At 32.6% G+C, this 72089-nt stretch overlaps 1 protein-coding gene across 1 annotated transcript; it reads left to right on the top strand.

Moving 5' to 3' along the window:
- Window positions 1–17178: 17178 nt before the first annotated feature.
- Window positions 17179–63910, top strand: LOC127738171 (receptor-type tyrosine-protein phosphatase epsilon-like). Its single transcript, XM_052249321.1, has 24 exons — window positions 17179–17419; window positions 18603–18782; window positions 20000–20206; window positions 21530–21664; window positions 25157–25291; window positions 31298–31435; window positions 32373–32487; window positions 34315–34367; window positions 35331–35605; window positions 36241–36328; window positions 37887–37954; window positions 38671–38707; window positions 41206–41303; window positions 42989–43120; window positions 43430–43575; window positions 44302–44437; window positions 45010–45159; window positions 48301–48394; window positions 50796–50869; window positions 54268–54393; window positions 55693–55803; window positions 58625–58779; window positions 60301–60436; window positions 63317–63910. The coding sequence occupies exons 1-24, from the start codon at window positions 17233–17235 to the stop codon at window positions 63386–63388; spliced, it is 3048 nt and encodes a 1015-aa protein (XP_052105281.1). The 5' UTR covers window positions 17179–17232; the 3' UTR covers window positions 63389–63910.
- The last annotated feature ends 8179 nt before the right edge of the window (window positions 63911–72089 follow it).

Here is a 72089-nt window from a genome sequence, read left to right as displayed (position 1 = left end):
AATTCCTTGGTGTAATCGATAGAAATTCATGTTCGTTCAACCTTGACCCGTTTTGAATCCGCTTGTATTTTAAATTAACATGTTTATGATATTTCAATTTTCTCTGATTTTTTTCGTCTGTTTGTTACTGTCGTATTTCTTTTGTTTTTCTGACTGTTATATTTTTTAGTTCAATGAAATAATGTATGTTCTACCATTATTTTTTTTTTCCTTTTAATTTCTCTTGGTTGTTTGTAAACTTCACTTTTTTTATAGTTCTCTAGTATTTTTTTATTAAAAAATATTTTAGAATGTATATACTTGTTTACCAGCACATTAGATACGCATGTTCAAAGTATAACAATTTATTACATTTTTGATGAGCCTGCGACTTTTGTCGCAAAAGCGAGACCAGGCGCGTAGCTACGTTTACGTCAAAACGCCCGGGCGTACACATGAATTTAGGAGAAAAAATAATTTAATCAATAACTTTGTCAGACCTTCATTGAATTTTACGGGAGTTGGACAGAAGCTTTTTAAAACCAAATTTAAGATCAAAATTTTATAAATATTTATTTTTATTTTTGTCTCGCCTTGACAGAGTCAAAAAGTGAGACATAGGTATGCTGTTTCCTGTGTCGTCGTCGTCGGCGGCGTCAACAATGTATAAATTTGTGATTAGGTCAGTTTATGAGGAACCAATAGTGGTAGGCAAATGATATTTGATATGCAGTTGTATGAGCATTGGCACATCTCATTTCCCCCCTCAGTCATGGTCTATTGACTTTGAAACTTTTGCTTAGTTTACATGCATTACTTTGTGATTAGGTTTGTTTATGGGAAACCACTAGTGTCATGTCAACGATATTTGGTATACAGTTGCACTAACATTGGCACAACTCATTTCCATGGAAATTATGTTGCCCCTTCCCCTCAGAGTCAGTCATAGTCTATTGACTTTTAATTTGAAACTTTTGTTTAGTTTACATTATCAGTTTGTGATTAGATCAGTGTATGGGGAACCACTAGTTGTAGGTTAAATATATTTGGTATGCAGTTGTATAAGCAGTGGTACTTCATTTCCGTGGATATTGTTTTGCCCTGTATTTTCAGTCATGGTTCATTGACTTTGAATATTTTGCATAACTTACATGTTAAAGTATTGCTATTTTAATTTTAACATTTGCCTTTTACTATCAAAATAGCAAAAAGGCGAGACATATCTCTGTGTAAACAGTTTATGGTGACAAATGGACTTACTACTAGGGGGTGTCCAGAGCATAATGAAAATATTTTTTTTTTTATTTTTCGTATTTTACTGATAAAAGGACTATGTTATTTTATAGTTAATAAGTAGATACATTTTGAGGTTAAAGTTTGTTACACATCAATTACTTTGTCAAACCTTCATGGAATTATATGAACATTTGGCAGAAGCTTTTTAATGATTTTAAAAGAGATAATTTTGAAATTATTTTTTTTTTATTTTTAAGTATTTTACTGACTTATTTTTTTTTTATAATTAACAGACAGTCTGGGATTATTTATTTATTTTTTTTACATGATAAATTTGTAAACCTTCTTAGATTGTTATGAATCTTGGGAATAAGCTTAATATCTTCAAGATTAAGAAAAATCATCTAAAGAAAAAGTTTTTGTTTTTAAATCCTTTATTTGTCTGATGAATAGATAACTTTTTATAGTAAACATTACACTTTTACACAGACAGAAGCAATCCCAGGAGAGACCCAGGGTTCCACGGAACTCTTTAAGAATTTTATATTTCACCTGAAAATCTATGAAAATTATTTATTTCATGTGTCTATTAACGGAATTTGCGCATAAAAATGGGTGAAAATTTAGATGAAGTCAAAATAATTAATACATGTAGAACGACAACATTGAAATGGAGACTTTTTTATTTTCTCTAAACTTTTGGATTTTTGTAGATTGATTGTTATACCCCACATCTCTTTTTATTGAAATTGAGAATGGAAATGGGGAATGTGTCAAAGAGACAACAACCCGACCAAAGAGCAGAAAACAGCCGAAGGCCACCAATGGGTCTTCAACACAGCGAGAAAATTCCGCACCCGGAGGAGGGCTTCAGCTGTCCCCTTAACAAAAATGTGTACTAGTTCAATGAAAATGGACGTCACACTAAACTCCAAAACATATAAATGAACTAAAATTAAAAAATAAACAAGACTAACAAAGGCCAGAGGATCCTGACTTGGGACAGGCGCAAAAATGCGGCGGGGTTAAACATGTTTTGTGAGATCTCAACCCTCCCCCTATACCTCTAGCCATATGTAGAATAAACAAACACACAGCAATACGCACAGTTAAACTCACTTTAAAAGAAGTCCGAGTCCGATGTCAGAATAGGTAACAAAAGAAACTAAGTAAAATGACAATGATATATAAATTAACAAAGGACTACTAGCAGTTACTGACATGCCAGCTCCAGACCTAAATTAAACTGATAGAAAGATTATGTCTTCATCATATAAAAATCAAGCACAATCCCTCCCGTTAGGGGTTTAGTATCATAAACACATTTTACAGTAACTGGTTTGGACATTTTTCTCTAAGACAAAAATGATCATTGGATTCAAAATCAACACAATGAAAATTAAACTTAAAAAAATAAATAAACTAGACTCTAGATATTCTAAATACGTAGCTATTGACGAGTTTTTAATGACAGAAATGGTATCTCTTTCTCGATTACGCAAGTTTCTGGGGCTTCGCCCCATCAACCCCATACCAGGAGGTCCTCTGCCCTGGACCCGCTTTGGTCCCTCAGACGCCTCGCCGAGTATCGGGCGTACACTTACAAATGGACTAGCTACGCCACTGGAGACGTATAGCGATCCTACATTCCGTCGTCGGCGTCGGCTAGCGACATCCACATACTCACTTTGTGGTTAAAGTTTTTGAAATTTTAATTACTTTCTTAAACTATCCAGGATTTCTACCAACAGAAGAATGTTTAAAATCATAAGATAGTATCCAGAAGTAAAGTTTGGAAAAAAAATCCTGGTTATCTGTGTTTTACTTACATGTATAAACGGACTTTTTCTCTCAGTTAACATTACATTCATTCTGCGGTTAAAGTTTTTGAAGTTTAAATAACTTTCTTAAAATATCCCGGATTTCTACCAAACTTGGATAGAAGCTTGTTTATGATCACAAGATAGTATCCAGAAGTAAATTTTGTAGAATAAATCGTATTTTATTTATAAATGGAGTTTTTCTGCCAGCTAACATTATTTTCACTCTGTGGTTAAAAGTTTTAAATTTTTTTAAAAACTTTCTTAAACTATCCTGGATTTGTACCAGTGGCACGCGCTGATTACAAAGTCATTTAACTTCAAAATAATAAAATCTATTCACACCAAACTTTATATTTATGAGTTATATACTCTTCTTTTATCCATGTTCTTTGTGGTCTTAAAACATCGTTTAGTGTCCTTAGTGCAAACACGTTGGTCTTAGTGCACTAAGAAGTCCTTTGCGGTATTTCTGCACACCGTTTTGATATTTAATTAATAACTGGATTCCCTCCTCCTAGCTATTTACGGGCTAGTTTCTGAGTGCTTAATGCATGTATGTGATCTTATTCACCATTCAAAATGATTGTGCACGAGTCATCTGTAAACAGCCTTGCAAAGCATGATTTAACAGCGCGCATTATGTTTCCATTTAATTTCTCCTTTTTCTATAACAAGTTCAAATGTTGCTTTATTAAATGCACCTAGGTACGTATTTGTAAACTTATGTTATTACTTTATTTCATGTATCTTTTTTGTCTTCTTTTTTGGCTTCAATTACTTATTTTTTTTCTAATTCACTAATTCGTAAATCGAAAAACGCAGAAACCTAAATAGAATCATATGGCATTGAATGATTTCTCCAACTCAAAACCAGTTATAGATGCCTCTTAAATTTTATTTTTCTCGTTGGGTTGCTTGTCCATTAATTGACGTTTACGCCGTATTCTTTTTTTCGGTATTTGTAAAAAGCCGCTCATCGATCAATTTCACAAGAAATCTAATACTCGTAAGTCATGTACATTGAAGTTTAACTTGCTATCAATTTTTCGTATACGCACAAATATAAAATAAATGAAACACTTTTAAGCTGTTTAAATCATGCAGTGAATTTTGAAAATATGGTTTTGAAAAACCGGTAATTTCTGTTTAATACTTTTCTGTCCCTTTTCTTAATAATTAGGACACGTGCCACTGGTTAATATAGAACTAGTCAACCATGAATAATCCCAAACAACAAATTTTTTGATTGGTTTGTCATACTTGCTTATCAATTTCGTATTGTTTTCGGCTGAGACTACTATAACAGTTATAGTAGTCTCAGTTTTCGGCAATATTGTAACAATATCCTTTAGAATTTTAAATAGCTTCAGTCATTTAATATATAATTTATTTGTGTTGTTGTTCACGATTAATATTTTTAGATTGATAATATAATTGCATCATTTTTTAAGCATTATAGAAGTCACAGTAAACATTAAACTGATGCATGGCGGAAAAGAAATATACGAAAACGATAGGTGCAATGTTCATGCATCCTTGCAATTAATATTTAAAAAAAAACCCATTTAATTTATAAAACTTAAGACTTTAATTTAAGTATTTTTGATGGGATGTTGAAGTTTCCAGAACATAGAAAATACACAAGAAAATCTATTAGTACACTTTTCTATCAAAATGTGCTTGCTGTCCATTATACAATATATTATTTAAGAATTTAGTGTTTTCTTATTCATTCTGACATCTGCATGTGTCCCTGGATCTGAACAAGAAATTGCGAGGACGTTATGCTTATCAGTTTACCTTTAAAATGATTTTTCAACAGAATGTTATCTATATAAAATTTTAGATTTTTTGTTTTTCGTTGCGAAAACAAAATGGCCCTAAGGCTAAATGTCATCGTCAGATGTATAATGGAAGGTGATAAACACTTAAGAATATATACCACACGCTGGTTCTTTTTACCTGGACACAGATCTTATTACGTAACAAGTACGAATGTAAAATTATCGATTTGGTATATTCAGTCGAATATGTACGGTATCTCTGGACTGGGGTTTTTAAGATATTTTGATCTGACAATGTATGTAAATTTATTTGTGCTTCAAATCACTGATTTCAAATTATAGACCTATCTCATTATTATCAACAGTGGGAAAAGTATTTGAAAAAATTGTATTTAAAATGAATTTAATCACTTAATTAGTTATATTTCAAATATACAAGAAAGCGTTTTTGTTTCAAGTTCATATTCGCCTTTTTAGAATATTAATGCAGGAGTTCCACAAGGCTCTGTATTAGGTTCCCTACTATTCCTTATTTATGTATATGAGATAGCTGGTAATTTGATAAGTCTAATTCGATTGTGTGCTGATGAAACATCCCTTTCTAATTTTTAAAGTATTATAGTCCTTACACAATAGAGGATGTCTTTAATAGCGATTTAGAACAAATTTCAGCATGTCTAAAGATTGGCTTATTGATTTTAATCCTAACAAGACAATTACTATGCTATTCTCCTGTAATTCTTCCCCAGATGATATTAAAATAGAACTTCAAAATCAAGTAGTAGAATTGTCTCCTGTCATAAACACTTAGGGATTACTTTTGATTCCAATGGTAAATTCTGCAAGCACAAGATTAAATTTTTAAAAAGAATTGAAATATGTATTGACTAGAAATTATCTTACTCGTATAAACTTAACACTTATAAGACCAATTATGGAATATGCACATGAGTTAAGGGATGGTTGTACTCAACAAGATTCCGACAATCTAGAACATGACGTTTAGTTGGAAGCAGGAAGATTAGTAACTGGGTTGCCCGTGTTTGCTAGTCCGGAAGTTATATATTTTCAGTGATACAGGCCCACATTTGCTAGTGGACAGAAGAGAATCCAGAAAGCTCAATATGTTCTATTCTTCACATAAAGTGGGACTGCCTCTACGATTTAATGCCACTTTTTTTCAGTTATAAATTATAGATATAACCAGAAAATTCTTTTTTTTTTCATCTACTACTATCGAATGAAATAGCCTTAACCCCGACATATGTTCGTCAGATCATCGTTTCTATAGTTCTATATCTTTTATTTTTTTACCATTTCACTGTTTTCTTTATTCTTCTGCCAATTAATCTGTATAATAATTGTCCTAAGCATGCATGTAATATTTGCCACTGAACGTTAAGCAACAAACAATCACCTCTTTATTCTGTTATCTATATTTATTTATATATATTGGTCCCATGGTTCTCTGTTCTTTAAACCCCATCAGAGACATATATTATATGTCTCTGACCCCATTCATATCCTCATAAATGATAACCTTTTCCTAGCCTCAAACATATACGTACATTGTAATTGAAACAGGAAAAATATACAGTCATATTACTGTATGATGGAACTAATAGATAAACGTATTAGTTCCAGATTATCTTCTATAAAATGCAATTGCGTTTTAATAAGAAACAATGACAACCAAATTCTTTTTTTGTGGAAAGAGGGGGGACAGTTTTTTTTAAAACAAATTATTGGTTTCCTTTGAAAATAGGAGTGGACAGAAAATACGACATTTAGTTTATAAAAAATTCTTGTTTGAAAAAAAAGTTTGTTGTTGAAAAAAGTCACAAAAAAGACAGTTTTGAAGGAAAAAAATCACAAAAATGATAATGTGAGAATTTTGTTATGAAGACATATCCCATACATCGATACTAATATTCTTGGCACTAAACATTTATTTGTACATATTATTTTGGTTAGTAATTTCTTTCCTGGTCGGAAGATGATATTGTATTAAAAACCAATAAAAATATTCGTTTTTCCAATCAACATGTACATCAAATCTTTTAAAATGAGACATTACACACACGTGTCAATATTTACAGACCCACCGATAACTTGTCATAATCACGCATGTTGAAGCTGGGGTTAATTAACGGCTAGTTAAGAAGTCACATCTAGCTGTGATTAATTTCCACTCTAGATAAGCATATTCAGTAGCAATATAATCATGTTAGAAAATGTATTGGTGACCTAGACTGGGAGGCACATGCTCCCTGTGCCCCCCAGTAAATCCGCCACACTGCCCACTTTTTTTAAAAGTTATTCAACATGAAGAAATACAAAAAAAATCAGCTGGTATTGAAATTTTTTAAGAGTTGCAAATATTTAACAAATTAAAATTATGATACAGAATGATTCTTTTTATTTGTTTTCCTCACGAGTGTTTGCTGAAGCATTTTTTTCCCGAATCCCGAAAAGTTTGAATATATATTCCAGAGTTTAATACGTGTAAATGCCGAATCCACACACATGATAAAGTTCCAACCCGACGTTCATAAAAGGTCTGTTCTAGAGTTTAGTTTAATTTTCAGAAATTAAAATCAAGCACAATGTTTTATACAAATTCGTCTTCAGACACGTAAATAATATAGGTTATTAGCTGGCCTGGATTGGGATAGAAAATATCCAATGAAATGCATAAAATATCTAATGCTATGGGTCACGCATGGACTGTCTTTCTTTATCATGTTTATAGGGATGCCCAAAGATAAGATTGATTCACCCATTGTACTTTAGAATAGCAACAAATCTTAAATTCACTTGAATACATTGACCTGTTATCTTGTCGACTTTAAAGCCTACATACAGATGGTCGTTAAATCCTGAGAAGAGACCTCGATGAAATTTGAAAGTTAAACAAATCTTAGTTTTCACGGGAACGAATATTTTGTGACTGAAACGTTGTAGTGATCAGATCATCAATAACGCGTAATAGGATGAAAAATGTTGTCCTGCATTTTTCTTTAAATGTAAACTCAATGTAAATATAGTCCTGCTTTTTTATTTTACACTCTATTCGGTCCTTCCTTTCTTAGTTATTAATTTATCCTGACTTGTTTTACATTAACTCATCATGCCTTTTTCTTTTTGGCAAGATGCCCATCCTGCCTTTTTTTCTCTAAACTCCTGTCATGCCCTTTTTTCAAATTTCATATGAGCTGCGTGACGACTTACTTTAGATATGCTTATTGTGATATAAAGTTAAAAGGTCTTTCTTCTTACAACGAATTTGCAAACATTAATTTATTATTAAGATCAGTACACTGTGTGTGTCCATGTAGCCGTGAGATATGGGACTTACGTATTTTCACGTCAGACAAACTTCTTCGTGCATGTGACTTCATATTCGATTAAGTAATTTCAAAAGGGATAAGAAATGTCTTAATTGATAAGTTCTACATTGCATTTAAAACATCCATTGAAAGAATATTGTATAATTAAAAATCATCGCCCGCTGTTGGAAGTTCAGTTTCGCCATTTTTCGTGCTTGTCATGAGACGATATTTCAGGGGTTTCGATTGTTAAACTCATTAAATCAAGTAACGAACATATTCCATCTCAACATGAGAAAGAGTGGCTCATTTGCCTCTATCAATGTTTATCGTTTATAAGATGTTGTACTTTCAATGCTATTTATAAACGCAGAGTAAAATTAAAAATGTTTGGTATACAAATTTTAAATTATTCATCTTAAAAAAAATTCAGAAGATAATGGGAAATATCAACGAATCACGATATAAATTTAAAGAAAAGAAGAAAACCCAACTCATTTTTTATTAAAATTGAAAATCCAACTGATGAAAAGTCGTATTGACCTCTAAAATTCTATACACAGAAAACAAGTACTTATAGTATCTTAAAATGTCCAAATAGAGTCCGTTTTATAAACGCGCACTGGACATAATTGTTATATTTCTATTCAGACATTCCACATTTATCAACCGTTTCTGAACTATTTTTGAAGATTACGAATCCGTGGCTTCATTGCACATTTAACGCAAAATACATTTTGTTTTTTTATTAAGAAAATAAAATACACAGTTACTTTTGTGTAAAATAATTTCAATGGAAGCTTTCTGAAGGTATTTGATAGGACGTACGCCAATTCATGAGGGCGTGACAAATTGTCACCAATGTCCAATCAAGTTTTTCTGTTGTTCAAAGTTTGACGTGCGGTGATGTTTGAACAGTGTTGAGTGTATTTTACATTTGTCATTTCGGAGTCTTTAATATCTTACTATGCTGTATGGATTTTGCTCATTGTTGAAGGCCGTACAGTGACCTTTAATTTGTCATTTCTACGTAATTCAGTCTCTGGTTAAATTCTCTCATTAGACATTATACATTTATTTCCCGTGTCTGAGGGAGATATGAAGATTTGTTCACCCAAGAATATTCATATTTCACGAGGGCTCTGCCCGAGGGAAATATGATTTTTCGAGGGTGAGCAAATCTTCATATCTCCCGAAGCAAGGGGAAATGAATGTGTTATTCCACTGCCTATGGTTTGTTTACTATCAATACATTAAATATTATTTTGCATACATATTTTTTTCTTATCAGCTTGTTTTTATAAGTTAAACTAAACACGACATACCCATTGATAAACAGTACGGATCAAAATTTAATTATAAGTCTTTTTGTTATAGTAACCTATCGTCTGAAATATTTGAACATGATAATGATTATTGCTGTCGCTATTTTAAGATGAATAAGAAGTTCAAAACGTTATGTACATTAACCGCGCGTAACGTCACACGATGTAATCCCGACATTTCAGAGGGGAATATGATCCTCAGAATGGAATATGAAGATTTGTTCAACGACACGTGGGATAGTCTCAACCAATCAGATATTGATTAAACTATCAATATGTATAAAAAGTGGAATAATATCCCATCATAGATGATATATATAAGCCAGTCAAGGTCGTTAAAAACTTCCATATGTATATCATAGATGATCAGGTTTGATATAAAAAAGAAAACTACCTTATCGTATCTCGGATATATATCTATTGAATATAATAAAGAAAACTTTAAGTAAGATTGAGTACAACAAAAGCTTTGCCTTATTAAATCCTTGATGCTGTCTCCTTCAGACTGTCAAACACCGTCACCCTACGAATATAGTCCCTAGTGTGAACAGTGTATAACTTGCATCTTTTTTTTGGATATACTTTCCCAATTTATTTCTTGTAATTCAATGCATGAAATATTAAGAAGGGGGATGAAATTACATGTTAAAACAATTTGGGGCTGAATCTTTATGTTAACGAGTGATTTGGTCCAGTTAAAAAAGGTAAAAACTTAGTACGTCTGAAGCTGTCAAACTGAATTTTAGACCCCTTATCACAGAATTGTCAATATTTTGAGTTGGAGCTGGTAGAAGTTTCTATAATTTTGATATTATTTGTCCCAATAGTAGTACACTACACTGTAAAAATCTTTTTGAGATAGAGCAGGTGCGATTTTTTTAATTTGAATTTATTGTCTAAAAGAAATGCACTACGAAATAACTGTGTTCTCGGGCCTAATTGTTAACGTGGTATTATATGTGATAAATTGTTGTAAACAATAGTAAACTGAGTATAATAATTTATTCACAGTACGCACTTCCTAGTTTAGTTGTGGTGATAGAAATCTTAATATCATTGATATACAGTTGAGAAATATGGTGCAGTTCTTCAAATGCAGATTTAAACCTTATTAATATTAAACCCAATCCCGCATGCAGCTGTGGCCATCCTGTTGAGGATAGTATTCATTATTTTTTAAGTGCCCTTTTATCAACGAAGCAAGAGAAATATTGTTTTCAAAATTAGAAAGATCTACTTTATCCATTTTGCTTCTATTGGCTGGTGACAGTGACCTTTCATTTCAGCAAAACAAAGACATTTTTGAGTCTGTACAATCATATATCAGAAATACACAAAGATTTAGAACATTCAATTAAAATTCGGAATTTCTACTTCCCAACTCTTCACTCTAGTCCAGTTTTATATATTACTCTATATTATATTATACTTTTTGTTTTTGAGACAAGGCCATATTTTGTCAAAAGAGAAGCACAATTACCCCAAAGCGAATTGCGAGAAGTGGTTTCGTATTTCGTTATAGAAAAAAAAATACTAGTAGTTTATGTAAAGTAACGACTCTCGTACGGTGTCGCGTTAATATCTTTTTAATAAATTGGTGCAATTGGATGCAAAAAATAATGACCATAAAATGTCAGGTTTGCGAGATCAGACAGTAACCTAACAACTAAACAATTGAAAATCTAGGGATCAATATTTAACATTCGTCAGCAATGAGCAATTGTCATAAATAAAACATGATTTAGTCGAATACTTTGCGAGTTAAGAAAAAGAGACTACCATAGATTTGTTATTAACCCCAAATGCTTGATGGGTACAAATCAGTAATCAGGAGTTACCTTTTTTGCATTAAACTACATTACAACAGAAATTGGAAAATATGGCCTGGAAGTATTTCTAAGATATTGTTGTTTTCCTGTTCTATGTAGCTTTATTATTGGCAAACATGGTGATAGATTTTATAAATGCTGTCAGGCACCGACCATTGAAAACAATCGATCTGTTTAAGAAATGAAAATAACTGTTTGGTGTTGGTTTTTTTTTGGCAAATAAGAAAAATGACCGTTTGATTTAAAATTGTTTAAAATTATTTTGAAATAGATTTATGAAAATAATTTATTTACATGTGAAAAGGCTAGACTTTGTGGCGTAGGGATGTGAATGAGTGGTTTTGTTTACAATTATTTCCCATTATTTCGGCAGTGAAAATCTGCAATAAATATTTGTTCATCATGTTATGTGATTTACACATTATAAAAAAAACTAGGAATATGACGGATTAATTTAAAGTTAGCTGTTTATTGTCCAGTGGCAACTATTATATGTATTATTAGGAGGACATTTAAAATGTTATAAATATGAACAAGGACATCCTTTGTTATGCAAACATGTGTATCACGGCACAAGCGATGACCTATAGACCGTGTGTATCATAATTATGTATATTTAGGGTGGGTTTGCTCCGAATAAAGGAGGTATAGTTACAGGAAAATAAAGAAAAAAAATATATAATTAGAATAGAGTATAACGGGAAAAATAAAGAACAGAGGAAAATGGTATAAGAAAATTAAAGAATAGAGGGTCTAGTTTTTTTGCCGGACAATTGTTGATGATAGTTTAAAGTCAAGTGCATTTATAGTTAAAATAATACACAATCGTATGTACATTGGTAGGGATTTAGTTTAGGGTTGATGAGGCACATAACGAGTAATTGTTTTGATTTGAAATTTCTCGAATATTTGTTTTTTTTCGACTGATTTGATAGATGAATAAAAAAAATCTATAATCTAAAAAAATTGGTTTAATTACGATATATGGATACAACTTCTATTCAGTCGATTTTAAAATACATTCAAAAACAGAGAATACATAAAAATATTTAACAAACCTTTTGGACAAAAGGTCAACCTTAAGATCCCGAATATACTTTTGTAAGAACATTAGATTAATTCCGAATTCCATCTTAAATCAATTGTTCATTTAGGTAAAAAAAAATGTTAATACCTTAGGCTATTTTCAAAAAATGTTAACTGAATACCCTGCAGACTGCAGTTTACTCGCACATTCACCAAGTACGTATTTCTACGGCTAACAAAATTCATAATCGTATCTTTTAATTTGTTTAAATTTATTTCAGTGTTTATTTTTCAAACTTTTTATGTAAATAATTTTGGATCAACATCGAGTCAGATCAAATTATAATTTATTGAATTATTAATTAAAAACTGAAACATGCATCCAATCTAAATTTTACGCCTATTATCACCTATATAAAAAGATTTAACAGAACACCATTCATGTTTTATATTAAAAAAAAAACCATATACGCTAAACGAAACTATGCACGCCAAGAAACGATGTACGCTAAACGATACGATATACGCTAAACGAAACGATGTACGCTAATACGCTAAACGATACGGTATACGCTTAATGAAACGATGTACGCAAAACCATACGATGAACGATAAAAGGGCGCTTATGTTATCGTTTACGGTATGGTTTATGGTATATGGTTTCGTTCGTACATCATTCGTTCAGCGTCCGTACAACGTTCGGTCAGCGTTTCGTTTGCATTCGTACACCGTTCGGGAAGCGTACGTACATCGTTCGGGCATCGTCCGTACATGATTCGGTCATCGTTCGTATTGTTAACTTTTACGTTACACGGACTGTAATTCATGTATAGTCAAGTCATTATGTACCATTTAATCAGAATTAATTATTATCCTCTGCAGAAATGAATCTTCTATATTCCCCAATGCATATACATGTATTGCATACATACACAGTATTAAAGTTTTGTTGTAACTAAGGCTCTTTTAAAAGTATTGGCAAACAAGTTTCGCCGTATGGAGCGAAGCAAAATTGTTTTTGAAGGGTTTTTGAACCGCTGGAGGCCCAAGAAGCTATAGAACAAATGATGCAAAATTTCTTAAACTGAAAATGCAAGTTCTGTTTTAATAATTTTATGACAATATTTTGGTCTCAAAGCAAAATCACGTTATAGATTCAGTGTAAGACTTAAGTTTCTAGGAACAACATCAAAAGACAAATATGCATGATAAAGCAAAAATGTAATTCACATAGTTAAGTCTGTGGCTGCTGTGTTTTTTTAAACTCATGATCAAGTTAATAATAAAATTACTAAATTACAAAATGAATGCAACACTAACAGAATACAGAAGGGCAATCAATGAACAAAAGACAAATAAATAAGAAACATTGATCCCGAAAAATCAGGGGCTACGTCTGAGGGAGAACAGAACTTGCTTCTTGCAAGGCACTCATGATCACGGTGAACACAATTTGATATGGAGACAAGCGTTTGGTTTTGAAATTTCCTACATGAGGCATTTGTCTCAATGTAGTTACGGCCCTGATTTAATAAAAGTGAGGTAAGTGTTCCTGAGACAATTAACCTCAAGTTAAATGAAACCAATTTTCTGACATTTCAAGTATATTTAAATAATATTTATACTTTTATTATTAAAAGATAAGTGTTTCCCGATTATTTTTTTTGGAAAAAAGATGAATTTATGAAGAATCTGGTGCCATCTCATACTTTCGATTAGACCTGCTGAGTTATTTATTTTCAATACATTGCAAGTCAGGTAATTTATTTTCAAACTACCACAGAACAAACCATTTATTTTTGTGATTATCAAGGCTGAGTTATTTATTTTCAAAATCCTCCTGCCCCCTACAATATCAAATGGTCGTCCCCTTAACGTAGGGAAATCCCTATAGTCAAACGAAAAGAAATATTTATCTCACCATATATTGTTAGCTCTGCTTTAAAACAATGCAGAATACTTTTTTACAAATTTACATTCAAGTACTTAAAACGGTAAAACGTTAGAAATGCTAAATTTAACTGTTGACGAAATAAATTTCGATCAATTTAGTTTGAACTTTTATTATATCAATTTAACATCTCCTACGTGTATTTGTACATGTAATACATGAAAAGGAAAACAAGAATTAACAATGGACAGATCATCAAATACAAAAACTTGCAATACCCATTTCCTCCGAACAAATTGACGATAAAACAAGAAACATCATATGTTCTAAATATACTGACTGGAGTAACAATTACAATTATAAGAGTTCGAGTTAAACCAGTATATATTAACTATATCGCCTCTTTGCCATGTAATACAATGTGAATTTAAGGAACAACTAACAATAAAACATGCGCAAATTTGTTCTGTTCATTCGTTACCCCATGCCCATTACAACCAGACAAAAAAAAAACAATCAATAAAAAACTATTTGCCATAACCCACAAATATTTTCTTGAAAGGGGTTTGTTTAAGAAAAAAAATGCAAATAACGCGCATTTCTTTGAAATTATACCCAAATGAAAAAGAACAGACTGAGGATCACACATTTAAACCTTATATCTCGTAATACCAATTGTTATTTAATTTGTTCAGTTAATTTGAATACGATTTTCTTAATATTTCATTTCACATGTTTCATTTTCATCCGTTTTATGAGATCAACTTTGAACTGGCCTTTCTAAAACAAAAATCACGTGTATTATTTTTCTATATAACACATACTTTGTGAACAATACGTATACATGCCCTTTCATGGAACCTGCAGTACATGCACACGTGTACACACAACAGTATTCGAATTATTATACTTGCTGTGTTGCTACATTTGTGTCAGTTGCATTAGGTAATATCTAACTAACTTATCTTGTTTTGTTCGTATAAAATACTTACGATGTGTACAATATTTCCCAGCTCGTCCTTTTACACAACCTCTTGTACAAGCACTAGTTTCTGCATTGCATATGCCTGCTTGGCAATAAAGTGGATCACAGCCCCAAACACAAGAACCATTTCTGGGAAAACAGTGTTGGTTTGTACACTTTGTCGGACAAAGCTGTGCACAGTTCGTTCCCCAAGTTCCACTCCAGCAGCCTAAAATGTTATACTTATTTATTCATTGATTTTAATTTGTCTTTTGAATTGACAGTCATATTTAATTTAAAAATGTGTGTTTTCAATGTGATCGGTACACATTTTTTAAATTGCACCGGACTGGAAGTCACTTCTATACACATTGTAAACTTGACTCGTCATGTATGAACAAGCGTCAACTATGTGTAGTCTTAAGTTTTCTGTGTTGTGTTTTGTGTGCTGTTGTTTGTCTGTTTGTCGTTTTCTTTTTTAGCCATGACGTTGTCAGTTTATTTGCGACTTATTAAGTTTGAATGACCCTCTAGTATCTTTCGCCTCTCTTTTTGAACAATGTGTAATATACATTTCCATACAGTGTAAGTAAACGCGTACAGATTTGTTAAATACCTTCAAAACATACCCCATTTCCCATACTAAAATGCCTTTACGCATTCTCGTTTGAATCATACTCACAAACACAATTTGCACCTTTTATAAGCAAGCCTGAGTGTAATATAAGATATTTCACCCAGAAAGCATTTGTTTATCCATTATATTTTTTAATAACAGTGACCCAGAACTTTGACTTATTTAGATCACTATCATTTTAAATAAGATGATGTGGTATGAGTGCTAATGAGACAACTCCGAGTCCATCCAAGTCACAATGTATAAAACGTTAACAATTATAGGTCAAATAAACGACAACCACTGAACAACATGCTCCTGACTTAGGACATTTCCTTTCCCTTAATAATTCACTGATGTTAGTACACTGTCAGTTTTAATCAGACGTGGAAAACTAAAGATTTAACTGGAAAGCATTTGTTCACATTGTTTTTTTAATGGCAGCAACTTTGCACTTAAAGCTATTAAACACCAAAGCTCCCTAACAAAACATTTAGGAACATTATAAAACGCACACTGCAGCTACCAACATCATAACCACTGATTTCAATGGGAAAATAATAATCGGAAAATAATTTGAAAAACAGGGTAAAAATGTTCTCGCTACTTAATGAAGCTACATCTGGGTTGTTGTTTGTCTTATCGCTGATTTACGTGTGGCCATTGAGTTGACTGCTATACTTTGAATTGTATTTTTTTAATGCTGTCTTATTTTCTTTCATCACTGTTTAAAAAAATCGCTTTAGTTATGATTAAAAGTACCAGCTATTAAACGAGTAATGCAAACTTTTAATGTAATTGATTTAAGGGTTGTGGGTAGACCTTTTTAATAACTCTCGACACCGAATAATTATACCTACAGTTTACAGATGAAATGAGCATGATGAGGGTGGTATCAATGGTTAATATTACATATACATATTCAATTTAACAATATTAGAGAATGGAAACTGGGAATGTGTCAAAGAGACAACAACCCGATCAAAGAGCAGAAAACAGCCCATGTGGGACCCTTCCGGCCTTTATATTTTTTAGCGACGACCTCTTAAATTTTACGCCCCTTTACCTGTCGTTGTCGTTGCGAACTACATTTGGTCTCTGATGGAGAGTTATCTCATTGGCAATTATATCACAACTTCTTATTGTTACGAAATGGATTGTTCATCTAGTTGGGAAATTAACAATTTTAGATAATTTGTATTTCAAGATTTACAAAATAAAATAAGAATGCTAATTCATGTAACTTTGTTTTACATTTTGTATATACTAATAGTAGTGCCTTAAACCATGCATACTACACTCAGTGACTCTTTTAAACTTTTGTTTATCAGTTTACCACTTTTTGTATGCTTTTTGATATAGATAATTTAATTTTCCTTTAAGTTTGATAAGAACTTGCATGTTTACTTGATTAAGGTTGTCAGAAGAACATGTGGGGCAAACAGTGTATGTCACGCTGTAATCAGTATTGCAGAAGTGAACAATGCTTTCCTGGAAACGGTTCATGCGTTTGGGGATGTGATACTCGAGATTGTCTTGATGATATATGTGATAGTTATTCTGCAGTCTGTACTATTGGTTGTACTAAGCATCGAGCGGGAAAATACTGTAACAAATGTAAGACACATTCTGTCATATACTATGTTAAGAAAGAAAGAAAAAACATACATCTACACGTACACTAAAAAATACAACTGTAAGTTAACTGCATACAGTCCGTCAGTACAACCTACTTTGAGAGGGAAATTTGATCGTTTATGTTGGATACGCAGTAAGACCGAGCAATAAGCATACATGCTAGCAGGGCTGCCACATAACCTGCACTTTAAACATTACGGCCAACCATAGCAAGAAATTAGTGGTACTTTTGCTAATTAATATTCATAATATGTAAATGAGAATTGTACCATGTGATAATAGTTTGAACTGGACTGGCTTGATATCATTAAAATCTTTAAAACCCGGAAATTATAAGTTGCCCGTCACAGAGTCCTTGTTTATAATCACTCTGATATTTCCGTAAAGTTGTCAGGCGGTCAAAATCAAAACAATGAACGCGAATTTAGTGAATTTTTCGTGTTTTCGTGAGTTTATTCTTCTTGAAATAGGGGCATTTTAACTTTACGTGGGAACCTAGAGTTAAACGACTACACATACAAGGTTTGGACTTGCTTATTCTTTGGACATTCAAGTTTCAAGTTTCATCCCGCCAACCTGTTTTTGTAATGACCTTGTTAGCCAATTTTCAACACGAAGTTTGCAAATTTGACGTTTCAGCCATTTTAGCATGTATTTTATACTGCAATGTTAAAAGCCTCTCGCTTCGATTTTTAAAATAGCTCAGGAACCTTGATTTTTGCAACGACAGTCATTATGTTTCGTTTAAATGGTGTATATTGTTGTGTATATTTATTTTCTGTCCCGGCAACCTGTCTATCACTTAAATTTAAGTAAAAACAGACATTTTTTTCAAAATTCCGTATTATTTCAATATAATTTCCGTGACCCGTATCCGATTTCTTTAGCATAATATTCAAATAAGCAAAGTGGCGTTGATTTCTGGATATGCTACTCACTACATGATACCAAAGCCAAAGCTAATACACTGTTATTATAATAATAATAATTCGCAAACAAAACAATGCCATAATATCGATTTTTAACACGTTATCATTAAAAAGAAAACCATTAGAAATACAGTTGGTAAAAGTCGTCAATGAAATGTATTAATAGTGTCGGTAGTCAACAACATATGTATTCAATACAATCAATTTCTGTCTTTTTATAAATGTTCGTCTAGATAACCTTGCATACGATGGTATACCATCACATTCACCTGAAATCGGTCAGTCATCCAGACTAGCAATTGATGGTAACAGAAGTGAAAGATCGTGTTTAAACGTGATAGGAGGAATCTCTTGGTTACAAATTGATCTGAAAGATATCAGCATATTTAACGCACTATATGTAACATTAGGTGGTATGTAGCTACACCAGATAGTAATAGAAGTGAATACATATAGGATTTCACTGATTCATACTCTTTCAGAAAGCAAGTAATACAGTGTTGTTGTTTTTTTTTAATTTTTTTTTTATTAATATTTAACATTGATTACATGTAACAATGACGCCTCTTTAGCAATAAAGGTATCTAACATCCTAAATTGATATAAGCCTACAACAGGTGTTATGTTTTTATAATAAAGAAGTCGCTTATTATCGAGTAAATGAAACTAACACTATACTATGGTGCGTCCGAATCGCTTGTCTGGATGTAGCTTCATCAGGAAAGTCAAAACAAACAACAAACTGAAACCAATGCAATGATATAACTTCCTAAACACGTGGGGAGATATACGACCAAAAAGGACAGCAGCTATAGACCAATTCATCTTACGTTAACTTAATTTCCCCGAGGAAGTTGGAACCTTGTTTTCCTAATAATTTCTAAAATTTTCAACGGAGTTTACGAAACGTATGTCATAAATTATTTTAGTACCGACGCGCCGACTACTGTGCTAATTATACCCTCGTGGACTAACGGATCCAGTGCTAGAAAATGAAGGGAAAAAAACACATACGTTTGGTGCGTCCGTAGTGTTTTTCTGGATTAACCTTCTAGAGGAACGATAAAAACCAACAAATTGAAACCCAAGAATGTATAAATATCTGAAAACGTTAGGAGTTTTATGACTAATTCATACTAAAAAGGAAAATAAAAGACTAGCCCACTTCAACTAAATTCATATGATCCACTGGCTTTATTTCTTCGTGTCATTCATGTTTTCTCGTTTGTTCGTATACTTCTGTGATTGTTTTCGATTGTTTTTGTACTGGTCCCTGGACTGTTTATATTTCCTTTCGCTACACACGTGTTTGATATCTTTAATCTTATAAGAAATAAAGACTCAAGCGACAGTATTTATATTAACCTGAAGTATCTAACGTATCTCGTATCCAGATGATATAGTTACCTTTTAAACAGATTTATGCTGGGAAAGGAAGAAAATCCAATTTGAACCATGTCCCATCAACCATTAGAAATGCGTTATACGTCTGATACTTTTCTGACGGTTATTAGTTGATCGTGTCTTTGTGTTAAACTCATAATTTAAGATATAGAGTATTAAAAACCTATTGGTTGCATTATTTTTTTTTATCTTTCAATTTTAAACTTGGCAATTTTCGTAATTGTAGATTCAATCACTAATTCAAGTAGTCATTCTATTTATGCTACCAACACGAGTGGATCTTGGGTTGGCGAAGTAGAGCTATTCAACGGAATATCAAATGGCACTGATATTTCTATAATTAATATCAACGCCGTTGCAAGATATGTGATGTATGTACCACCAGTGGTAAACGAACGGTCTCAGGTTCATGTGTGTGAAATAGAAATAGTTGGTAAGTATTAAAACTTGTAAGGCAACAGAAAGTATGTTCTTTTTAGGATTTTCGATTAAATATTTATGGGGTCAGAAGGTTGCTTATAATCGATTCTGTTACGTACTTTAATCCAATAAGTGTAACATTGCGGTTAAAACAACGAATAACGGATATATTTGACGAAGAGTACATTGTCTTACAAAAAATCTCCAAAAACGATAATAACGGAGCTCCATATTAGGAACATCCTTTAAAAACCCATTTTTACACAGATACTAGAACACACTCGTGGGTCCGTGACTCAATTAAAGTACCAACGCCTTATTTTCAGCCTGGATTTTTAGTATGCGTGTTGTCATCTGATAAAGTCATGATGATTGTAAGATGCACAGTTTTTTCTGCTTTCAAAATCTTTCTGTTTGAACCCGTCCTGGTTTTCTTACTACAATAAACTTACTATAAATTAAATTAAATTTTCTAACTGATTAACCAAAATTAATAGTGGTATTGAGGTGGAAGAAAACAGACTTATTAAATAGTGTACTATAGTGTAACAAAGATATAAAACAACTACTGGACGAATTCCGGGCTCTCCTGATACAAAAGGTATTAACAGAAGGTAACAGTAACTACAACCAGAAACATGTACATGTGACATATACTATTGGTATCGGTATCGGATTCGACCCGGAACTTGTTAATTTTTAGTTATATTAATTATGTGGAAAACAAACGAGCCTGGAATAGTGTAATTTTTAAACAACACCATTGTCCTATATTAGTTATATATAAAGTTGAATTTCGTAGTTTTTACGTCATGCCGGCTAACACATTGGACCTCGTTATTCTAGTAGTATATATATATATATAGATATAACAGAAAAAAACTAACGATAAAGGCACATGTTCAATAGATGAGTTGTGTGTACGATACAGTTTTAAAAACGCAATCATAACAATAGCCACTACACTCTATAAAGGTGACATGAACTCTTGAAAACAATTTAGATTTTACCATTCACGTGTAACGAAGAAGGAAGATAGACATATGTGCATACATTTACCGTCATATATCATAACTATCGATGTTCTTTAAAAACAAATGAGCAAGGTTTCAGGAGTTTCAGTATAGAGGTATTATCTGTGAATATTCTAGATCTACTTCAATCAACAGACAACAACAAACACAAACAATCGTTCTTTGTTCCTTAATTAAATTCCCTTTTTTTTTTAAATTATCGAGATGATTAGCTGAAACTAAATAAAAACGAGTTACACCAATTAACAACTTCATTTCACGCACTGATTTGTTTGTATACAGTATACAATGGTTTTTTCCAGGGTGTCCACCTACACAGTATGGTTTCATGTGTAATATATCATGCCCAGACAACTGTCATGGACCATGTGACCTAGACACAGGGAAATGTATTTTTGGATGTTTGAACGGTTGGATTGGTGAGAGATGTGAGACAGGTATAGCAAAGTAAATGTATTTTCCGGGGGAAACAGGGTAAACCATAAAAAGGGAATATTTTGTTGTTTATAAGTAAAGAGAAAGCCTATTTGTTTACTCGCTTAAACATTTAAGGTTTCAATATTTTTATTTTAAGAATTGAGACCAAAAGTTGCATGCTACATATTATGTTTTTATCGTTTCAACTGACAGATAAATTCAGTAATTTGTAAACACATTTAATAAGATAATATTTCTAAATATCTGGCAAATAAAAACTGAAGCTCAGATCCAATACACCAGCAATGATGTCATAATGACGTCATACAACAAACTCATGATAAAAATCTTAATTGTGACATGATAGTCAAATTCTGATAGTTGTTGCTTCAGACGATATTGACAACAAGACATAGACCAATCTTATTCGTTGTAAGGACATGTATCACAGCCTATACATCTTTTATAATAATTTGTCGAGGGTTGTGGCCAATTCTTTGCAGAACATACTTTTTCAAAAGGAATTGAAACAGGAACCATGCCTCAAAACTTGTGAAATATCATTGGTTTGAATTTATTTACATTGTCAGCATACAACGAATAAACAGAAAAATAAATGTTTTATTTTCTTAATTTGCATATTTTAAGTCTTGAATGTTGGTTTTAGAGATGGTATTAAGTCCAATCTTTAAGGAACATTTTAAACTTTCCTGGCTTTTCTCCTGTAATAAACAAGTAATGATATGAATAGTAATAATAACAATAACAAGAATGTGTCCATAGTACACGAATGCCCCACTCACACTATCATTTTCTATGTTCAGTGGACCGTGAAATTGGGGTCAAAACTCTAATTTGGCTTTAAAATTAGAAAGATCATATCATAGGGAACATGACTTTTTTTGTGTACTAAGTTTCAAGTTGATTGGACTTCAACTTCATCAAAAACTACCTTTAACCTGAAGCGGGACAGACGGACGGACGAACGGACGAACGACCGAACGCACAGACCGATAAACATAATGCCCCTAGGTGGTTCATACAAATATTAATAATTACAATAATAAAATGATAATGATAATACATACATTTTTTGTGTAAGTTAGTTTTAACTGCGTACTTTATTTTGCCTTTTAAATTGTTTTGATTTGAGCGTCACTGAGGAGTCTTTTGTAGACGAAACGCGCGTCTGGCGTACACAATTTCGATCTTGGTATCTATGATAAGTTATTTACCACTGGGTCGATGCCACTGCTGGTGGAGTTTTCTCACCGAAGGTATCACCAACCTAGTAGTCAGCACCTCTCTGTTGACTTGAATGATCATTGATATAGTCATAATTAACTGTTTACAAAACTTTGAATTTTCGAAATACTAAGTCTTTTCTACTCCAGGAAGAGATTACCTTAGCTGTATTTGGCAAAACATTTAGGAATTTTGGGTCCTCAATACTCTTTAACTTCGTACTTTATTTGTCCTCATAATTTTTTTATTCGAGCGTCACTGATGAGTCTTTTGTAGACGAAACGCGAGTCTGGCGTACAACATTTCAATCCTGGTATCTATGATGAGTTTATTTACAACTACTGGGTCGATGCCACTGCTGGTTGTTTTTTCCCCTTGTTCGTTTTCCCCCTGGTTGTTTTTTTCTACTCGAGGATATCACGAGCCCAGTAGTCAGCACTTCTGTGTTGACATTAATGATCATTGCTATGGTCATATTTATAAATTGATTGTTTACAAAACTTCGAAATTTCGAAAAATTAAGGCTTTTCTACCTCAGGAATAGATTACCTTAGCTGTATTTGACAAAGCGTTTACGAATTTGGGGTCCTAAATGCTCTTCAACGTCGTATTTTATTTGGTCTTTACATTTATTTTTGATTTGAGTGTCACTGATGAGTCTTTTGTAGATGAAACACGCGTCTGGGGTACAACATTTCAAACCTGATATCTATGATGAGTATTTTTTTCAGAAAACTGGGTCGATACCACTGCTAGTGGAGTTTTTCTTTCCGAGGGTATCACAAGCCCAGTAGTCAGCACCTTTCTGTTGACATGAAATATCATTGATATGGTCATAATTATAAATTAGTTGTTCAAATTTTTGAAATGCTAAGGCTTTTCTACCTCAGGAATAGATTATCTTAGCTGCATTTAGCAAGATTTTTAGGAATTTTGGGTCATCAATGGTCTTCAACTTCGTACTTTATTTGGTATTTAAAATATTTTTGATTTGAGCGTCACTGAGGAGTCTTTTGTAGATGAAGCGCGATCTGGCGTACACAATTTCAATCCAGGTATCTATGATGAGTTTATTTACAAGCACTAGGTCGATGCCACTGCTGGTAGATTTTTTCAAAGGTATGAGGTATCACCAGTCCAGTAGTCAGTACTTCTGTGTTGACATGAATTATCATTGATATGGTCATACTTATATTGATTGATTGGTGATTGTTTTACTCCTCGTCAGCAGAAAAAGGCCATATCACAGCGAGACATAATCATGATAATATAAATTTACTGTTTACAAAACATAGAATTTTCAAAAAACTAACCTTGTCTACCTCAGAAATATAGAATACCTTAGCTGTATTTTGCAAAACTTTTAGGAATTTTGGGTCCTGAATGCTCTTCAGCTTCGTACTTTATTTGGCCTTTTATTTTTTTTTTAATTCGAGCGTCACTAATAAGACTTTTGTAGACGAGACGCGCGTCTGGCGTACAAAATTTCAACCTTGGTATCCATGATGAGTTTATTTACTGTATCTAAATTATTCATATTACAATGTTTAATGCTTATTTGAAATGCATATCGCTACCAGCTATGCTATCTAAACTTTTAAATTCTTAAACTACATTTTCATGTACGCGTCTTTCTTAATTAATCTTTAGTACTTTAAAATAAAAATATGGATATTGCCATTTCAACAACTATCGACCAAAAGACAAGGATATAAATAAATGCGGTTCACCGCACTGCCTTCAACAATTAATAATAATCAAAACTCATACCGTTCAGTAACCTATAACGGGCTCCGGCATGACAAAATGTAAGAGAATTCCGAAGAGGGGACATAAACGAAAAGAAGTGATAGCATAATCAACCAAACGAACACCACAATAGCACAGACTCTTGACTTGGGAACGGAACTTGCATAATGTGGCGGAGTTTAATATGCCTAGTCGAAGTCAGGAGCATGTAGCTCAGTCGTTGACGTTGTTTGCTGTTTGTCATATTTGTTTTATTTTCATTAATCGTTAGTTTTTAGTTTTTCTTGTTTCACTTTTTTTCATCTCATCCCCGAAATTTTAACATTAACGTAATTTTGACTCTCGTGGACAGTTGTCTTATTGTCAATCATACCACACCCACTTGTTTTTTTTTTGTATTGTGAGCATGAGCCCTCATTCATCCCCTCGCATCATGAACATGGGACAATGGTGTAATATCACATATATATTATAAATGTTTTGATTAATTTTCTAAATAAAAATAATTGTAATTGCAGCCTGTGACGATTGGTATTTTGGAAATAACTGTGAAGGAGAATGCAATTGTCGTTCTCAACCATGCAATAAAAATTCTGGAAAATGCCCTGACGGAGGGTGCAAAATGGGTTGGTACACCCCATCATGTAACAAAGGTAAAAACGTGAAAATAGTTTATGCTATGTTTGATGTATGCACTTTTATGCAGCTATGTAATAGACTATGGGATTATAGTTTTATATTTTTTAAATTTTCGAAGGACAGTGGATGATAAATTCAAGCACATATCTAAACATTGATCAGTGACCTCCACCAACCCAATGTTAACACAATATCGAATTATTTTAAATACAGATTTTTTTTAAGTGGAAATTAAGACTGTTCCATCTATATAAAATTGCAAGTGACAAAGTATTTGTCTGTACTTCCTTCGTTGTAGCCAATTCTTGCCCGAAATGAAAAAGTTTACACATTACAAAACGTATCTTTGACTATTCCGGATCACTTGCCTTTCAGACCACCCTGGATTATTATTGGGGTCCGTTTCGCAAAGTGTTTAGTTCGTTGTTTAAAAAAAAGTTAAAGGCTTTTATCTTCTGAATTTTATACGGGAAATAAGTGTCATATGTCAGTAGTAATTAATGCATACTCTTTTCATTGGTGTAAATCTTTTTCATTTATTTGCTTTATTGAAATAACAATGGGGGAAGCAAAGAGGCTTTCTTTCAATACAATTAAGCAAAAACCTTATCAGACATTTCAGATAAGATTACTTCTAATATCTCTTAAGAATTTCAGAATAATCTGTCATAAAACTGTTCTAAATGTTCATGCATGGAATAGTTGTACCCTAGGAAGATGTAGAAAAGTACTAGTTAGCTGGATTGTACCTGCAAGTTATAGTTCAGATAAAATAGAACTAAATAGGAAATCTATTAAATCATGTAAATGTACAGTCATGGATGTGTGTTTTATAAAAAGAAGATGTGGTGTGATTGCCAATGAGACTACTCTCCACAAGAGACCAAATGACACAGAAATTAACAACTATAGATCACTGTACGTCCTGCAACAATGAGCAAAGCCCATACCGCATAGTCAGCTATTATAGGCCCCGAAATGACAAGTGTAAAACAATTCAAACGAGGAAACTAACGGCCTAATTTATGTACAAAATAATGAACGAAAAATAAATATGTAACACAGTAACAAACGACAACCACTGAATTACAGGCTCCCGACTTGGGACAGGCACATATAGAATGTGGCGGGGTTAAACTAGTCTGTTGGCGCCAAACCCTCCCCCTTGTTTTAGTTCTGTTATTTCTCCTTTTTCGTAATACAATCTTTTGTATTGATAAATAAATGGTTATGTATCATCGTGTAAAATTTTGGCCTGCGCTCAGTGGCGTAGCTAGTCCATTTGTAAGTGTACGCCCGATACTCGGCGAGGCGTCTGAGGGACCAAAGCGGGTCCAGGGCAGAGGACCTCCTGGTATGGGGTTGATGGGGCGAAGCCCCAGAAACTTGCGTAATCGAGAAAGAACCAGTTACTGTAAAATGTGTTTATGATACTAAACCCCTAACGGGAGGGATTGTGCTTGATTTTTATATGATGAAGACATAATCTTTCTATCAGTTTAATTGAGGTCTGGAGCTGGCATGTCAGTAACTGCTAGTAGTCCTTTGTTAATTTATATATCATTGTCATTTTACTTAGTTTCTTTTGTTACCTATTCTGACATCGGACTCGGACTTCTTTTAAAGTGAGTTTAACTGTGCGTATTGCTGTGTGTTTGTTTATTCTACATATGGCTAGAGGTATAGGGGGAGGGTTGAGATCTCACAAAACATGTTTAACCCCGCCGCATTTTTGCGCCTGTCCCAAGTCAGGATCCTCTGGCCTTTGTTAGTCTTGTTTATTTTTTAATTTTAGTTCATTTATATGTTTTGGAGTTTAGTGTGACGTCCATTTTCATTGAACTAGTACACATTTTTGTTAAGGGGACAGCTGAAGCCCTCCTCCGGGTGCGGAATTTTCTCGCTGTGTTGAAGACCCATTGGTGGCCTTCGGCTGTTTTCTGCTCTTTGGTCGGGTTGTTGTCTCTTTGACACATTCCCCATTTCCATTCTCAATTTCAATAAAAAGAGATGTGGGGTATAACAATCAATCTACAAAAATCCAAAAGTTTAGAGAAAATAAAAAAGTCTCCATTTCAATGTTGTCGTTCTACATGTATTAATTATTTTGACTTCATCTAAATTTTCACCCATTTTTATGCGCAAATTCCGTTAATAGACACATGAAATAAATAATTTTCATAGATTTTCAGGTGAAATATAAAATTCTTAAAGAGTTCCGTGGAACCCTGGGTCTCTCCTGGGATTGCTTCTGTCTGTGTAAAAGTGTAATGTTTACTATAAAAAGTTATCTATTCATCAGACAAATACAGGATTTAAAAACAAAAACTTTTTCTTTAGATGATTTTTCTTAATCTTGAAGATATTAAGCTTATTCCCAAGATTCATAACAATCTAAGAAGGTTTACAAATTTATCATGTAAAAAAAATAAATAAATAATCCCAGACTGTCTGTTAATTATAAAAAAAAAATAAGTCAGTAAAATACTTAAAAATAAAAAAAAAATAATTTCAAAATTATCTCTTTTAAAATCATTAAAAAGCTTCTGCCAAATGTTCATATAATTCCATGAAGGTTTGACAAAGTAATTGATGTGTAACAAACTTTAACCTCAAAATGTATCTACTTATTAACTATAAAATAACATAGTCCTTTTATCAGTAAAATACGAAAAATAAAAAAAAAAATATTTTCATTATGCTCTGGACACCCCCTAGTAGTAAGTCCATTTGTCACCATAAACTGTTTACACAGAGATATGTCTCGCCTTTTTGCTATTTTGATAGTAAAAGGCAAATGTTAAAATTAAAATAGCAATACTTTAACATGTAAGTTATGCAAAATATTCAAAGTCAATGAACCATGACTGAAAATACAGGGCAAAACAATATCCACGGAAATGAAGTACCACTGCTTATACAACTGCATACCAAATATATTTAACCTACAACTAGTGGTTCCCCATACACTGATCTAATCACAAACTGATAATGTAAACTAAACAAAAGTTTCAAATTAAAAGTCAATAGACTATGACTGACTCTGAGGGGAAGGGGCAACATAATTTCCATGGAAATGAGATGTGCCAATGTTAGTGCAACTGTATACCAAATATCGTTGACATGACACTAGTGGTTTCCCATAAACAAACCTAATCACAAAGTAATGCATGTAAACTAAGCAAAAGTTTCAAAGTCAATAGACCATGACTGAGGGGGGAAATGAGATGTGCCAATGCTCATACAACTGCATATCAAATATCATTTGCCTACCACTATTGGTTCCTCATAAACTGACCTAATCACAAATTTATACATTGTTGACGCCGCCGACGACGACGACACAGGAAACAGCATACCTATGTCTCACTTTTTGACTCTGTCAAGGCGAGACAAAAATAAAAATAAATATTTATAAAATTTTGATCTTAAATTTGGTTTTAAAAAGCTTCTGTCCAACTCCCGTAAAATTCAATGAAGGTCTGACAAAGTTATTGATTAAATTATTTTTTCTCCTAAATTCATGTGTACGCCCGGGCGTTTTGACGTAAACGTAGCTACGCGCCTGGCGCTTACAATTGCAACAATTCATAGATATAAAAAAACAAACTAATAACAACATGTATATAAATGAACAGTACTAAACAATTAAATCATGAAAAGTAACAACAATATACCATTATATGTTATTTAAAATAAAATAAATCAAATGAAATAGAGACATACATAGTTAAATAAAAAAGAAAGAAGAAGGTAAGTAATAAATAGACAAATAAATAAATATAAGGACGAATAAATAAAACGTATACGATTTTTAAGATAAACCAAATTGGTAACTCTATAAATAGAGCTGTCAGGATCTGTTCTAAAGTAGAAGTGCCAGAATCAGTTCTAGACTGGACCTGTCTCAATATGTTCTAAGGAAGAACTGCCAAAAAATGTTCGAGGATAGATCTGCCAAACATGATTCTAGGGAAGAATTGTCAGACTCTCGTAGATAAATTGTTTAAATACAATTTGTTTAAGAAAAAACATATTTGTTTCATGAGGGAAGAAGAGCGAGGGTTTCAACATAGAGTTTTAAAAATGTTCCTGTATGTTATTGAAAACAATTGGTTGTTTTTTATCAATGTAATAAAAAGATGGCTTGTCCCACGAAGATGAATGGACGTTACCTTATTGATTTAAAGAACTTTGCTAATAATGTCACGATTCGCAAGCTCAAACAGTGTAACAATAAGGAGAAAAAGGGATATTGAAAATGATTGATTGATTGATTGATTGTTGGTTGCTTAACATCCAGGGACAAATAATTCATGCATTTTCAGGACGATACCAAATTCACAATAAATACAATAGGTAGGTCCTGTAATAGAAGTCGTCCGAGATGAACACCGGGGCAATTTACAGTGCCATTGGAAAAAAGGGACAGAAATTTTGCCTTGCAACAGGCCACCTACATACCCTTCAGAGAGTTGTTGCAAAGGCTCTTAACGTGCAGAGAGCGTGGCGCTCTCTCTACACGAGGCATTGTAATTAATGTCCCCATTCTGAACAGACGTGACTGAGTACTTATACATTCCGCACAGCCAAACGGACGGCCCACTTTGGCGAGGGTTTTACGGCCGATCGAAAGAAGACCAAAGTGACCATGGGGTGATTTCGGAAATGAATAGTCTGGACTGGAACTAACTGTAAAAATAATTTGTCCAAGACATAATGAAATAAATATTTTGTCTTACAAAATGCAAAACTGTGCAAGAAATAGTTGTGTTCAAAAAGTGAAAATAATTTTCGCGCTAAATAATAAACCGTACTATAAACCGGTGTAAAATGAATATTCTATCAGCAAACAATCCACCCTCGCACTAAAAAAAATGGTCCACAAGGCTTTAAATTTAATGTTTTTAACTGAGCAATTTTTGAATTTTTGTCATATAAATAGGTAAATAACTTAATTCATAATATTATTATAATAATTTTCATTCAATATATGTAACTTCCTTGAATATGCATGATAAAATCCACGTTCACAAGGGGGCCTCGGTGGCCCAGTGGTCTAAGTAGTCGAACTACTGTATCACTAGCCGATCAACACTGAGGTTGTGAGTTCGAATCCCGCACGGGGCAGGTGCACTCGACTCCAATCTTAATTGACTAGGATTGTCAGTTTTCCTACCGAAGGTCGGTGGTTCTCTCCGGGCACTCCGGCTTCCTCCACCACTAAAAACTGACCGCCACAAAATTGCACAATAGTGTTGAAAGTGGCGTTAAACACCAATCAATCAATCAATCAATCCACGTTCACAATATCTAGTTAAGTGTACTCTTAGTCCACACAAGGTCTACATTGACTATCGACTGCATGTAGTGAAAACCTGTGTTAAACTACATGTAAACATTGATTTTTATCAATGGGATAGTAATAAGAGTTTAGTTTAAGTGTCGAGTACACTTACACCACACCGAGTTTAGCTCAATGTGAACACGGCCTTATTTGGAAATAACTTAAAGATATTTAAAGAGGGTTGATTGAGATCTTAATTTACAAAAAGCCCACGACCGCAAACTAACTGACCATAGATGAATTCGTTGAACATGTCTTTTGTTTTGTCAGTTATATACACAGTAATGCGTTTGATTAAAATATTACAATGAAATGAACATCATTTTACAATGTGTACATACAGTTTCAAGTGAATTATGTCATTCGTTGCTTGCCAATAATTTTGTTTATATCGTTTGCTTATATACAGTGCTGTGAACTTTTGATCTCATCTATCAATGGTGATCATGAACAGTTTTTTGGGTGTTAATCGATATGACGGTAGGAATGTTTTCTGCATTACCAAGAAAGTAATACGCCAACTGTTTCTTCTGTAGAAGTACATAGACCATTTAAAGCCTTATTTACAAAAGCATAATAATGGGTTTAATTAAACCATATTCTCCCCCTTCGATAATAGCGTTGTACTTTCACGGTTACGATTCTAAACACGTGCATGTCACTTTCGCTTCAGAATGTAGTAATGGTAGATTTGGATTTAACTGCGAAGGAAGTTGTAAGACATGCATCAACATGTCTTGTGATACTGAAGAAGGAAACTGTACAAATGGTTGCATTCAGTATCATAGTGGTCCTCGATGCCAAATTACATGTATGTTACTATATGAAGAGTGGTGAATATTCGGTCATATTATTATATTTACCTAGATATAACATTGTATCCTGCAATTGAGATTTCTTCTATACAAATACAGGTGTACAGATAATACGAAGCGATAAACGAATACTAGACTTTTATAGTCTCCTGGTATCTGGCTTCTGTTGCGTGCATACGGTTATGTTTAAGTTACGGTTTACATCACAGTAAATTTTGGGGTTCTCATTGCGGTTCGCGTTTAAGTTATGTCGATTTCATTCAAAAGCAAATTCAATGATTGGGTTTAAACACAAAACTGTACGTTTGAGCTCAATGTTAAAATGCAGGATAAAAACAATAGTCGTACAGTGTAGAAAAATACAAAATTCATTTGTACTCGCTACGAAACAGAATTAAAGCTCAGCGAGCCTTGCTTTTCGTTCTGTTTCTAAAGCTCGTCAAATAAATTTTATATTTTCCTACACTATACGGATATTGTATATGTATTTACAGTTTTTGAAAACAAAAGTTCGATTTCAAGTGATATTTAACATTTTGAAATCCATGATATCTACACAATATTTTCTTATACCTTAACATGATCATAGTCGGTAAGAAGTAATATAAAAATAAAATATATGTTGAGACAGATATTGTGTTGTAGTTCGGGATTTAAAACAACCCAAATATTTTCAGTAACAATTCGTGTCGGATAGTTATAGTATTAATGATCATGGAATTCAGAAGAATATTGTATTGCAAATACGTAAGCACTGTTGTTTATAAACGTTGGAAAAAGGAACACTTTCGAGCGCACGACATTTGTAAAGTGTTAATTTCAATTGTTGCATTGTAGTTGTTTGTTTGCCTTCTTCATTGTTCACTGAGGTAAAAGACTAGTAAGTAATTTTAAAAGCTACAAGACAAAAACAAAATTTGAATTGTATTTCAGATTATGCCCCATCTACAGAAAACCAAGCAAGTGAAACAGTTGCTTTTTTTGGAGGAGGCGTTTCTGCAGCAATTTTGGTTATTGTTCTAGTAGTGGTGATATTTTTGCTCTATAAGTAAGTTGTCACCTGAAATGACAAATGATATTTAAATATGACACAAAAAAAATGTTATCTATAACACTGAAATGATAATCTCTCTCTCTTTTTCTTTGCGATATTTGTTTGTTTTTTTACATAGTAAAAATTGGTTCCATGGATGATTTTGTTATCACGGTATTTCTTATTTAAATGTTTCCTCTTGTGTGGTAAATATAATCAGGAACATATATATTGACGGGACTTGACACTACCTGATTGTAGTCGATTTTATCGTCGTGCCATAGTTAATAAAGATACGATACAGAAACGGACATGTGTTAAAAACGGACTCGCTATTATCCTAATAATTTCTGATATTATCAATAAAATGTCATTCAAACTAGTTTTACAGTGATGCTAGTGTATCAAACTTGTATTCTGTCACTTCAAATTTGTTAAAATCGAAAGCATTTCATCACAGAATTGTGCAGAATGCAAACCAGGTAATACAAAAATGGCGGCTATGCCGCGATGATTTACAAATTCCCAAACTATTGTAAAACACTTCACATCCAATAAATCAAACTTATTTTGGTAATTTTATATAACAAAATATATCTACTAAATGATAAAACTTGTATTTATTTACAAGTAGAGTTATGTGGTTTATTAGTTGAGCAGTTCTGATAGTTTTTCAGTCAGACGCTACCAAAATCCGTAAATCTCGGGAAGTCTCGGGGAGTCCGAGATTTTATCAATTTTATACTGAAAAGCGTATCAGATTCATTTCCCGTTAGATATACTGTTCCCAGATATAATCAATCACACAAGATGAAGATAAATTATTCCCCTTTAAAATATTGAAAACTGCGTGTTTGTTTTTTTGTTGGTCCAATATTAATACATTTTGAGGAATCATAGTGTAATACAATTTTGCCCACGTAAGAAGGTCCTGTGGCATACTCAACGCTAATTAAAAGCACGTTTTGAGTTTATAGTTTTTGGGTGAACGTATTACTTTATGATTAATGTTAAGCAATAAATGTTTATTTTGAAATTTTGCTTTTGATGTTGTTCTTTATTCTAATTTTAGCATAGATATGCAAAAATATAAGACATTACCAATACAAAAAGAATTCCAGACGGATTTTGAATCCACAACTAAAACGAAGAAGGCAGTTTTGAAATTTTGCATGAAATTATCTCCAGCATCACAATTCGTTTCGTTTGAGCAAACTGCGATAATGTTGACATTTTATGTCTTAATCGTCCTTACATACTATTATACTAATGTAGTAATGTAGTATATGTAATACTGCATGTACTGCATTGATAACTTGATAGATTTTTGTAAAATATGGTTAGCAACATTGTTGTTTACTCCACTTATGCGTATACATGTAATTCCAAATCTGTTTTTAGCAATATGTAGACATTGCTTAGTTAAATATTTTGTTTGAAGGTTTTTCTCCTTTATAAGTGTTTGTTACTAGAGACAAATAAATATAAAAATCATTAAACTATTGAATAAACAAAATGTTTACTACCTGATCTCTACATTATGTCTTCAGAACACGTTCTTTTATTTATATTGATAATGATGATGTAATATATAGGTTGCATACTATGGAGGTGGACTCTCGGTCATACAACTCTGCTCAGTACTCAAATTACAAATGTTGTTTTCGAAAAACAAAATTTAGTGTATTTTGATTGGTTAAATTCTGAATCTGATTACAACAATCATACTCGAAATTTTAATGACCGCAAGATCTGATCTATATATATAAAGTTTATATTTTAAAAAGAAAAAAAAACAACAACATATAATCCGTATCACAAATATACATTTTTGTTTTGTAGAAAGAGATCAACTACTGAAGAAAACCATGCAGAAGATGAACTCACAAAATTAGGTGATAAGGAAACTTCTATATAATATATATATAATAGCATCCTGTAATTATACTGAAGAGATGAGTAGATGATAATTCCTGTTCACTTAAAAATACTTTGTGTATTATGTCAGATGTCATTGTTTAATTCCTACGAGAAGGTAACACCTCCCGAAACGAAGGCTGGTTTCATCAGCTATAGTTAGAGGAGGAATAAGGCGTCTGCGCAATGCTAGGCGGTCTTGTCGTAGAAGTATGAAGTGAAAAGTACAGGTTCCAGCCCCGGTCGGGGAGGAAGTAAAGAATCAGATCTACTCTAACATTGTTAGGTTGATTTTCTAGGCACTTTGTATATATATATATATATGATAAGCAAGAAACCTACAAAATATAATTTTATTACATTGCTCCAAAAACAAAACTGCTTTACTAGTTCCTCCTTCAATAATAAAGACGAAGCTAGTAAAGAATTGTTATACACGCGTAATAACTGTTTGTTCTAATAATTCTATGATAGTCGAAATAACTGGCTGTACTCAACTTATTGATGAGTGACATTTGCAAAACATGTAATTTAATGATGATCCTGAAAAAGTCATTTAAATTAAGTTTAAAAAAAATTCTTACCACGATGTTTTTGACTTTAATAGCTTCGACTTTCAAAGCCTTTACAAACAAGACATATAATTCTTCTAAAATGTCGGTACAACGAAAGAATACCTTGATACCACAACTTTTTTTAAAACATATTTTTATTTTTAAACACTAAATATCAATAAAAATATGTGTTATTCCGTCTAAATCAATCGAGACGTAAAATTAAGCAAATAATTTGGTGCAGGGTTTTGTCTTAGAACGAGTGAATTGCTTTTTTTCCTCACTTTATTGGTTATACTGCTTATAAAGTAATAGCTTGGAAGTATAAATTTTGTATTATGTTTCCTGTTTACACTTCATAGAATACATAATTTTTGTCATTTTCAGGTCATAAGACTTCAAAGTCTCAAGATGATTGTACCATTTTTGATTCCAAAACAAATTTTGATGATGTTGCGGATACCATTCCTAACGTCGACGGTACGAACAGAACTATGTGTGAAGAAACAGAGGAAATACCGACATCAAGTGATGATGACACAAATGTATACACCAATGTACCTTCACAACCAGCTGTTCGCAAACACAAAATACAAGTCGAAGATCTTATGAAATATATCAAAGAGAAGCAAGCATGTGGAGGATTCAAGGAGGAATTTGAGGTATGTACTTTTATTAGATTAAGTTTACCGATGTTCACATCTTGGTTTTTGTAATACAGTAATACAGCGGGATAACTTCATAAAACATTTAATTTTTAGCATACGCTTATTGAAAAAAAGAGCTATTTAAGGATACCAGGATTATAATTTGGTAAGCCAGACAAGCTTTTCGTCTTCTTAAGACTCATTAGTGGCGCTCGAATTAAAACAGTTGCACAGCCAAATAAAATTTTACGAAGTTGAAGAGCATTAATAACCGAAATTCCCGTTTTGTGACAAAAACACCAAAAGTAATCTATACCTTGTGGAAGAAAACTTAGGACCTTGAATAATTTTACATTTAAATTACAGTAAATTTACAGAAAATTCATTTAGCACATCAATGATATTTCATGTTTACACCAAAGTGCTGACTTCTTGGCTGAGCTTGTGTTAAGAGACCCCTCACTGGAATCTCGCGATAAATGACACATGCGACTTATATCAATAACTACAGTTATATTTTAATTCCGTATTATCAAAGATTTGTATTATCAAGTGTATACAGTAACTGTTAGATTAAATGGAAAAACAGAAACACTATTATATTTTAAAAGTTTGATCGATAGTAACAAATATACGTGTATCATTCAAAGATTTTACCCAAAGGCCTTATTCATCAACACACTGAAGGTTCAAAGGAGGAGAACAAAGTTAAAAATCGTTTCCTCACAACATTTCCGTGTAAGTATACATTGAGATAGTTTCATTCAAATTAGCACTAATGGGTTTTTTTTAATTATGAACTGTTAATCGAAAAGTCAGTTCACTGGTATTTCTCTATGCAGTTACATATATATGTATATAAAAATCTGATTAAAATAAGATCTAACACGGGCGACAAACAAATTTAACGAACAAAGTGAAAGAGCTGATTTAATCATAATATAAGCAAGTAGCTAAAATATCAACCTTAATAAGTGCCCGTCTTTTTCCGGCAGATTTTATATTTTTATTCGAAACAATGCAAGTTGAAATCCCTTTTAGATAATTAATGATATCTCAGGTACATGATGTTATACGTACTACAGCGTTTTTTTGTTTCTGACGTACATACTATATACCAAATGTTTGCAGTTCCTTATAAAAACTAACGATGCTGTTTTTGTTTTTCTAATTTTTCCCTTAAAAGTCCGGCTATTTGTAGAAAAAGCCCAGATTTGAAGAACCGACGGTGATACATTGGTCGGTTACATATACACTTACTATTATGCATTTGCAATTCCACATGTATTACAAAAACAAATCAATAAACAAGACGAAATCGTGCATACAACCAATAAGGAAATATTTGATTTTTTATATTAGTTATATGGGTATTAATACAATATACAAAGACACTTTATATTTTCACTGATAAACATTTATAAGAGGCAATAGTATTATACCGATGTGAGAAACTCGAAAATTCATTTTTGATATACAAATTAAAATAAAAAAACTTCTTGAAATACATCAATTTAATGTGATAAACATATTGATAATTGTTTAAAACATATTAAATTTTCTACGTAAATATATATTTAGTCTGTTTCACTAGTTAGGATGAAAAACAAATCACACATTTTGAAAAAAATACCTGTATTTAGAAAACAATAGATTTTCCGCTTGAATGATTCAGGGCTTTCTAAAGCAAACACGCATTTTCTATACCTGCAAATTAAAATATGATCACATCTATCTTATTTTTTGTAAGTCCATTTTTTAACGTTTCAGATAATCTTTAGTAATGAATGACATTGTGCACTTCTTAATATATGTTTCACTCGAATAATTGTTGGTGTGTTTTACAATCTGCCTAGGCTTTCTATGGATATGGAGGAACATTGGTTGAAGAGCGTAAAATACTGTTGCAACGCAAGCATGTATTAGAGCATACATTTGTATGATAGTATAAATGTAATAAATCCAATAGAGTACACACATTCGTGCTTTCTGAATGTTTCTATAATCAAATAAACGATTGTGATGCTACATGTGCTAGGGAAAATGAATTATAGTCAATTAATACAATACCCATGTCTAGTAAAATGCTTCAAAACTTGCTATTTGAATCAATTGTAATATCATATGGTAATTAAAAGGTAAACCCAAAAGCCCAATATTTGAATTTCCTCCCCCCCCCCCCTCCTTTCCCCCCTCCCCCCTTAAAAAATGTATTTGAAATCTAAAATAAAAAACAAAACAAAACAGAATCCAATGAAAAGCCTATAATATCTGTAAATGCAAACATATTTTGTAGATGACCACTCACGTGTTGTACTCACAGGAGACACGAAGCACGATTACATCAACGCCAGTTACATTGACGTATGTTAATTAATTTATTTATTTGCCTGTATTGATGAATATGTTTGTATGTTTTATTCAACTTAAGATTTTTTCTTGTTCTCTTGATACCTTCTGTTTCTTTTATCTCAGTTTTATGATTATGATATGGCATAAAAGAGTCAATACAATCAAATTTGTGTTTCTTATAAGTAAAATAGCGAGTGAGATTTGGATATCGCTTGATATCAACTCAAATTATTTAATCAAAATATAATATAAACGAGCATTTGCGATATCCACTTCTCAAAAAGATTAGTTAAACCTATTTATCTGATGTGTACACTTATCCTTGTGTTAAACAGAAATCCGGCAAAACTTTGTTCTAGTCTTTTCTTCCGAAGCAATTGTTTAAATCATACATTACAAACTTGTGAGTTTTAATGTCCCTTTGGTATCTTTCGCCACTCTTTAGGCATAATTCATATCAGACTCCGTTCAGTGTAATACAAGAACGAAAGATCTCTCCGTGGGGTAAACAGAAAACAGGCCACATCAACGAGAGCATGTATTTTCAAGCTTAGCAAATACTTTTAATACAAATTAATTACATAATTCAAGATTAGGAGAGGTATAAAACTGTTTATTTATATAAATCGACTTAAATTACACCATGTCCTGCTTTTGCAACACGATATGCTGTAAAGACGTATACACGGAAACACACCATTTTTACTATTTTGAATGACTATTTTCAGAGCTATAACACAGAAAAATCATACATAGCATCACAAGGTAGGTATCATATACGACAATACCAAAGTCCCAACATAAAAAATGTTACTTGTACTGTGGTGTGTATTAGTTTGAACATTATGATAGTTATTTAATGTCATCAGTTAATTTTGATTTGTGCGCTATTGATATGATTTTGAAAATTAAACGACACCTTTAATGATTTGATGAGATATTTGCCTCTTAATTTTCGTGACATGTTATTGTTATTCATTCATATGTTGAAACGGATGCAAAAAGTGAAGAAGGACCTGCTTACCTATCCGGAATTGCTGAAATTCCCCCAGTGTGTTTCGGGTTCGTTGTTGCGTAGTGTTTTAGTTTCTATGTTGTGTTTTATGTTTTGTGAACATATAGTCTTTTCGTCTCCTTTGGTTTTTCGCAATGGCGTTGTCACTTCTTTTTTGTAAAGATTCAAGACGATATAGAGCTTGAAATACTGTATTGACACCTCTCAATCGTTGAGGACTATTGAATATGGCACTCTTTATGGTTGTATGGTTGTTATTGTCGTTGGGTTGCCGTTTCATTGACGTATATCCCGGATGATCTGTTATTCACGCATATCATTTTTTCATCTGTAAAACATTTAGTATTATTACAAAAACAATTATCTTTTAAAATGGAAAAAAGAGCTCATTCTGTTATTTTACTAATAATGAACAAAGATGTTAAATAGTTTTTTCAACTGTAAAAATATCTAGCATTATTGAATATATAAGATTTGTATTAGTTTTTTTATTGAAAAAGCAAAGTCAATCAGTTTTGCAGTTAGGATGTTGTTTTGCATGAAGGTAACTCTTTGTGTTTTTTTTTCTTTTCTTGGTTTTGATTGACGATGAATTAAGGTAAGTTCGACCTGTAGGGTAAAGCTACGTATTGATATACAAATAATCCGAGTATCTTAAATTTTCATTGACTTAAATTGTCTTTTAACCGTTATTTTAATACGTGATATCCAAGTAGATATTCGTTTATTGTAAAAGCTACCTAGAGAGAAAACATACGTGTAAGACAACAGGTAGCATGGATAAGGCCGTAGCCAAAATGAAAACAAAACAGTCAATGCAACATCACAAAACTGAACAATAAAATCTCAACAAAAACCGGGCGTATTATAAGGTGATCAGGAATGGTAAACAGATCTTGCTCCACTAGTGGCATCCGTCGTCTTGCTTATGTCAATTTAAAAATATTCGGTGACAAGTGGAATTCGATATTGTTTCAATCGAGGAAAAGAAGTCGGAATTATGACTACGACTGTTATCGTCTATAACACGGATATTCTGTGAGGATATACAAAAATGATGATTGCAAAACTTTCGAAGGGATGGCTTCTTTTTTTACCATTAATAACCAAAAATAACTCCTGGTTCAATAGCTTTCGTGTAAGCAACAACCTTTTTATCACGGAAATCTTAATATGTTATGTGCAAGCTCTGGAATATCATATCAAAAAGGAGATACATACTTCATGAATGTAGGAGATGTTAGCTTTATTCTTAACATGCAACTCGTAAATCTTGCTCTTTCTCAATTTCTAGATGGAAACCAAGATATAAAGGACAAATTTTATACCTGTTTTACAATTTCCAATATTTCAAGTTCGATCGAATATATGCCATCATAATAAGTCACAATTTGAACTGGTTTTTTTTCTCAGAAACTCTCCTACAAGGTCTATATATAACATGAGGTTAAAGGATAATGCTATATTATTTGCTTTCTTTTTAGAAGTTCCGGTACAAAATCTGCCTCATATGAATAATGAAACTGGTCGGCAAAAAAGACACAGAGTTTACCCCAAACGGAATTCCAAAACGTTGGCAATAAAAACAATCAAAAATCTATTTGATTTCAGTTTCAGTATAAAATGTCAATACAAATGAAATGAAAATCACTGAATTCAATTTTCGATTTTTCAAAAATTATTAAAAGTAGACAGATACGTTTCGTTCTATTGATTTGAATAACTTGGTTTTATCGTTCCTTGTTTCTTCCAGTTGATACGATATTCCAGTGCTTGCAATATCTATCATAATTTTCTAATTAGAGTATTGCTGCTTACAAAGAAGCTACTGAACCATGACTTCCGAGTAGTGAAGTTGAAATTATCCCTTCGAAAATTTTACGGACGCCATCAGGAGTCGGTTGACCGTTATGGAACATCTGTTTTACAGATGACGACGGATATGTTCTAATTGTCGTAACCACAATCCCGTCCTAATTTCCTCGAATGTGACCTACCAGATTTGTACTTACACGAGCAACACGACGAGTATCATATGAAGAGCAGGAACTGCTTACCTTTCGGAGCACCTGAGACCATCCCCTGTTAAGGTGTGGTTCGTATTGCTCAGTCGTTGGTTTTCTTTGTTTTGTTTTGTTTACTGTGTGTCTTTTCCTCGTTTTTGTGTTTTTGACTTGGCAATGTCAGTTTGTGTTTGAATTATGAGTTTTAATATCCGTTTGATATCTTTCACCACTCTTATATATAGGTCCTAAAAAGAACACAGTGAGGGATTTCTGGCATATGATTTGGCAAGAAAACGTTGGGAAAATAGTAATGGTAACCCAAATTGAGGAGGAAAGAAGGGTAATTTTTTTTCTGTCAACACTTTGTTCACTATCCATAATTCTCTTCTAACTAATGTTCTCTTCTTCACGAATACATGTCTTGCACATAGTTCTTCTGACATTCAATACTTACATCATATGTGATGGTTCCTGATTTTGATATTACAACGCTATATAGTCACCTTTTCTTTAATTCTAATAGAAAAAAGTCTGCTAATTGCCTTGCTTATCGATAGTTAATAATGGTAAGGGCTGCTTTATAGTGAATTTAAATGTTAAAATGCTTTGAGAAAAATTGGCAGAGTATTTCACTGCCTCTTGATTACTATATTCTCAAGCTAATGATCATGATGAGCATGAAAAACGTTAATCTTACGCAGTGGTAGAATGCATATAAAATCAGAGTTAAGGGAATGTCAAATCTGCATCTGCTGTTTCTTCTCCCAAAATAATTCTTATCGAAGCTACAATAAATATTTTAGTGTAAAGTAGTCCATTAAATCGGGGTGTGGGTTATTAGCGCTCTGTTTGATTTAATGCTTTGCAATGTTGAGAATCCAATAAAAATTGTTGGTGTTTGAGAGAAAGGAAAATAGTGTGATGTATTGATTTCCGTTAAAGTACATACTTGCAGAAGATGCATCATGTGAACTTTCGGTCACCAACCCCAAGATATACCATTTCCTATCTAATAGATTTGAAATTGCCGATATCATTGACTTCTTTATATATATACATTCACTTAAAGATGTATATAAGGCAGGTGAAACAATGAGGGAGATCTTTATACTTCATCGATATGAATAAAAATGATGGGTATTCGCCAATGAGACAGAGACCGAACAACTCAAATAAAAAGAAATAAAAAATGCGTCTTGGGAGCAGCATATAGTGTTCTTAGAAAGACAAGTGTCCAAACAATATATCAAGCTCTACATCTTTCCAATCCTGTAATTTGGAATACACTTAAAAGAAATAATGAAATATTAAGAAAGAACCTACGAAAAACACCTTCAGGAAAAGGGACATTGACTTTCACAATTAAATAATTCCAAAGGCCATGTTGATTTAAAAATCGTCTGAAATTCTGAACTTACAAAGGTTAAACCTTGTTTGGAGAATAAATTAATTTTTAAGACATTGTCTTAATGCAAATGCAGTACTAGTCAGACACTTTGCTTGCGGTCAAGTCAATACAGTTTTTTTTCTCTGAGAAAATTCAGTATATTTTTGTTTTGTATAGGTAAATTAAAACTATTAAACAGTCTAAACATAGGCTACTAATATTATGATTTACTGCATGCGATTTCGATGTGTATGTACCGCAGTGGATTAATCTGAAAATTCACTGGGAGACTGAACATGACTTGTCAAATTGTTGTCCAGATCAGATCAGATCAATTTAGGAAACAATAGTTTACTGGTATTAAAATGTCATTTCAGTTCGAAATCGAGTTACTAGTTTGTGTATGTTATAAGGAAAAGGAAATTCTTCCAGTTAATCATAAATTGTGGTATGAATATAACCATGATAAATTATAATATTACGTTCTTAACGGATGTCAACTACTATTAATGTTTGATTTAGCAAAAAATAATAAGTTGTAAATAAAACCTCTCATAATATATACCATCTAAAACTTCAATTGTAATGTGTTATTCAACCTGCAGTTTGATTCAGTCAGATGATGGGTTTACTTCCAGAAAAAATGTGAACAATATTGGCCCCAAGCACTCAGCAGACCAATGGGAGTAGACAATTATAGACTGACAATTACAGAGGAGACCTATCATACGGTTTATGTCTACAGACTGTTGACGATATATAGCAAGAGGGTAAATTAGTAAACATTAGTTAGATCTAGTTAAAATGATATATATAACTAACACTATTATCCAAACTAAGATTGACTATCATTTGCAAATATTCAAAGACGAACACTAAATACACATTTATTCAATTCAGAATTGGTGAACTTTGTTTTGTAAAGGCGAATTGATTTGTATGGTTAAGTTGGTTGACAAAACCTTGAATCGACCATGCACAGACATACGCGGAACACTTGGTATGAATACACATCCTATATTTTTTGTACTTATAAACAAATAGGTTATACAGACACATTTATTTTATTTTCATTTTAGGATCAGCAAGAACGACAAGTGTTTCATTTCCATTTCACTAATTGGCCTGACCATGGTGTGGCAGACAGTATCAATCTGGGTAACTTTTATAGGAAAGTAAAAGCAAAACAAATTGAAAGGAATGGACCTATGGTTGTCCATTGCAGGTTCGTTCTGCTATATATTGCAACAAGACATACACATATACATTACTTTCCGTTGCGAAGACTTCTTCGGGAACTTTTGGTTTTGTAGAAATGCTAAATAACTTTTCTAACAATAAATTAGAGACATAGTTCCATTGGTTGACATATAATAAAATAGAACCTTTAAAGCAGACTGTACGATGTGGCTTTTTTCTCATTGTTGAAGGTCGAACGGTGCTTACATTCACTTTGGTGGATAGTTGTCTCCTTGGCAATCATACCACATCTCCATATTTATACATGATATGTACATTCTAATTCAATAAAATTGTATTCTACAGAATGATTGATTATTAGACATATTTAGTTTGATAATATGCAAAACAAAATGCATGCCTTAATAAAAGCACACAACCAAACATTTTTTTTTTTAAAGTCTTGTTAATGATCAAAAACAATATCAGGCACTTCAATAACAATACATATTTAGTTTTCACGTCAGAAGTATGAGAAGTGATCCAGGATTTACATATAAGATCTGGGAAATATTAACAGTAATATTCATGATCGACAAAATTACAACTTCTATGTACGACATTTTTGTATATACTAGATTTTAAAATGTTTTATTCTTTAGACCAATTATGAGCAAACGATTGTTTCTATCTTTTTCTGTAAGTTTGTTGTTAACGTCACATCAATAAATAAGTAAGGACTGGCTGATCATATATAACAATGTCTGTTTAGCGCTGGTGTAGGTAGAACAGGAACATTTGTTGCTATAGATGCATTATATGAACATGGAAAAGAAGTTGGTTATGTAGACGTTATGGAGTATGTGACAATGATGAGAAAAGATAGAATGAATATGATTCAGACACACGTATGTTCATTTGAACGTTCTTTTTTCAACATTTGAATTCATGCCTTGAAAAGTGAAGTACAGTTTTTGCACATTTATTTTAAAATTTATGACCTTGTTCACACAAATAAAGTCGATAATTTTTGATGTATGTCTCCTATGGATGTTAAGTAATACAACACTTAAGAACTAGTAAAAAACGATTGATAAAATTTTGATAAAAGGTAAGTTAGGTGTGAATCAGATAAACAGCAGACTAACAGTCAAAGCTCTACATGCAATAGATAAAGAAAGAAAACAAAATTGCAAGAGAAGTGTATAAAGTGAACTTATACGTTATCCTGGAATTTATTGTACAGATATGATGCACTCGCCTCTATATAAAGAAACGTAATTATTTATATCATTCTTTGGGCATACATTTTTTATACAGATCAATTAATTACTATTCAACGATAAAGAGAGATCGACGTCCCATTTCAATACATTAAAAACAACATAAACTACATCGTTTGTTTTTCTATATACATTAAAATCAGGGAGATTTCCCCTTTTGAACCGCATTTGAACATAACTACTTTTAAATTATACAGGAACAATATGAGGCCGTGTTTGATGTACTATTAGAGTTGTTCACGGTCCCACAGACCGCCATAAGAAAGAGTGAATTCTGTAGATACATAGAAAATCAAGGAAACCAGACGATACCTCAAAATCAGAAAATGTACAGATTAGAGTTTCAGGTATAGACGATAAAGAGTGAAAAAAGAGAGAGACGATACAAAAGGGCAATCATAAGCTAACATTGTTGGTGAATAATTATGGCTGTTTACAAAATGCCTTAAAGAGACATTGAACAAACTATTTTTACCTCAATATCAATTTCTTGTAAATAGAATTAAACATGTGTACCATGTGCATTACGTTGAATTTACAGATTCTTTATACTACTGTGTAATCATATTTCTGGAATATGACGATAAATTAAATGCCTCGCACAAAACGCCTGGTTCAAAGATGATGTATTGTAGATGTGTTTAAATACTTGCTCTTACAAATTAGAAGATCAATTCATAAAATGTAAATGGTCAGGTGTGCATGTAACCATGTAAGTTATCGTGTTTTATTGGACAATCCTTATTTAAACAAATTCGTTAACAATATTGTATTGTCTTTGTCTATATAACTTTTTGTATCAAATCAAATGAGCAACACGACGAGGGCCGTATGTATAGCTGGATTTGCTTACACCCCCATTTTATGCCGGGATTCTTGTTGCTCAGTCTTTAATTTTCTATGTTATGTTTTGTAGACTTTTGTTTATCTTTCAGTTGTTTTATGTTTTGCTATGGCGTTGTCAGTGGTTTTTTTTTAACTTATGAATTTGAAGACCCCTTTGGTATCATCCGCCTTTCATGATCAGTTTAGCTCACATTGTCTCATGTCTACATTTCTCATTACATTTTGTAACAGTATGCATGCAATCAAGTACAATAGTCGTACTATAGTGCGGATAATTATTCTAAATCAAAATCGACTGCCACTGCTTTGATAGTTTAAATCCATATTCTATATATCGTCACAGTACTTAACTTGCACTCAGTACCCAATTTGCAACCATTTTGAAAAACAAAAAGCAGAGGACATCTCATAGGTTTTCTTAGAGATTAAACAATTCTTATTTTTATAATTTGTCATTTTGCACGTCTTTCTTCATAACTTATTATACTTACAGATACACAAAACAGTCACATATAAAATGAAGTCTTTAGTGACAAAAAGTTAAATTAACGGAAACGTCGCCTGCGACGTCAACTACAAGTCGACATTTAAAAATGAGCAATTAAAATATGTCACAGGCATCCATTTCTTGTAAAATGCAAAGTACGCATTGAATTTTGTCAACAAAGTTGAAAAATGAAATAAAACATCACTTGTTCGATTTCTAGGGATGTGAAGTTAAGCATATGTGCAATTTTGCTACTGTTCATTAAAGAATTTTGGGTCGTTTGGAGGTCTGTTCCACTTTGTACTTTATTTGGCGTTTTAAGTGGTTTGATTCGAGCGTCAATGACGAGTCTTTTCCAGACGAAATGCGCATCTGTCATACACAATAATATGCCTGGTATCTGTGATGTTTTTTTCAAACCCAATAATTCCACGACCCAGTATGTATTCAAAATCAAATGTATAGCAATATATAGTAAATAAGAATATATTTTCGAAATAAACACATATTGAAAACTTCTGTTTGTTTCTTAAAGTTGCAAAAGTAATAACATTATTCAAGGCATTCAAATGATTCTTTTTTTATCGATTCACTAATTGGATTATTAAATCTCGAGACTTAAGTGAAGACATATAAGTTGTGACAATTTTAAATTGAGATATTTGACATAACTGGCAATTTTCACATATTGTTTCAAATTTTAAATTTCAGCACTGGCCTTTCTCAAAACGATAGTTAATTCAGATTAACAACTGTGTATCTGGTAACACAATCTTTTTGTGGCTAATACCTTGATTCATATCTTTATATCAATAGCAAAATCAAAGTACTGAAGTACTGAACATCGGATGACCACAAGTTCTTGAGGATGGTCAAAAGCACTTGTCTCAGAAAAAAACAACATATCTCTTTACCTGAAACTGAGGTTAATGTACAGAGATATATTTTTTTCTGAGACAAGTTCGTGCGTGGATGATGAATAAATGACAGGAAATTCAACTTCACCGTAATAACTATTTTATTGTTACAGTAGTGATACAAATCAGTATACAGTATACACTGATTTGTTGTTATATATTATATTAAAATAACAGTTACATATATATATGATTTGCATCCATTTGTATATCATTCTATTCTACTATTCTAATAATAGTGCAATGCAAGTGCATGGTGGACACTTTTCTGTAAAAAATCGAGATTGGATACGAGTAGGCATTCATATTTTCCCGCAAAAACAATTACAGAGTTACCGGTCCTTGCCGGTATTGTCGCAAAACGTTCTTTTAGGTATTCTTCCGCATGCTTTAACACAATTTTTCGGTACGTGTGCATTGATATTATCAATGATTTTTTACTTATATATATATATCTAACTACAAAACATTTTCATATTATTAATTTATGTTGTAAACAAAAATATTTTTATCAGTATTCATTGAAGAGATGTATTTATATCAAACGTTTATGTGCGAATATTTATCATGTTTATAGATCGGTTACAAACCCAAAACTAATTTACATAATGGAAATCTAGGCGATAGCAATACATCGGAATGACCTCAAGGTCATCGCGATGTAAAAATTCGTCTTACTTTATGCATTGCCGTATTTTCGCAAATGAATTATATAGAGTTTAGGATTACTAGACAAACAAACACCAACATCCCAATCATCATTTAAATATTACATTCGGTAAAATATATTATATCTTATGATTTATTTTCGGTTTAATATTCATTGAATATTTACGAAAGGAAAAGTTTCTCCTAAAACAATTAAGAGTAAGATTGCCACCTGGATCGTTTTCGAATGAAGAAATATTATAACATCGTTTATTTGTCATGCACATTTTATCAGACTGCACTTTGTAGACACATACGAGTGGAAATATGTTGCTTGATACACTGGTCTCGATTCAAACATGTACAAAATGCACATGAAGTAGCTTTATAACAATAATGCAAATACATATAAATTAGATAAAAACCATTTTAGAACACACATATGAATGAAGCAAAAGAAACAGATTCAGCCTTAATCATCAATATTCTTATATGTACAAATGTACGTACCTTTTGGGTTACTTTTCAGTCACATCATCAAACACGTTTCTCTTACATAATATATTTGAGTATTTCATTTTTCTTAAAAATTACTTACCTTACGACCATCGTATTCTGCTGAAGAATATCAAGCTTCAAGATTAAAAGAGAATATTACGAAGAACACGACAAATGTACTTGCACGTAAGTTAAAATAGTTTTCTCTAGCCAAACATTAGTCAAAAGTATCATGCAGCGACAAAATTATTAAATCATATGCTGATATTTGCCCTATATTATGTAATTCCGCTGATAGAGTAAGTAAGTAATACATTGAGAGGTACATGTATAAAATTTACGATATGAATGGTACTAAACCAGATGCGCATTTGGACATTTATTACAACTTAAGTGGTTTTTGAGGCCAAAATAGCTGAACATTTTACTCTTAATAAAATCACCGAAGAGAGTATAAACACACAAATGAACAAAAGTATACACAAACTTGGATTAAGAACACATTCAGTTAATAGATTTGCCATAACCTTTGTAGATTTTTTGTCATGATCAGGTATTCATTTTAGTTTCAGCTAAAAGTTATCTAGCACAATTGTGCAGCATACAAAAAAAATCTTTAAAATCTGACTTCAGTGTTTTAATCAGTGAATAAATTAGAAGGCATCAAGAGACCCTTTGTATATACAGGCAAATAAAAATAAAACGATTGCAAAATGGAGTATATATTAACGGTACCATTTTTACTGCATCAGATATGCATTTCGACAATAATGGTCTCTTTAGTGATGCTTAAGGCCACAATATCCACCCAGTGTAACTGACAATAACAGTACCAATGTGAATACACGAGATGCGTAACGTTTCACACCAACAGCACAAGAACGCTGAGGATGTGATTTACTGTGAAACAGTTTTCTGATCAGAACAAATGGATGAGAACACACTTTGACTCAAAATTACGAATTCAATCTCTGTTGTTTGTCAGTCAGTAAAATTTTTATTTTTACTTTGGTTGCAATGACAAAGCATGATTTCCCGCTGATATACAGCCGAAATTTTAGTTTGACGTTGTTTTTTTCACACTGTAAACAAAGCTATGTTCGTATTCCAATACAATATGGGGTGTACGTATGTGACGTCACAATTTGAATTGCAAAATCAGTTGTATTGTAAACGAAAACGGAGATCAAAATTGGTTTTGTCGTTATGAATTACGTAACTATCAAAACGAATAGAAAATGCATACAATCACCGACCAGTATGTAACTAATATTTTGCCATTGTGCACATACATCGTAAAGGACACAAATAAGATAGAGTAAAGCTTGTATATCGCCTGCAAATGATAAAGAATCTTTTCATCAACCATTTATATGCGCTGCATGACGAATAAAACTCTCTAGGTTGAGGAAGAACGTCAAAACATAGCGAAAAAGTTGTCATTCATTAGTTGATACGTGTTATTCAAGTACCGCTACTACATTTCAACATCTGACGCAGATCGATATTTCCTCATTTTAAAGTGTCGACTTTAACAGCTGCATTTATATAAATAAGAAAACTACCGAATGACAGATCTACATATAGGATGTCATACATGTACATGAAGATGTCACAGAGTTTGAACATTTTCAATATGTTGGCCGGACATTGAACATGTTGAATTACACAAAAACAATAAAGAAAACCAAAAATTGCATTTATTTGATAAATTCATCAACACTTATCGTTATCTTGATAATAATTGTTCGGTAAATAATCAAGAATTTTCTAAATATACTGCCGAAATTTACTCTAAATAAATCAAATATAAACGGTACTAACTGTCCTTTCTTAGATTTAGATATTTCAGTTTTACACGGGAAAATCTACACAAATATTTACGACAAAAAGGACGATTTTTCGATCACTATTTTAATTTTCCTTTCTTGGACGGCGATGTTACGGTGTTTATATATCACAACTCGTTTGCTATGCCCGTGTCGGTCGTGATAATTATTGAGTCAAGAATTACAAAGATACAAATATTTGGTTTGGAAGTCTGACTGTACCTGTAAAAGACTTTCTACAAACGTGATAGCACATCATAATGTTTACGGTGATGGTGTTTCCATTGGAGTTTAGATGTGTACTGATTGATATATTAGTCTTAGACACATGATTTTATATTAGTTGTGTTGGCTTTGAACTAGCTTTAATTTAAGCGCGAGTACTCTCAGATCTATACTTTGTGTCTTTTGTGTTTGTTTTTCGTTTATTGTTTTGTTCATACATCAGATCGTTAGTTTTCTTGTTTGAATTGTTCTACATTTGTCATTTCGGGTCTTTTTTGTGGCTTACTATGTGGTTTGGGTGTTGCTCATTGTTGAAGGCCGTCAATATTTCCGAAAATAACCCGAAGAATTATAAAGCACACTTTTGATTGACAATTACATTTGTAACACCAAGCGTGACATGGGTATAGTAAGTGGTTGATTAAATTCGGGTGTGGGGTAAGTACCTTATCTATTACCTAATACAGCTATGAGTAAACTAGTGTGTATGATCTAGATAAAATGAACTTCACCAAACATTAATATTTTTACAGATGATAAGTTCAGGCCTTTTCTTATGTCATATGGCAAATCAAGAAATGATTATATCAATGCAGTTATTATTCCTGTAAGTATTTCTCTAGTTTTAAGCTACATATGTTCGTTTCTATGTATGTTGGCATTTGCTTTTGTTGTAGTTCAGTGTTTCTGTTGTTCCGTTGTTTTCCTCTTATTGTTGATGTGTTTCCCTCGGTTTTAGTTTGTTACCTGGATTTGTTTTTGCTTAGTCGAATTATGACCATTGAACAGTGGTATACTACTGTTGCCTTTATGTAAGGGTTACAATAACACATATATCTTAATATCTACGCCTCTTCACTGTTTACAAAGCGGTATAATTATCGAATTAATTATCGAACGAATCTATCCCATCGAACTAGAGATAAAGGATACTACAGATACAGTTAAGTCTGCCTCATATCTTGACTTACATCTAGAAATTGACAATGATGGTCGGTTGAAAACAAAACTTTACGACAAAAGAAATGATTTCAGCTTCCCAATTGTGAACTTTCCATTTCTATGTAGCAAAATTCCAGCAGCGCCTGCATACGGAGTATATATCTCCCAATTGATACGATATTCCCGGGCTTGTGTTTCCTATCATGATTTCCTTGATAGAGTATTGCAGTCACAAGGAAGCTATTAAACTAAGAGTTCCAAATGGTGAAGTTGAAGTCATCCCTTCGTAAATTTTACAGACGCCATCACGAGTTGGTTGACCGTTATGGAATAACCGTTTCACAGATGATATCGGATATGTTTCTTATATCGTAACTACAATACCCTCCCTTTTCACGAATGTGACTTACCGAATTAGACTATTTACCGGATTTGTAATAACATAAGCAACACGACGGGTGCCACATATGGAGCAGGATCTGCTTACCCTTCCGGAGCACCTGAGATCACCCCCAGTTTTTGGTGGGGTTCGTGTTACTTAGTCTTATGTTTTCTATGTTGTGTCATCTGTACTATTATTTGTCTGTTTGTCTTTTTATTTTTGGCCATGGCGTTGTCAGTTTGTTTTCGATCTATCTTTTATCGTTACGATTCGTTACTGTAAAAGTCATGGTTAGGTCTTTTGTTTTTAAACGGTTGTCGAAATACCAGGACTGCCCTTAGAGCAAGTTCCCTTAAATAAAGTGCACAACATGGGGAGTACTTTATCTTAAACAACTATATGACTTTATTAATATCTCATCGGTTGTGTAGTGGTATCTTGCTTGCCTCGAGTGTGGGAGGTCATTTGTAATTTGCTGGTTATCTTGTAAGCACGTTACATTTAAGAGTAAGAGCAAAGTCGGGTTGACTGGAGTTCGAATAATGTGTTTGACTAGGTAACATGTCTTCTTGTGAACTATTATCATGTGAACCAGCGCTATACAAATCTGTCCGAGCGTGTTAGTCTAGTACAGAACAAGGTTCATATTAATATCACACTACATGTATGTGTTATTCCTGAAATGTATGGAATAACCGCCACTGGACTTTAAACAACTATCAAACTTCAATTTATCTTTGTTTTTCTGTAAGTCATAAACGAATTTTTTTTATTCACGTCAATCTTTAAAGATAAGCAATATGATGTTCACGAAACAGTATTTTGCAATATGTTGACAACTAATTGGTCAGACATTAGAACACATTCCCTAATTATGTAATGCATTCGGTTTTGATTATTTGTAGTTTTATGGAAGCACAATTTTAAATTAGTTCTCAGTAATATTTTTCTTTCTGGGACCAGCTTATGCATTGTAGTAAGTCTTGTTATGTTTTTTTATTATAATAATAGGTGTGATAAACTTTGCAGATATGCATGTACATCGTATTTAACATTAGGCTATTTGACAAAATGTTCTTGGTCTTCTCTTGAACATATATATGTTGATATATGCAACTACTTTATCTTTGAATGTATTAAGTATCTTAATGAAGATATCATATTGAGAAAAAGAAGTTTTTTAATGTCCCCGCGTTGCACTAAGGGCAATAACTAAAAACAAAAACAAAAAAACATTTACTTTTTCATAAATATTTTACAAGAAATGAAGGATTGAGATCAATAACAATGTTATTTTCCACATGCTTCTAATTCCAAGGAAATCAACTCATGTAATATGGTTGGCCGCCACTTTTTCTAACCTTACTGATTAAAGCCTTTGATATAAACAAATTTTTACAAGAAATGTAAGTGTGAGAGTGCTTAAAATGCGATATTCAATATTATATATAAATAAGAAGATGTGGTATGAGTTCCAATGAGACAACTCCATCCAAGTCACAATGTATAAAAAGTTAACAATTATAGGTTAAAGACGGCCTTCAACATGGAGCCTTGGCTCACACCGAACAGCAAGCTATAAAGGGCCCCATCTACATTTTAAAGAGACATAACTCATTTACAAAATAAATAGAACAGCGCTGATTTTTCAACACACCCAAGACATTGCTGATATAAACCTATGATATAAATTTCATAACAAACCAACAAGAAATGTAGGTGTGAAAGTGCTTCCAATTTTTTTATCTAATAAAATTTCCAAGGGGCATACCTCTTTTTAAATGATTGATCGGAACTGATTTTCAAACTTGTCCGAGAAATTGCTGATATAACCTATCATGATATAAATTTCATAAATATCTGGCAAGAATTGTACACTTTAGAGCGCTTATATGTAATTTTCCACAGATTTTATTCTTCAAGGGGTATAAATTCTTTAAAATAGCTGTTTGGCACTGATTTTCGAAACTGTCGAAGACATTGCTGAATATAAACCTATGATATAAATTTCATTAAAATATGGCAAAAACATGTGAGAGCGCTCACAAGACTGGAAGGACAGACGCTCGGAAAGGACGGACGCCAAATATTTCTTTGTCCCCCGCAACGGGTCGAGCAGAAGACAATTATTTTATAAAGATTAAATTAATCTCAGTCAAATATAATTTTAGACAAAGCTGCTGCTCATATTAGATTTTATCATAATCTAACCATTTAACATAATTTTTCTAATGATGAAGTGTTAATTGAAGTAACATCTTATCTCTCTGCATTTGAAGCGAAAACAGTATATTTCGTCATGAGTTTATGAAGACGATTCTATTATTTATGAATAGAATTAAGAAAATGACATTTATATGTATTTTGTGGTTACAAATGGTTTTTATCATATTTAAACTATTTAAAAATACATAATTCGGAACGATATGAAAAGTATTAAAAAATAAAGATGTTCGACAGCATGACTTATATCAATTGGATAAGTGAATATTTAAAATCCGGTATGTCAGATACATTTTTGTTTCATACAGTTGTAAAAATGTGGTGTATAACTATTTTGTCCACGTAAAAAATAGATTTATTGCAACTTGTCTACGAACTTTTAAAAGAATTCTCACATATTGTGTAATGTTCTTATAATCTGAAATAATTAAATTTTGTGTTATTAAATTTTATTGCAGGGATATTTTGAGAACAGTGTGTTCTTTGCAACACAATGTCCTTTGGAAGAAACTGTTCTTGATTTCTTGACCATGATTTCTGATCATGACTCAAAAATTATTGTTTTGTTGGATTCATCTAACAAAGTATGTATAACTCTTTTGATTTATATTATGTTTACAAGTGCTATTATTAATATGTTATGGGTACATTTAAAGTTTACTTTTTATCTGTAGGATTTCTTTTTTTAATCTGATCACATCTGAAATATAAAATGAATACGCGAAACCATACTTACCGAATGATAAGTGTCTTTCAGACATTATTTGAAAGGTATATTAAGATAAAGTAAAAAATAATTCGACACTTCATTTCGGAACTTCTTTCTATACAAATGTAAGCCCAGGAGTTGACTAACGTATAAACATATGATATCCTGGACTACTCCCATCCAGCGGTAAAATCCATGCTGGAGATGGACTCTGTTTGACCGTGGGATATATATAAATACGCATCCACGTCAGGTTGAAATGGGGACGTTAATTTCAATGACTCAAATAGGGATTGTTGCCTAGCTATCTGTTAGTTACTCTTTGAGACTTCCGTTAATGGAATGATAAAAGGACAATTATCCACGAGAGATCAACTGACGCAGATGTAAGCAACGATATGCCACTGTACGGTCTTCAACCATTAGCATAACCCATACCGTATAGTAATGTGTCAAAGGTCCTAACATGACAAAATTTTAATTGAGGAAAAACCAAGAACCGGATTTATGTACAAATCCAAATCAAAAATACGATAGAAAGTGACAAACGACAACCACTAAATTAGTCTCAGGACTTTTGACAAACACATACAGCATGTGGTGAGATTAAACATGATTGCGAGCCCCCAAATATCCCTATAACCTTGGACAGTAATGGGGGAAGGGGGGAGGGGACGAACAAACTTTAAGATCAGTTGATTTATTTTTTACTTAGCCTCGCTTTTCTATGGTAGTCTAAATCAGGAAATCTACGTTGCCACATGTATATACCGACTCTTGAGCAAAAGATGGTAAAAGATGGAAAACTAATTTTTGATTTGATTTTTGATTTTTGGTGTTTAACGCCACTTTTGGGCTATTTCGTGGCGGCCAGTTTTTATTGGTGGAGGAAGCCGGAGTGCCCGGAGAAAACCACCGACCTTCGATAGGAAAACTGACAATCCTAGTCAATTAAGATTGGAGTCGAGTGCACTCGCACGAGCGAGGTTCGAACTCACAACCTCAGTGTTGACTGGCTAGTGATTACAGTAGTAACTACTTAGACCATTCGGCCACCGAGGCCCCCCTAATTTTTGAAACCAGAGGTTAGAGGTTGTAAACACAGTTATCGTACGGTTTAGGTAGGTTCCTTAAACAATGATAAATTCCATGTTCTATAATAACGTTTTTACAGAATGCTCTATTGTGGCCAGAGAAAGACGAAATGCTAGAGTTTGAAGATTTCACTATTGTGCATGAACGAGCAAGTACACGTGGGAAAATGGAGCTCATTTTGAATCATAAGGTGAACTAGATAATATTTACTCGAAAAACAAACGTAAAGAACTAAGATTGATTACGAATTAAGATTGTTTAATAGAAAAAAAAACATAAAGAATTAAAACTGATTTAGAATCAAGATTGTTTAGGAATCCTGTTTATTTTTTACCAGATAATTACTGATGTTCTGTTTTACTAATTTCTTATTCATACTGGGTATCATCATTTTTATAATTCCTCCGTGAAAATCGGATCCATATTGTACTGTTACACATTGTTCATTAATCGCTTCTCGGGATTCTGAACCCAATACGTTCTCGGATCGGGATACCAGGAGTGTTGTTGCATCTAGAGCAATGAAATGTTTGAAATCTTACATAAACTCTTCAATATATGTTTCTTCAAACAGACTACTTAAATTACATAAAAGATGACATCCCATAACTTTCAGTCACGTGAACAGGGTTATTTTCAGTTTTCGAATTCTCTATTGAAAATGGTATTTTGTCTTAAGCATATTATACTGAAGATGTTTTCGTGCAATGGGCTTTGGTTTGGTTTGTCGTAGTCTAATTTGTGTTTCTGTCTGTGAATGTCTACATCTTTGTCATAACCAGCCCGACAGGTATAGAATAATGGAGCAGGAATACTACTAATCTAAGGGACCTGGTTAAATAAAAACAAGAAGATGTGATATGATTTGCAATGAGACAAATCTCTACCAGATACCAAATGACGTAGAAGTTTACCACTATATGTCACTTTACGGCCTTCAACAATAAACAAAACCCATATCGGAAAGCAAGCTATTATAAATCGCCCCGAAATGACAAATGCAAAACATTTCAAACGAGAAAACTAACGGTCTGTTTTATGTACAAGAAATAAACGAAAAACAAATATATTATACTGCATCAAACGACAACCAATAACTTTCCGGCTCCTGACTTGGGACAGGCACGTAGACAATGTTGCGGGAATAAACATGTTTACAGGCGCCACACCTCCCCTAACTTGGGACACAGTAAAACATAGGAACAAACTGTTAATACATCCCCCCAAAAAAAGACACAAACCACAGATCTGAGAGTACTCACAGTTACTAAAAGCTATTTTAAACTAATAATAACTAATGAACAAAAAAATCATGCATCTAAGACTGAAATATCAATCAGTGCACCTCCAACATCAAATGGATTTAGTGTAAAAACGTCATTAACAGTCGGAAAAAACATGACCATGTGCAATTCCAATGCAAGATATAAGTGTCGACAGAATTTAGGACCATAAATGTTCATAGATGTAAAGCAATAATATTTAGTTGGGTTTTAATTTATTCATAACAAAATAAATAATTAAACCAATATGAACAATATTCGAAGATCCAATTACAATGTTAAATCGGTAACCTGTTAGAATAAGTTAATCTAAAGGACCGATAAGTTTTCCCGGATCGCATCTAAATTTTCGGGCTCGATAAACAACATCACCGTAAACATCGGGAGGATGTGACATCCCATTTGTAATAAGTTTTCTACAGGTACAGCCCAATTTACAAACCTGACTTTTGTATCTCTGAAAGAATTAAGTAAAGGTCCTAACTAGTTTGTGGTAACGATATCATTAACTGAATACGTTACCAGAAATATATAGATTACGTTCATTGAAATCCTGTGCATAGGTTATGCACGGTATATATCGCTTCCATTTAGTGGGACGATGTTGTTTATTTGCATTGGTAATTTTTATCATACTGAACATAGGTTTTTGACCATTGTACTGCGTTTCTGTTTTTCATTCTGTTAATTTTTAAATCGATTTTTGTTCGTTTTAAAGCATTGCTTTTCAGAACTGTATATTTGGCGTCCGTGCAATTTTATATCAAAGAGGTATGATGGACTGCTAATATAACATGTATAATGTGTATCATTAGGTACATTGAATTTTGGTTTGCATTGAACTCTTTTGTCATGTCTTTAACTATTTGGCAAGCGACGAAAAGCATGCACAGTCAAATTCAGGCAAATGATTCCATAATTTTAACGCATACGGTAATCCGTCGAAAAAAATTGAGAACGAATTTTTATAAGGCACTGTATGCAATCGTGTTGGTTCATTTGAGACATAGCTCATTACAACTGGTCGTGTAATTTAGCAGATTTATCGAATGCAGAGCGCTATCCTTTTCCTCTTAATATATCCTTATACATGTACATGCAAATAATACTTTTTAAATTATGTGTGACCGAAACGCTTTTTGGGATTAAAATTTTGACCTCATCAGGAACACTCAAACTCCCTAAAAAAAAGCCAGGTAAATATATGTATAAGCATTGAATACGCGAAAAACTTTATGATCAAAAGGAACATAAAACGAATAGCCAAATCCGCCTAAGGTTAACTGTGTCTGAGGAAGTTGCATGTAGAGACAAATATATTGCTAAAAATGTATATTACACAAAGCGTACTGCCATTTTTTTTCATCTACAACAATCCCAATTGAAAAAATCCATTGTAAATACATCAAAACTATAAATATTGGTAAGTTATTCAAGCTGCGACGGTTGCTTCTCTACACAGCACATGCTATTGTAAATTTCTATGCTATCTATTGTTATGAGTTCTTTTAAAACATTATGACGTATATTCCTTCCTTATTGGTGAATAATTATTACTAGTCCGTGTGTTTTTTAGTGAGTTGCATACTGTAGTAAAATACAGTATATAGTGTATTTTCGTTCGTAAAAGTAAGCATTTAATAAATATATATCAAATCCAAGGTATTTTGAAATTACTAATTTATACTTACGTAATAATTTGTATATTTCATTAATGTCTCTTTAAAGAAACAGAAAGAGAAAAGGACAATTATTGTCTTCACTTTAGAGGAGTGGGAAGAGAACACCATCATACCTCCTACAAAGGAATGTATGCTGGAACTTTTGCAACTTGTAATTAATTGTTGGGAGAAAGGGAAATGTCCGATAACTGTAGTTTGTTGGTAAGCTCTGTTAGCAATTGCATTTTTTCTGAGAAATATTTTACGTTTAACTGTTTACATGTATCACAATTAATTAGTGCAAGTAGCAGTTGTACGGTCTGTAACATGTTTTTTTCGTTATTATATAAAATTAAGAAGATGTGATATGATTGCCAATGATACAACTCTCCACCAAAGACCAAATAACATAGAATTTAACAACTATAGGTCACCATACGGTCTTCAAATATGAACAAAATCCATACCGCCTAGTCAGCTATTAAAGGCCTCGAAAGGATAAATGTAATATAATTCAAACGAAAAAATTAACGGCCTGATTAATGTACAAAAGAATGAACGAAAATCAAATATGATATACAGTAACAAACAAATGACTTTGGACAGGCACAAACAGGCGAGGTTGAACTTAGTCTAGTTTGCTGGCGCCAAACCCTCCCCCTAACCTGGGACAATGGTGTAACAGTACAGCCTAAGAACAAATTATAAAACATCTGTTGAAAAAGGCTTAACTCATCAGATCGATACAAAGCGGGAAAAACACAGATTGGACGTGGCAGGGTATTTATACATCACCACAACAAAAAAGACAATAGGTACAGATCTGAGAGTACTCGCAGTTAGTGAACGCTAGTTCAAAGCCAATAACAACTAATAAGAAAATCCTGTATCCAAGAATAAAATATGTATATACAGCTAATAACTGCGTGTGGAGAAACTCCATGACTGGTACAATATTCATGAGACATACGTAAACGGTTTTGGAAATGGACAATACGACTTCGTTTCAAATATGAGGATCTCCTGGTAAAACCTGTGAAATAACTCAAATGTACATCATGTTTCATCACAAAAAATAAAAAACCAAATGCGTAATAAGTAATATCAAATATAATATAAAAAGGATAGCAGGATTCACTAAACAAATTGGGCAGTATAATAATTCTCATCCACCAGCAACCGAATCCTCAGAGAAAATTTATTTTACGATATGAAACATTGTCTATGTCATCAAAATATTGACAAGCAAAACAATTGATAGCCTGATTCATGTCTGAGCATATTCCTGATAATGTGTTCCTGCACAATGACTTTTATGGTTCTATGATTTACGAAACAGCGTGTATTACTGCTAAAGAAGTATACAATCTATGATTTTTTAGCAGCCATTTCAATATGCTTTTCTGAAATCAGATTATGTGGAAGAGAAGTACACTTAGAAGAACAACCAAACTATAAACAAGTCCAATACTAAAGTAGTTTGTAGGCTATATATGTTGAAATTGGAACGCCTCTAGTAGGTACTTCGGTACATCATGCTTTTGGCTTGATTCAAATTGGAAAACATGGAAACCTTTATTATATCATGTGTTTTAACAAACATTTAAAAATAACCTGGATAAAATATTCTAAGATAAGAAAAGAATTGTCTATGACAGACCGAATAAAAAACATAATAACTGTCTGTGCCAGTCATGAAAATCGTTCACTTTCCTTATTAATTATAGTCTAACATTATTTTAGTAACGGCTGCAGCAAATGTGGGCTATTTGTTGCTATGAAACTGATTTTAGAAAAAATGGAAATAGACGACGAAGTGGATGTTTTCCAAATAGTTCGAGCGATGCAGATACGGAGGCCAGAATTCTTTTTAGAATTTGTAAGTATTTAAAAGTCTAAAGACTGGATTGTTATGTCAAAATTGTTACGGCATCACCTGTACCGTAGAGGGAAGTGAGTTAATAAGAGTCTAATATATTAACAACTAGTACATGTAGTAGAAGATTAACGAGCTCAATACGATTATACAGACAAAGATGTATCGTTTTTGTTTTTTCCGTTTTTTTCTTCTTACTCTTCAGGAGCACTTGAGGTCATCCCATACTTTTGGTTCGATTCGGGTTGTTCAAAATTAACTTTTTTTTTTTTTTTGTTTGATGTCTTGCATTTTTTTTTGGCCATCTCAAGGATTTTTTAATGTACCCCTTGTATCTTTCGCCTCTATTCCTTATTATGTAAGACTTTATTTGTATCGAATATAAGTTTTTATGAATATTTTACATGATTATTCAATACGTTCAATGTGAGTTAGCAACCTAGAAAATACCACATATTCAAGTAATAATCTTCTAAAAAAATCTATTCATAGACAAAACGAAGTCTGATTGGTTTGAGAACCAGATGCAACACCACCATATCATTGGAAGCCAGTTTCCTTCTTGGATCTGAGTAAATGCAGTGAATAACACTGCTCCTCACTGTAAACACGAGTTCCACATTTAAGCAGGATCTGCATACCCGTACGGAGCAGCAAAGTTAACACCCGTTTTCTAGGGGGCGGAGGGGGGTCGTTTTGCTCAGTCTTATGTTTGCTATATATAAGTTGCTACGTAGACCCGGTATTGTTATTGCTGACTATAAGGTATGGATTTTTCTCATTGCTGAAGACCATACGGTGACCTATAATTGCTAATATCCACGTTGTTTGGCCTTCGGTGGATAGTTGTCTCATTGGCAATCATACCATTTTTCCTCATTTGTATGTTGTCTTTTCGTTTTTTGGGTTTTTTTTTGCCTTGATTTTGTCGGTTTCTCTTCAATTTATGAATCTTGAGTGTCACTTCAGTATTTTCCGTCTCATTTGTTTTTCTTTATCAACATATGCATACATCACGACACGTCATGATGTTTCAATTAGTGGCCTTTTATCATTGATACACAATCCATTGTGTAGAAATAAAATTCGCTTTTAGCTATATCGACTAATCCATCTTAAACTGAAATATGTTAAACGTTTGCTTAGAAACCTTAATAACACATTGCAACTTTATCAGTGCAAACAGTCAGCTTTCAAGTTAGCTATTGCTCAGGGCAGATTTTCATGTACCTTAGCAGTACATGTTCTTCTGACAGAGTTGAACGTTCAAAATGAATATTTCGTGGTTAGATCGGGTTCTCCGGTATTATCAGCAATAGGTCAACTATTTTTGCTGTATATAATGATTGAAAGGTGAACAGGTCTATGTAGCAGGGTTCATTTGACAATGACTTCGTTTCATGGTTCATCGCTCAACATAAGGTTTTCTGGTCACGTCCTTTTATCAGATAATATAAACAATGGGTCAACTATATGTGCTGTATGGATTTATCAAAAGGGGATCATGTTCGTCTGGCAGAATTCACCTGCAAAAAAAGGAAATTGATCCATGAACTTAAAAACATTTTTAAGCAATCAAAAAGTAATCAATCCTGAGATTTACATAGAATTGAGCTTTCCCATATTTTTTTATAAGGAGTTTCCGAACGATTACATGATAACGGTAAGCAACAGAACTATTTTAATTGAGCATTTGACGTTGCTAGTGGACTATTAGTCACGTACAGTATCCTCGGCATAGTAGTCTTTTAGTTCTGACATTTTTTATAACCTACAATTAAACAATTCCGGTTGGAAAACTAATAAATTATTAAAATACTATGGTTGCAACTCCCTGAGTATGCTAAGGCAAGGATGACCTTAGATGAATTTGTCTATTCATTTTAGTCCTTGTGTGGTCATGAAGCTTCTACATTTTCTAATATGTATAATTCCTTGGCTTGGAGATGCTTAGGTTGGGGGCATGTCTGATGAAGGTAGCATAGGAAAGCGATTTTGTGTTATAAAATATTCAAATACGCCATATGTTTTCATTAATATATAATTGAATTATTTTTTTTAATCACATTGTGTATGAAGTGCGGAAGCGCTAACAAATGTATGTGTAAAATAGTAATGGTCACTTACTTTCCGTACATGTGAATTAAAACACTACAGTATTCAACCTGTTCAATTCTTAAATTTTCTGGTTTTTCGAAATAAAAAAAATACATGCTGTTCCCATTTTGAATCTGAAATTAAAGTATCAAACGTAAAACTTCGATAGACACTGTTTAGTTTCATAAATGTAGTGTCTTTTACTCACGTGATATCAACATACATCTGAAATGTACATATGAAGATGTCGATTTCAAAGTATATAGCTTAATATATATTTATCCAAGTTCAATATTAATTTACCTTTATATCCAATTATAGAAATTTTCAAATTGTTGCATATTCATATCAATTATCCTCCGTTCTCTGATACATCGTCAAATTTGTTAAATTATAAAAAAAAATACTATTTTATAAAGCAATTATTGTTTGCACGAACTTGATGAACAATACGGGAAAAAGTGTTGATGGTTATTTTGGTGGAGCTAATAATTCTGTAATGTTGGGTTGTATCATAAGACATGTGTTTTTTTTATACAAGATGACAGCATATGACGGAATAAATTGTTTATTTTAGCCAGTAAATGATCAGCATTTGTATGAATTGAACAGCTACTGTAAATATTTTAAAATGAATCATGAATTTTTAGGGGGATTCATTTCCACATTGAATGCCATAATTTGGTTGGGCATACCAAACATGTGAAGGTTTAATTTAAATTATGATTTGCATTTATAACAACGATTTGATTTTAAGTGTTTAATTTGTCTTTTATTTCCTTTCAGGATCAGTATGAATATTGTTACAAGTGTATCAACAAACTTTTAGAAGGCGACTCGTTGTATGCCAATGTATAAATAAGTTTTGTGTCATATCTTGTATACTCACTTGAAGAAATTTTATTCTATGCTTTGTTGTCATGATTGTATGTCATGTATTGTAATAACAAAATTGTAATCGACACTGATTATGTGAAATTTAGTGTGACAATGCTAAATATTATTTGTTATTGTATTGTGTTTTGAATAACATGAATAACATTAATAATAATATTACTTAAGTAATTCTGGACATACTTTTACCTAAGTATCCCAGAAAGCATACTAAAGGATCCATGTATTTTTTTGACAAACTCAAATGACGAGGGAAACATAAAAAGAGTTTAAACGCATAAAGCTTTACCAAATACAATTTAATAACCAAATGAATGCTATTACCATCTCTGCTATATAATACCGCATATTTCATTTTTGTACCACCGATTCACTGATCTTCCACGCATTTAAATTAACCGAATAATATAAATGTGAGTAATGGAATTCAATTTTAAATGGATTATGAAATGAGTATGAAAATAAATCATGCAATACATATGGTAAGTGCATTGTAGTTTTGTATTGTGATAAAATTCACAAAGTTATACACATTAACACAGTCATACATTCAAATATCTATGAAAAACACAAATGCAAGGAGTCTTTTTTCTAGCATAAACATAGTTTGCACAAAAACACAACCGTAAATAGAAATTACATTAACTATATATTTGACACACTACACATAAAGACGAATAAATATTTAAGATAAGAATATACATTTTTCTGTGTGTGTCTATTTTCGTTTTGATTATGTGTTCAGTAAATAGTTCGTCTATCGATCAAATGTATTTCATATTCGAGCTTTGAAAGAGAAAAGCACATTTGGTTGTCAGGTGCAAATTTCACAAAGCCCATACAAATTGCACATTTAGTTTGAGATTATGAAATTTGTATTTTCGACAAACTGTCCTATTCAAACAACCCATTTGAATTATAGCATTATTGCTTCAAAAGAAGGGACATTATTAGTTTTTTCTATGAGGGAAAAAATAGAGTATCTTCTTAATGAAAACCTCAAGAGTTAGTTGACTTTGTCTGGAAATTTATTTATACCTTAGTTTTATTTCTCCCGACAGATAGTAAAAAAACTTTGTGGGAGATGTAAACTCTATTGCAGGACCTAATTATTATATTAAATGTTAATTAGTCTTCCTCTTGAACTTACATGAATTATTTGTCATTTGGTATAGAAAAAGGACTGTAAAACTCTTGGAGTGTCTCATTATCATGTTATAGTTGTTTATGTCAGGAGTACACCCCTGTGTATGAAATACATTTATTGTGAACATACACGCTTGTAACGTATGAGTGACAGTTCGTGTCATTGGCGGTATGAACATACCGTATGCATTTTTCAACGAGCTGGTTTTAACTTCCAACGCGTTGCTTATAACTTGCAACGCGTTGGTTATCATTTTCAACGCGTTGGTTGTAAAACCAAACGCGTTGATTCGTAATATATACGGTATGAAAAAACAACGCGTTGGTTTTCAATTCCATAGCGTAAGTTTTTAATTCCATACCGTAAGTTATGCACTTTTGTCAACCAATCAAGAAGTTCCTTACAAAGTATTATCTAAAAATATCTTGTCGTCATTTAGTGTACCCTTCTAAATATTCGGACAGCCTCCGGATTTTCTTGAGATAGGCGGTAAAGTATAAATATGGCTGAATCGTCTGCAGCCCGTCTGCAAATATTAATAAACAGGGCCAAAAGATTGAATACAGAGGCAACTGTTGCCGAAAATCAAGATGACGATGATTTCTTGTCTTGGTAAGGTCCGGTAAAAGATTTTTGATAATCAACATTTACGCAAAAACAATATTTCTTTTATTTATACGTATATGATATACACGTCCCTGTTGAGTGTTGATATAGTTTTATTGATGTGGTGTTGTAACTTGTATCAAAGGGGCTTGTCTAGTTAGAAGGTCGAGTTTTAATTTCTTGTTTAGTTGGTCAGACGAGTTTTAAATGAATATTTTTATAGAAAATAAAGTGTATAGATACAGCTTACATCAACTTGTGTTGTTTTTGTAACCCAAACAATATACAACAATGGCTTTCAAAAGTTAATATCCACAATTATTAAATCGAGAACACGACTATTTTCCTTGAGGTCTATAAGATTTAATAATTTTGGATATTACTTTTATGAAGGCCATAACTGTATTATTATGCTGAACTAAGCCTAAAGTTGCTATCAATTAAGTTGTTATTCGAAAGATGTCGTGCAAATTTCAGCCGAAGGAGTTATTTTGCCTACGCGCTCATTCCCACACAGTTATTGTGCCTAGGCACAGTTGCCCGCTTGAAATATATGGTTATTTTTATGACGTTGATATTCCCTATTGGCTAATAGTCATTCTGCCTACGCGCAGTTACACTCGGAAAAGAGAGTATAATATATAAGTCTTGTTTTATATATTATATTTTGTTAACTGTTATCTTTGGTATTCGAGTATTGTGGTTGCCAAGTTCAAGTGATCCGTCTGACCTACTGTAGACAAGTTAGTATTTTCACCACCGGAGAATACATTTTCCCGCCAAACTGGAGTTTGTCCGACCGGTTAGATTGTACTTTGTTAGAAAGGTTTTGATTGGTAGATATAAATGGAAAAACTTACGGTATAGAATTGAAAACCAACGCGTTGGTTTTTCATACCGTATGAATTACGAATCAACGCGTTAGTTTTTACAACCAACGCGTTGAAAATGATAACCAACGCGTTGAAAGTGAAAACCAACGCGTTGAAAGTAAAAACCAACGCGTTGTAAATTTCATACGGTATGTCCATACCGCCAATGACACGAGCGGCCACTCATAGTAACGCGTCAATTTAGATATGTAAACGACATACGATGTGACAGATGGCATGTTACTGCTGTGAAAAGGGAAGCAGACAACTTGTATAATTTTGAACCTCGTCAATGCCAGCTTGGCAAACTCATCTTTACCAATTCGATTAATGATATCTGGGACATCCGACATAATCAACTCGTCCTAAACATGCATGACATATTTGGACGTTAAACAAACAACAATCAATCAATTGACTGACCGACACAATATACTGACAGCCAGTCAGTGTACTATTCCCAGATGATAGATGTGATACCGCCATATACTTTTCATTATCATGATTATAAAGTTTAAATGCTGGTATGGTAATTTATTTTGTTGATGCGGACAAAAAGCTTTGTTAGACGAAACCTTCCTCAGATGTGAAAACTACTGATTTTTAGTGACGTCTCAGTATTTTGAATACAAAGAGAATATGTTGACATTCTTCATTGTTGTCATGTGTATTATACAAGCCATCCTGAGCTAACAAATGTAATGACACATGATACTGCCATATAATTTACATTACAAAGTACAAATATGGTCAGTTTTTGGTTGATGCTGGCACCCATTTTTGTAATACAAACCATCCTGAGATATGAACATTAATGATTTTTAGTGACGTCTCAGTATTTTGAATAAAAAGAGGAAATGGTGGAACTCTAAATTGATGCGGCAATTTTTGTAGTCACTGTGTACCAATATTGCAATGTAGTGTAATGGTATACCTGACACAAGGTTAGTCATTTTTCACTCAGCACTGTATCATTATTCTCTTTTAAAATTTATAGAATTTTGTAAACTTAGCGTAACAAGATAACTCCATCCCGAATTATGACGGAGAACGACGTAAATCATAAGTTGGACGTTCACTGTCATGATTTGTTTGGCAATTAAGATGCGTCGGTGTCGAAACTCAGAAGTAACATATGTCCGTTGCTTTAGATCGTTTGATTCCGGCATAGTCGTCTGATATGTAATTTAACTGATTGCATTCTTTTCTAATTGTGACATATTGTAGAGTGCAGGCGAGGTGGATGATTTATACCTTTCGATGCAACTAGTCTCGGTCCTTTTAGATTCCTTAAATGTTTGTTGTTTTACATTGATTTGTTTCTTTTTACAATATTATAGATTGATGTACTAATGTAATTGATCAGCAGTACATTACTGTTGTCTCTAACATATCTATGCATTTAGAATATATCCCAAGACATAAAAAAAGTTCCCGGTTTCCTACCATATAAGCAATATAATGAACTTTTGGCGATAATTGATACATACTCATTATCTCAATAAATCGCAATAGTTGAAATGCTCCTTGATATGGAAAACAGCTTTCGATCTTGTCGAAAAATAATATAACAGGATGCATTAACACAATGAAAAATCAGAACTAGTAGAAAATAAACTGATTTTTGAAATGGACTATAAATTTTCACTTCTTCGTACTATGAACATCAAAATTATTTATTTTGTAAAAATATTTCCTTTCTGTATTTGAACTGTACACGTATACCTCAGCACAAAATTATTTTCATTTACCTGTGTTTAAAGTAATTGCAAATGGCTGATATTTTTGTTTAAGCATATTGTTTTTCTTAAATTGTTTAACATTTCACAGCGGTATAATATGTTACTTTAATTATTGTTCCCTTAATTTATTTATTTTGTATTTGCATTGTATCATAGATCAAATTTATTTGTTCAGTGTATGTTCACTGGTGTTAATATGTCTTTTGATTGAGTTAAGCCATTTCTATTGATATTTTATAGTATGTCTTTCTATGTTGTAATGTTACACTATTGTTTCAGATAAGGGTGAAAGTTTGGTACCTTTAACACGTTTAAACCCGCTGCAATTGTTTGCACCTATCCTTAGTCAGGAATCTGATGTTCAGTAGTTGTCGTTTGTTGATGTTGTTCATAAGTGTTTCTCGTTTCTCGTTTTTTATATGTATATTAGACCGTTGGTTTTCCCGTTTGAATGGTTTTACAATAGTTATTTTTGTGGCCCTTTATAGTTTGCTGTTCGGTGTGAGCCAAGGCTCCGTTATGAAGACCGTACTTTGACCTATAATGGTCTACTTTTATAAATTTTGACTTTGATGGAGAGTTGTCTCATTGGCACTCATACCACATCTTCTTATATCTATATATAGACAAATGCTGTGTTGAAGAAAAAAAATAATAACGCCCGTTAACTTTCAATTGGTCGTCTGAAATCAAAAAGAGTTAATGCATTATTGTTGGTGTGTATATGTTTGGTATTTAAAAAGTAGATACAAAGTACTGCCAATGAACTGATGCATTATGTTCAATTTTCCTCTTTTAACGTGAAATCAGAAAATAATCCTGTATTGATATGTTGCAATTGTCATACATGATTTATTATTAGCAGTCGTTATAAATTTGTAATATAAACATTTGTAAGGGAACAAACTCTTGGACATGTCAAACACTTGCATATATTGTTGAAGATTAGGACAACATCCTGGTGAAATTAAATATAGTTCGATTTTGTGGCGTCGTTCTGCATTTGCGTATTATTTATTGTTAAAATGGAAAATTAGTAAACGACGTTATTTTCTCTGTAATCCTGCCTTTAAATCACGACTGTTGATAGACAAGAGCACGAAAAGAAAATTTCTTGCGTTTACCTCCTATTTATTAGAATATACATAACATCAACAGTGAAATTAGCTTTCTAAATGGAATAATCAGCGATATAGATCTATGTCAGAGAAATATCAAAAGGTAAGAAGTCCTTTCCCTTTTATCTTGAAAATGTCCTTCAATTAAATGAACATGTCTTTTTCCATCCATTTTAGAGAAAAAAAACAATAGAAGTAACAGCAATCAATATGTTATATGTGTTACTCATCCTCACAACTGTTTTACTGACTGTAACAGCCCAACGTAAGTTCACTATTTATTCGTAAGGATTTTCAATTATGTTACTTGTTATGGTAACAAATTTTGAAATAATTCAAGCCCACATGAATAATTTCTATTCTAATAGGACAAATACGGCAATTTCTTTGGATCGAAGCGCTCTAAGTGATGGCAAACATTTGCCGTTCTCGTAATTAAACACACTATGAAGATTGACGTAAAAGAACGGAGAAAACTGAACTAGTGAAATGCTTAAACTATTTACAATAACGTACTTTGATAGGTTTGGGTGAATTTAAATGATAAAATTGACTTTTGACAAATTTTATCATCGTTTGTTTATATTTCCTTGTTTTGATGACATTCAGTTTCACAACCTTGGATTTTCCCGTAAAATGCATATATTCTTACGTCATCGTTAAATGACGTCATTTACACCGATTGACGTCAGGTAGCTCATTTATAAAAAAAGCATATGACGTGGGAGTATGATCGGAACAGCCCAAACAAGTCATGACGTTGCCGATCAGCTGATATACAATATATATTTTTATTTTACCACGGGTGTGTACTCTAAGCTTTTTGAAGAACGTCATATTAGAATTATACTCATTCAACATTAGTATTGACAGCAGTTACTTTCGAAAAAAGACAGCTGAATTCGAAAAGATGTTGGTTCGTTGTAGTAATCGTGTTACTAAAAATGTACATTCAAAATTATGAATTTTGTTTCAGGTTTACGAACAAGATTAATAAATTGAGGCGACAGTAGTTTACCGATGTTCAAATCTTGTTATTCGAATAAAAAGAGACAAATTTTGGAACCAAACAGAAACAAAAGGAATCACACGAACAAAGGGGCAAGACTGGGTGTGTCGACATGGTAACCGTCTCCTGCTATGGATAAAATTTGAGAATGGAAATGGGGAATGTGTCAAAGAGACAACAATGCATCACCAACCATGCAAATTCACACTCAGAAAAATGCAACAATCGTAAAGAGTAAACAATCGTTGAAATTACAGATAAGACAACCATCCTGGTATGGAAAGAATTAAGACCGCGACAGCATGTCATAGGTGAGTTGAGACACAGACATAGCGTATTAGTCACAAAATTCGTGACGGCGACCGCGCAACCTATGTAAGGTCGATTTTAATCGTTCTAACTCATAACTTTGTTGAAGTAGGTTTTGTGTATCACTAGTAAAAGAACTTTGATCTGACACGATAATTTTGATCTGAACAGCTCGTAAAATATTTAGCTGTATGTTATTAAATCCCTTTTAGTCTTTCCGTCAATTTTCAAATCTGTCCACTGCGGTAAAGTCAGTACTTCGCAGACAATTCGCTTGCATACAGTCAATTACGATCAGTTCAGTCTTTGCATTGGTTGTTATTTACCTGTACACATCAACATCAAACTGAAATGTCTGAAAAGCTACTAAACAGTACTAAATTGACTGCAAGATAATTGTCGGAATAGTACGGAATTAACTGGAGTGTATAAGACTGAAAATCGACTGATAGGCTGCACATGACTGAATCATATATTGTTCAGACTTTTTAGATGATGTTAAGATCAAAATGTCCTTTTCCGATCAAAAAAGGTCTATTATTGTAGGGAGAAAACCCCTACAATGAAGTCCGTTTAGTGCAACCACGCATAATCGTAAGGTATAACTGAGATATGTAAACGTCATACGATGGAGTATATAACACATATTCATGATTAGAAGATTCTGGTGACACACTATATAAACAAACACGCATGTGAAATCTCACAATTTCCTGATATTATGTATTATGGGATATTGTGATTTATAATGCACAGATATATGATGTTCTATCATTTATATTTGCTACTTAATTACAGATAGTCTTATAGCATTCGGCACAGCTTAACATAGTTCGGTCTTTATCGGACAAAACGGTTAACCACAGAATGCTACACACCCACTTATTACAAATAACTTTAGTTTTGCAACATGTTCATACACAGACATTAGAAGTGAACCAGCTTGGTAGATGTTTAAATTATCGTGCAGATATGCATATATCACAGATATAACAATATACTATACATGCTATATGTAAGTAAACATGCTTTATTGCATCATAGGTCTGTGAACATATATTTGTTCCGCATAATACTTGTTCCCCCTGGAACAAAACTATGGATAATAAAAGTTCTTGGGAACAAACATTACATAATACTATTTCCACCTTCATTAGATATTTTCCTGGAACTAAAATGTCATATGGTTTCATAATATTTGTTCCTTTAAAGAAAGAGTGTCATTTGATTTTTTACACCTGATTACATCTTAATTAATGTTCACCTCACATGACATTTACCTGTACATGTAGTACATACAAAGACTGGAGTCTGAGGAATACAACAAAAATTGTACATATTTAAACGATGGCTCTTATTCTAAACAAGGTAACTATAAAGAATATATATTTTTAATATTTTATTACTGCATGCTCCACTGTTACTTTATAACTAAATGGTCCGTTAGTCTGTACCAATGAAGAAAGTTTAGCTTATACTTTAGTCAAGCATGAAGTTAGCAAAAAAATTCAGATGAAAATGCTTGTACTTTGTTATTGGAAATTAAATTCCATACATTTGTAGCTAGAAATAGTTTTGGATATTGTAGTATATATTCCTACATCTTTGATCATATAATAGATATTTCTAGAACTTTAATTATCTAATAACCATGATAACTATTCCTGAAACATTTATAATATAGCCAATATTCCAATATGCCTGGAACTTTTATAATATAACAAATATTCCTAGAACTTTTAAATATAACAAATATTCCTGGAACTTTTTATAATATAACAAATTCTCCTGGAACTTTTATACTATAACAAATATTCCTGGAACTTTTATTATATAAAACATTGTCCATAATATTTATTTCT

The sequence above is a fragment of the Mytilus californianus genome, unplaced genomic scaffold, assembly GCF_021869535.1.
Source record: "Mytilus californianus isolate M0D057914Y unplaced genomic scaffold, xbMytCali1.0.p SCAF_1, whole genome shotgun sequence".
Classification (NCBI taxonomy): Eukaryota; Metazoa; Mollusca; class Bivalvia; order Mytilida; family Mytilidae; genus Mytilus; species Mytilus californianus.
The sequence above is the reverse complement of the archived record's forward strand: the minus strand, read 5'-3'. Positions and strand labels throughout refer to the sequence as shown.

What these genes read in the sequence shown, in the direction of transcription:
- LOC127738171 (XM_052249321.1), top strand. Translation starts at nt 17,233, where the DNA reads ATGTGGGGCAAACAGTGTATGTCACGCTGTAATCAGTATTGCAGAAGT. An exon ending in TCCTCGATGCCAAATTACAT is followed by an intron (nt 31,436 to 32,372) that starts GTATGTTACTAT and finishes ATTGTATTTCAG; the next exon opens with ATTATGCCCCATCTACAGAA. An exon ending in TGTTGGATTCATCTAACAAA is followed by an intron (nt 54,394 to 55,692) that starts GTATGTATAACT and finishes ACGTTTTTACAG; the next exon opens with AATGCTCTATTGTGGCCAGA.